General features: G+C 40.0%; 4 protein-coding genes across 11 annotated transcripts in view; 2 read left to right on the top strand and 2 right to left on the bottom strand.

Annotated features, from left to right (window-relative positions):
- DNAJC2 (DnaJ heat shock protein family (Hsp40) member C2) overlaps positions 1-4,906 on the top strand; it is a 16,754-nt gene extending 11,848 nt beyond the window's left edge. For all 3 annotated transcript variants that reach the window (XM_042815660.1, XM_042815661.1, XM_042815662.1), the window contains exons 13-17: positions 483-667; positions 1,919-2,019; positions 2,883-2,990; positions 3,604-3,758; positions 4,788-4,906. In XM_042815660.1, the coding sequence (XP_042671594.1) occupies positions 483-667; positions 1,919-2,019; positions 2,883-2,990; positions 3,604-3,758; positions 4,788-4,862 (624 nt within the window). In that variant the 3' untranslated portion in view covers positions 4,863-4,906. The remainder of the gene's footprint in view (positions 1-482; positions 668-1,918; positions 2,020-2,882; positions 2,991-3,603; positions 3,759-4,787) is intronic.
- Positions 4,907-4,954: 48 nt separating this feature from the next.
- PMPCB (peptidase, mitochondrial processing subunit beta) lies at positions 4,955-13,665 on the bottom strand. Of its 2 annotated transcripts, none has more exons than XM_042815663.1 (13): positions 13,559-13,665; positions 11,509-11,649; positions 11,125-11,211; positions 10,569-10,698; positions 9,995-10,193; positions 9,253-9,332; positions 8,633-8,745; positions 7,831-7,974; positions 7,122-7,285; positions 5,702-5,787; positions 5,518-5,606; positions 5,245-5,320; positions 4,955-5,149 (listed from the first exon to the last, which is right to left on the bottom strand). In XM_042815663.1, the coding sequence occupies exons 1-13, from the start codon at positions 13,646-13,648 to the stop codon at positions 5,085-5,087; spliced, it is 1,464 nt and encodes a 487-aa protein (XP_042671597.1). In that variant the 5' UTR covers positions 13,649-13,665; the 3' UTR covers positions 4,955-5,084. The 2 variants fall into 2 exon arrangements, with proteins under 2 accessions (XP_042671597.1, XP_042671598.1); XM_042815664.1 differs by having other exon boundaries at positions 7,122-7,282.
- A 22,173-nt stretch (positions 13,666-35,838) lies between these two features.
- Positions 35,839-56,354, top strand: NAPEPLD (N-acyl phosphatidylethanolamine phospholipase D). 3 transcript variants are annotated; one of them, XM_042815650.1, is made up of 5 exons: positions 35,839-35,904; positions 47,302-47,608; positions 51,536-52,182; positions 53,124-53,238; positions 55,083-56,354. In XM_042815650.1, exons 1-5 carry the CDS (start codon positions 35,843-35,845, stop codon positions 55,209-55,211), a joined length of 1,260 nt encoding a protein of 419 aa, XP_042671584.1. In that variant the 5' UTR covers positions 35,839-35,842; the 3' UTR covers positions 55,212-56,354. The 3 variants fall into 3 exon arrangements, with proteins under 3 accessions (XP_042671584.1, XP_042671583.1, XP_042671585.1); XM_042815649.1 differs by lacking the exon at positions 35,839-35,904 and adding an exon at positions 36,406-36,611; XM_042815651.1 differs by lacking the exon at positions 35,839-35,904 and adding an exon at positions 36,742-36,818.
- ARMC10 (armadillo repeat containing 10) lies at positions 53,512-65,899 on the bottom strand. 3 transcript variants are annotated; one of them, XR_006168299.1, is made up of 7 exons: positions 65,734-65,899; positions 64,471-64,619; positions 63,385-63,519; positions 61,892-62,068; positions 60,740-60,811; positions 57,875-59,393; positions 53,512-53,876 (listed from the first exon to the last, which is right to left on the bottom strand). XR_006168299.1 is itself a non-coding variant. In XM_042815652.1 (6 exons), exons 1-6 carry the CDS (start codon positions 65,897-65,899, stop codon positions 59,139-59,141), a joined length of 954 nt encoding a protein of 317 aa, XP_042671586.1. In that variant the 3' UTR covers positions 57,690-59,138. The 3 variants fall into 3 exon arrangements, 2 of the variants coding, with proteins under 2 accessions (XP_042671586.1, XP_042671587.1); XM_042815652.1 differs by lacking the exon at positions 53,512-53,876 and having other exon boundaries at positions 57,690-59,393; XM_042815653.1 differs by lacking the exons at positions 53,512-53,876; positions 65,734-65,899 and adding an exon at positions 65,109-65,541 and having other exon boundaries at positions 57,691-59,393.
- Between the last annotated feature and the right edge of the window lie 4,533 nt (positions 65,900-70,432).

Below are 70,432 nucleotides of genomic sequence, written 5' to 3'. Positions count from 1 at the left end.
CAATGCTAATTTAGCTATCCTATTAAAGCTTTCACTTGAATTATAATAATTGAGAATTTCTGGCCTAACCAGGGTTAGGTAGCAGTTTCACTGGAAGCTTTGGGAATTACTGTACTCAGAATGGATGTTGGACTGTCCCCACTAACCAGTTTAGGTTCTTAATCCTTCTGTGGATCTGTCTCTTGGTGTCAGATGTTAGCATGGATATTCCCATTGCATTCAGAAATCTTGCCTTAATCCTTGTGTTTCGTAGTGAACTTGGGATGGACTTCTGCTGTAGCTGCTAATCTGGGATGGCTACATTTGTGCACATGATGGAGGGAAATAACGCAGAATCAGATGAGCTCTGTTTCTTCATGCATCATGTGCAGAACAGAAACTAAGCAAAATTCAAGGCTCAAAGCAATTCTAGAGAGGGGGGTTTGTAACAACATATAATGTTTCTTTCTTAAAAATGAAAATGCTCATTTACAACCCCTCAGATAGAAGAAATAAATGAGCAAATAAGGCGAGAGAAAGAAGAGGCAGAGGCTCGTATGCGCCAAGCAACAAAGAGTTCAGAAAAGTCAACAACAGGTGGTGGAGGTGGGAGCAAAAACTGGCCAGAAGATGATTTACAGTTATTAATTAAAGCGGTGAACCTCTTCCCAGCAGGGACTAATTCAAGGTACTTCATAGTTAAAAAGCTAACTAATAACTTTAAGTAAATAACAAGCATAATACAACTTATTTTCCGACTGTTCTAAATATGTCTGTAGGACTCTTTAAATTTCCTTGTTTTCCTTGACTGTTGAACAGCCTCTGGTTTTTCTTCTGTTAATACTGTGCTGTAAATGTGTCTGGAATTACTTCTGGGCCTATTTATTTCACTTAACTGGACCTCAGTCCATCAGCAAGATTGTGCCCTGCTCCATGTTTGCATATGGCTCATGACAGGCACCAGTCATTAAAGCCCAGAACAAAACTGGAACAGTGACTGTGATCCAGCTGCATGGGAACACAAGCGTGTAAGCTACTTGCAGTAGTTCCACAATGAATGTGTTGCTGTTTCTCTTCTACATGTTAGGAGGAAAACACATAGAAAGAGCTAAGTACCTCTTCTCTCTTTGGGAGAGAGCTGGAAAAAAAGGAAAGGCTGGGATTGACAGAAATCCCAGGTGATCACTTCCTTATGCCTTAAATCCTTATCTTTCTCAGGATTAAAATACCTTCTTTCACTTAGGATTCAGAGATTTGAAGCCTCTATTACCAGATTTGGATGCCTACTTTAAACCAAAAAAAAAGAAAACCCAAGCTTTCTTACTTAGGATAGTGATAGGTATGGCACCAGTATTTGTTTCTGCACTGTGTCGCAGCAGTCAAGAGCAGCAAGAGCTTGATAGGCCTTGATCTGTGATGCTCCTGTCTGATCAGGTGCAAATCTTCCCCTCCGTTTTCTAAGATGCACTGTGGATAATTCAGGGGCTGGGTTGTTCCAGCTCTCTCCTGCTGAATCTCCTTTATCTGGTGTTTAAGCCCACTTTCAAGGGGTGTTGGAAGAAGTGTTAATAACGTTGCTGCCATTTCAGTGGAGTGCAGTATTTTATATTGGAGTTGTTTAGGGAATTCAGGTGAGCAGCAGCCGAGCAGTCTCAAGGACTGATTTTGCACTTCCACACCTACGTTCTATCCCCATGCCTTTCATGTCTGAGAAGCCAAGAACTTTGCACAAGCTGACTGAATTCTGAACAGAAACATAGTATTTAGTGACTAAAAACTTTCCATATTAGTTACTGAGAGTTTTCATGTGTTTTAGTACTAACAAATTTAACTTAGGAGTTGGTATATGTACAGCTGCATACAGAAGCTTGATTGTAGCTTGTACAAAGATAAGCAACTATATTATGTGCTGGTTTTCCCCTTTCTGTCCTTGCTTTAGGTGGGAAGTTATTGCCAACTACATGAACTTGCACTCTATCACTGGAATAAAACGAACAGCAAAAGATGTCATCAATAAAGCAAAGAGCCTCCAGAAACTTGGTAACTGTATTTGCTTATTTTTGTACTAAGATCCTCTGCACATTTCTGTGCTGCTTGGTCTTCAAACAGCACAGTGTGTCTGTTGGGAGAAAATGCTGTATGTCCCAAACAGAAACATAGCTCAGGTGGAAAACTTAGAGGAGCATTTCTGTGATGCAGTATTTCCATCCTAATAGCTATCACATTAAGTCTTTACCTCACGAGTGAATCCCTGAAATTCTTTTAATCTAACTCAATGCACCTGCAAATGTCTAGGCCCTATTCTTATGCTTTGAGTGAGAGGATCTGTCCACCCAACTGTGGGATTCAACACCAGTCAGACAGCTAAATTAACATGGCTTTTGTAGGCTCTAGGAGCTAGAGAGCTGGGATACTGAGAAAAGGCTCTGGATTATGTTCTCAACAAAGAGCAAAATGTGCTACTACAGGGGAGGGGGGAGGAAAGAAAAAAGAAAAAAAAACCAGCATTACAGTTGTTTCTCTGTGCCACGTATCTATATAAGGAGGCTGGAGACTGTGTTCCTGACTGCCCCTGCGACACAGGTAGTCTGGGTAAGGAGATCTGCTGCAGTCCTTGCACAAGACAATCCCTTTCAATCACACTGAAGCAGCACTTTCAGGCTTAAGTTTATGTGGAGGAGGTATTTATTTCAGCAGCATAAAGTGAAATAGGGGTTGGAGCAAAATGTATTGGGCCCTGAACAGTATTTTTATGTACCAACCTCTTTGCTATCGTCATAAAGAAAGCATGAACTGGGGCTTTTATTTTTTGCTATTCTGTGCCTGTTAAGATATCTGCTACAGTGTTTTTCCTATTATAGCTGGCTTCAGTTTTGTTGCAATAACTATTCCGTTTCTCATAGACCCTCATCAAAAAGATGATATCAACAAGAAAGCATTTGACAAATTTAAAAAGGAACATGGGGTGGTGCCTCAGATGGACAGCGCTGCTCCCTCTGAACGATTTGAAGGTAATGGTGAAGAGAGCCCTTCTTGCAAAGCTGTCTCCTCTATGCATCTTAATATATTAACTTCAGACTTGTTTACAGAGAGACTTTAGTAAGAAGGTGATGCAAGCTCAGTTACTAGATCTATCTGATAATTTCTCATACGCTTAGTACAAACCAAAGTTAACTGAACAGTGGCAGTTTGAAATGCTTCTTTGTGAGGCAACAGATTAAATCTGATTTTGAGATCATCTGCTCCTCCTTTTCAGGAAACAGTAAGCATGAGGGGTTGTCTTGAAATATAGGATGATCCTACAGCTAAGCTTTGGTTTCCTGTTAAAGCCCAAACACCTCCAATCAAACCTTCCAGGGTCTTGCAACAGACTCTTCCCTTAGTGAAAAACAAAGGAAAAGCAACATCGCTGCCCTAAGGATGTGATTTCACAGGACAGCTATGGTTATCAAACACCTGCTTATCTAATACCTTCCAAAGATTCTGTGCTGTATTCGAAGATCACACATGCCACTCGGCCAGTAGTGTAAGGATTTAAAATCTATGATTTTTTAATGGATTATGCTTATCTCAAAAGTTTGTTACTAAACTTTTTTTTTTTGTCACTTTTGCATTTGAAAACAGGATCGCCTTTAGATTCATCCCCTTGGACTACAGAAGAACAAAAGCTTTTAGAGCAAGCATTGAAGACTTACCCAGTAAATACTCCTGAAAGATGGGAGAAAATAGCAGCAGCTGTCCCAGGCCGGTCAAAGAAAGACTGCATGAAGCGATATAAGGTAAAGTTTTCTTACCCTGTAGTCTAGGTCTCATTAGAATCTATTGTGTTTACTGTTGCCCTCCCTCCCAAGCACTGCACCTGACAATAGCAAGCTAGCACAAGATGGAGCTTTAGAGAGAATAATCTTTTTTGTAATTTGGCCCCCAAAGAGCAGTAAGGACTAAGTTTTCTTTCCCTGCAAGCAGTGAAGGTGGGAGCTGGGAAGAAGAATCTGCCTCTTGAAACTTGTCTTAAATGTGACAAGTTATTAGAGATTGTGAAGTCCTATCCATAGCCCCCTTTTTTTTTTTTTTTTTCTTATTTTGTGGTATACTACTAGAGAAGTGTATGAGCATTGACCTTCAACACTATGTCAGTTGTGGTTGGGTTCTTTCTAGGATAAATTGTGTTATAGTATTAAACTGTCCAGATTGCTCACTATCGTAAAATGGCCTGGGTTGAAAAGGACCACAATGATCATCCAGTTTCAACCCCCTGCTATGTGCAGGGTCACCAACCACCAGACCAGGCTGCCCAGAGCCACATTTAGCCTGGTCTTGAATGCCTCCAGGGATGGGGCATCCACAACCTCATTGGGCAACCTGTTCCAGTGCATTACCACCCTCTGTGTGAAAAACTTCCTCCTAATATCTAACCTAAACCTTCCCTGTCTCAGTTTAAAACCATTCCCCCTTCTCCTATCACTATCCACCCTCGTAAACAGCCACTTATTCTCCAAGCTAAACAATCCCAGTTTCCTCCACCTTTCCTCATAGGAGAGGTGCTCATGCCCTCTGATCATCTCAGTGCCTCCTCTGCACCCACTCCAAGAGTTCCATGTCCTTCCTGTACTGGGGGCCCCAGGCCTGGACGCAGTACTGCAGATGGGGCCTCACAAGAGCCAAGTAGAGGGAGGACAATCACCTCCGTCTCCCTGCTGGTCACCTCTTTTTTAATGCAGCCCTAGCAGAGTGTTTCAGGTTGCCTGCAAAATCAAGCTGTACATTTCAATAAGTTGTGTGTTTTGTTTTTTTCCCCAACTCTCCAGGAACTCGTTGAAATGGTCAAGGCAAAGAAAGCTGCTCAAGAACAAGTGATGAATGCTACTAAAGTCAAGAAATGACTTTTACTGACAATCTTTGTTTTATAATAAAAATGCAAATACTACACATTTTTTCATTACTTCCTTAAGTATACAAATACGCAGGACTACAGTTGGTGTTTGAGTTTTAATCTTTTCAAATGCCTTTCTCCCAGCTCAAAAGCTATAAGAAGAAGATAGTGGTAGCCTCTTAATTCTTTTTTTCTTTCGAAGCTCAAACATACTGAAAGTTCTTATCATCCACTACTCACGAAGCCAATACATCCCACTGCAGATCTTGTTATACTCTGGAAGTTGTTCAATTGGACCTGGAATTCAAAGAAAGTTGACCATGAGATGACACATTCTGAACTGTTAAGGAAAGCTGTAGAGGGGGTTACAATAGGGGAACCTGGCTACATACCCAGGGCAGCAACTGCAGGATGCTTATCATAGATGTACTTTGTGCAAACTTCTCTAATAGTCTGGGCATCAATAGCCTAAAATAATTAGAGAGACATCTTCATTACCAACCCTGGCCAAAAAGTTATTAGCAGCCCTGAGGAAAAGGCGGCAAAACACTTAAAACTTTCTGATAAAAAGTCTAACCTCTGTACTGTACTTCCTATAACAATTAACAAACTTAATTACTGCAGTAGGGGCCTAATTAAAAATTTACAACAGGGGTGGTACTTACTTCAATCCTTGCCTCAAGTTCTGGAATTGGAATTCTGCGCTTATAGCACAGCATCTGTCTTCCAATGTCTTCACAGATTGGGGTGGAGCCTAAACCAGGAGAAAATAAGCTTCAGTTTATCAGCATACAAATGCAGGAAAGTTTAAAAAAAAAACAAAAAACAAACAAAACCTCTAAGTCTCACCATCAAGTTGCAGCAGCATATTTGTCTTCAGAAGATTTTTTGCTCGAGCTACTTCATTTTCTGTGACACTTGTACAAAGTCTTATCCTGAAAAATAGTTTAGATCCAAAAGCATTACTTAAAGCTGACCTGAGGCGTGCAAGAGGGCTGTGTGCCTCTTTACTGCAGGCAATCTACCCAAGCACATCTCTTCTATAGGCAGAGCTGATAAGAGAACTTGATATGAAAACAAGCCACAGGATATGCAGAAGCAGCATGATAAAAGTAGGAAAGGTTTTGGAAGCATACCAGTATTCAGCCTAAGATCAAGCTTTTCTCCTTAGATGAGCTGTTTCCTTTCATTAAGTGAATGTGTTGAGCCACGTGTGGTCCATACTTGCCAGTTTGAGAATGGCTGCTGGTAAGCTACCAGGAGCCAAGCAATTAGAGGTAATTAGCCCAGAAGGCAATCCATTACTTCCTGGCTTTTGGTAAGATAGCAAACAGTGTAACTACATCACACTGCATAGAGAAGACTACTAGAAGGACAGAAGGATGCAGTACTCTTAACCCATTACTTCAGCACAAGAAGGGCTCACAGCTTCTCTGGTGTTAAGCTGCAGCATACAGACAGCTACAGCAATGATGTTTTTACCTATGAGCTATTTACAGAGATCTCAGAATAATGGTAAATAAGTGCTACACGATGGAAAAACACTCATTTTGTTTTCTTTCAAATTCATCTACTTCAAGCCCGTAAATAACATGTCTATCTCCAATTACATCTTCAGTTCAAGCATTAGAATTGCACCTATGATCATGTTTTCAATTTAGATACAAGGTTTTAGATGAATGAAATTATCTATAGTCCCAGGTTTCAAGATTCTGTATGTAACAGCTCAGCTACTTTTCACATCACTCTCCTCTGTACTCTAATACCTGGTGTGTCACGTGGGACAGTAACTGCAGAATCATTAACTGGTGACAGTATTTAAAGGTAACTGTCCATTCATTATGCTGAATATTTACTCTTTCAGTTGTCAAACATGCAGTTCATGGCACTGCACGCTGGCTTAGCAGCATTCTAAAAAGTCTGACACATTTCATATCTGTTCTCACATGAAAGTCAGAAAGAAAATCATTGCCATTATCTTCCTTGTAAAAGCACTGCTACTAACTACAGTTCACACTTATTCTTCCAGGGGAGAAAAAGAAACCTAAACCCAGAAGTGTTCATCCTAAGTAAAAGTGCCAGAAACTGGCTGCTGGGAATGTGCATCTCATGCACTGAAGTTCAGAACCAGATACAGTTGTTTTTCCCAGGCAAGCCAAAGCAGAGAAATAGAAATATTCTCCTCAGAGAATTCCTTTTTTTTTTTTCCTAAAGTAAAGTATATTTGTCCACAACAGTGTTTTTTTTAGACAAACAGTTGTTTGCTTACCATTCTCTCTGAACAAAATGCACCATGTCCTGTACAGTTGATGGCTCACAGACCATATAGAGCCCCCACAGCCCTGTGTCAGTGTAGCAGGTGTTGAAGGACTGGAAACTATGACACAGGTTACCATGGCAGGCAATCTGAGCAAGTTTACTGGATAAATTCTGCTGAGGCAAGAGAAAACACATTTCATGAATTTTCTGAAGGCTTGTTAGAGTTGTTTTCATTTCTATCATGACAGAACATGCAATGGTATCAGAAGGTCCAGCAGAGGCTACGTAGTCCACTAGCAGCTCTTCATTGTCACAGTTTCTTCCCTTGCATGTAACCTCACACTTCCAAATAACAGCCCAGATTTTAAGCCAAAATCATAAAGCTACACAGGTTCAAGAAAGGAACAGCTGGCAATACCCACACATTCTGATAATGTGTAAGGATGAACCACTCTGCTATTGACTGGCAGGCCTCAAATCACCTCTATTTTAGTGATCTAGAACCACTTCCTAAGATTCTCATAGATCTTGGGCAACAAATCCTTTTTTACTTCCAGCTGGGTTTCCCTTATCCTGCTTTAATGAAGGACCTTCAGAAATAATATCATGAAGTAACAGTACCACCCTCAGATATGCTCAAATCCACCTGTGCTGGCGGAACCCCATCAGGCAAGTCTCACCAGCCTCATTACAAGGAGGGTGCTTGCAGGTCCACTTACCACTCCTCCTCCAAAGGAACGATCCCAGTTACCTATCAGAGTGTTTGCTACCATAAGAGGAATGGTATCTGGGTCAGACCAGCCAGCTGCTTCTACAGCGATGGCAATGTGCGCCAGGGGCATCTTGTCATCTCTTATACGGATCTGTGGGAGCACATGAAAGCAGATGCAGTACAACCTGCACTTGGTAATGTGCTTGACAAGTTCAGCATTCATACACGGACATCTTCGCTACACCAGCATCCCAAAGCAGGCACTCGGAACCAAAAATTAAAGGGCACAAAGTTACATTTTACATCAGCCTTAATTAGTTGCACTCTGGACATTTTGTAACACTTTCCCACCTACACACAGAGGGCACTACAAATTGTTTTATAGAAAGAGCAGGAAGGAAAGAGAATGACTTTTCAGTATCTGAATACAGTTGGAATGTAACACACATGCCTCCATATCCCCCAACAAGGGGACATGTTCCAATGGTTAAGGCAGGGGAACAAAAGGAAAGCAGCAGCAGGAGTAAGGGAAGTATTCTTCCAGGAATCGATGGGGCAGAGAAAGCAGTGGCAGCAAGGCTTGCCAAAAAGAAGTTGGTGAGTGAATGCTGCTTTGGAAACTATGTACCCCTGTTGCTACCCCTGTTGCTGTCACTGCATGCAAAACAACTGAGCCCTCATCTGCATGTGTCAGTTGTGCTTTGATAATAATAAATATATAATATAATATATGTAATACAATATATATAATATATATAAATAATAAATAAAGGGATAAAGGGCAGCTCAAAAAGCCACCAGCAGCTTACCTCACTGCCTGTGAAGCTGCATGGTGGAAGGGGTGGCAGCCCTCCTTCTGGAGCAGATGGCAAGTTACCAAAATGGCATTTTGCTAGGTCAAGTAGCTCGTCGTGACAGACCCCTGAACAAAGGTTTTTCACAAACTCTGTAATGCTACTCTGCAAACACTTCATTTAAATTGCTTTAGCAAGCAGTAAGGTTCCGCCCTCTAATCCCACACTTTCAGATTGCCCACAGCACTGTTACTCAGCATAAAATCACAATCATATTCCAAATCAAACCGCTCTCAATTTCAAGCCTAAACATTTTTTCTCTTGTTTTTTTTTGCTACTCCCTTTTCACAATGACCTCCTCCCAGGCCCTCCTTTTCAAGCTCACATAGAACAATGACCTCACCCTCCAATTCAATTCTCCATTTGATTTAAGAATGTTTCTGGAATTGTACTTGAGGGAAAAAGGGAACAGAAGTCCAAAGGCTACAGTGGCACAAACTGAACAGGCAGGGCTAACAATGAGCATCTGGGACCTACTGAACAACAGGCAATTCACCGTGTTGTTCCCAGGAACTTAAATGACCATGGTTTTCAGTACAGTTTCACACGATCCAGGGTGAGTAACTCATACCAACCTCCAGCAGCAGCCAGGACTATTCTGGGTCCTTTGTAATGTGTAGTTATGTACTCCACCAAGTCATTACGGTTTATGGATCTGCAACAGTCAAGGAATCATCACTACCATGTCAGTAAAGTTTATGACAAGATGAAGAAATAAAAGTACAGAATGATACAGTATCAAAGCAATTATAAGTTCTGCCAGCATACAGAGCAAAAAGCTACAGGGCAACTTCCTTAAGAGGAAATAGGAGCTTCATATATTTTGTCTTTCAGAGTTCATACAGCTTCCTGATAAGGAGTAAGAATTACAACTCTACTCCATGTTGATCTCAGTCAGGTGGAGCCAGGATCCACCAATGATCTCAAGTCAGTTTTACAATAGCACGTTTGGTGATCTCCTCATCTGCACTGCTGTAAACAAGTGCAGAAAAGAGCAGTGTAAACGCAGGTTTATTTACAACAGTGCCTAACACCTGACTGGTGGGAAAAAGGAGCACTTCCAAGTTTGCATCTTTTAACAAATAACAAAAATAATGGCACATAAGGAAGGTGTGCAGTAGACACGTGAAGTTCACGTACACTTTTATGACTGCATAAAGGGGCAACAGAGAAGTTCTTACAATCACATTCAGTGCAATTTCATGTATCTTCCAAGGCCAACATTTAAACTAAAGTCATTCCCTGCATTTTCACAGGAATCTTTTAAATATAGAAAAGTTACCCCACAGTTGAAGATGGCCACAAACTTGGACATACTTGATGTTTTCAGTGGGTCCTAAAATTGTCCTTCCGAGGGCTGTTTTCTGATAGGCTGTGGCATGAAGGTAATCAAAGACAACTTCCTGTAAATTGGTCTCAACCTCTTGCATCTCTCGGAGTATAACTCCTCGCTCACGCTCAATCTCTGCTTCTCCCAGGGTGCTGTTCTGGATTATGTCAGCGAGGATTTCCACAGCTAATTGAAAACAGAGATGGGAATGGAAACTGAATTTTCAGACTACCAGAAAAATCTGGTTCCAAAAGTAAAACTCAGCTCAAAGCAGGGGTGGCCCAACATTCACTCATAAGAGCTGCTGTTTGGAACTTGAAAAATTTAAAAAATGTACAAGCTCAAAAGGCACTTCCAAGGGCAAGTCCTGCAGAAACACTTGTAGTATCAACATCACTTCTGCCACAACAACCCTTCCCACATTCTTATAGGTTTAATAAAGTACTTTTTGCCCAAGAAAGAAGGGATTGTCAGGCAGTAAAAGAATCATTCTCATGCTTCACCAGGAGCTGGATGTTTGTTTTACTCTTTGCTGCTTTTCAGATTAACAAAAGCAGTTACCTCTTGGTAAATCTTTTGAAAAAGCCTTTGCATAATACACTGTTTGTTCCCTTGATGTATACGCATTCAGATGAGCTCCCATGTTCTCAATCTCCAGTTCAAGGTCTAACTGAGATCTCTTTTTTGTACCCTGAAACAAAACAATAAGGAAGTCAAACTGAACCTTTGAATCCATTTGCTGACTATTAATACCGCTTGTCTGCCAAAGTCAAGGTGAAGAGAAAGTCTTCTGAAATGAATACTGGCATACTAATCTCTCCAATATTTAGGAAGATCTAAATCCCACTATGCTCACAAATTAAAATGAAAAGCTGGGTTTTGTGTCTTCTAAGAACATTTTAAAAAATAAACAGCAAGTTAAAAGTAGACCTGGTACAAACCTATAGTTCTGTATCAGCTACACAGGACTAAAAATTTGGCTTTGCTATGTGGAACCAAAATCAAATCCCCCTGATTTGTAAACTGTATTTAGACAATTCTAAGTTCCTATCACTGATCTCTAAAGATAACTAACTTAGAAATTTGTTGTAAATTTTAAGCCAGTACTCATACTCACCTTGAAAGCCATATGCTCAAGAAAGTGAGCAGTTCCATTGTTCTTCTCATTTTCATATCGGCTTCCAGCATCAATCCAAAGTCCAACCTCAATGGGGGATAATAATTTTATCAATCAATAATGCAACTTTGCTGTTTTTCCTCTATGAACTACACTTAAGATTTTTAAGACCTACTTTTAAATTGCTTTTTCTTTAAGTGAACCAGAAAAAAGAAAAGATCTTGGCAAAATTCTCATTGCAAAACACTTGCAAAAGCCTTATGAATCCTATTTCTCTGCTCCTTTTAAGAACAATTGCTAATAAACATTTATAGACTCCAACAAAGTTCCATAAAGAAAAAAACAGGAAGTTATGAAAAAACATCCCCTTTACAGGTTACCTACTGTGCACGTTGAAAGCCCGGAGTCTTCAGAAGCTACCTGCAAGCCATTCTCCAGAGGACTCACACGAGTCTCAGGAACATTTAAGACTACTTCTGTTGCTGCCTGGGCAGCTCTGAATCTGCCTCTTCCCACATGTACACACTGTAAGAAAAAGACATCAGTCATACTTAGATTGTAAGCTATACCACAGATTCATTTCAGTTGGAAGGGGTCCTTAAAGGCCATCTGGTCCAGCTCCCCTGCAACAAGCAGGGAGACCTACAGCTAGATCAAGTGCTCAGAGTCCCATCCAGCCCTTGGGTGTCTCCAAGGACAGAGCATCCACCACCTCTCTGGGCAACCTGTTCCAGTGCCTCACCACCCTTACTGTTAAAAACTGCTTCCTTACATCCAGTCTTAATCTCCCTCTTAGTCTGAAACCATTTCCCCTTGTCCTATCACCACAGACCCTGCTAAAGGAGTCTGCTCCCTTCTTTCTTACGGCCCCTCCTTAGATACTGAAAGACCACTCTCAGGTCTCACAGAGCATTCTCTACTCCAGGCTGAACAGCTCCGGCTCTCAGGCTGTTCTCGTAGGGGAGATGTTCCAACTCTGGGATCATTTTTATGACCATTCTCCTGGCACGCTCCAACAGGTCCATTTCTCTCCCATACTGAGGGCTTTAGTCCTATCCTATCCTAGAACGCTTTTCCTAAAATGTATTCCTGAACTTAAATGTAAGTTCATGGCTCCTTCTTTAAAACATGCATTTAAAAAAATATTTTTCTCTCAAAATTATTCGTCAGTACTTCACACAGGAATACATTAACCAACTCAGAAGGAAAAAAAAAAAAACAAGCATCACAGAATATCCCAAGTTGGAAGGCACCCACAAGGATCACTGAGTCCAACTCCTTGCTCCAGACAACGCCACCAAAAAAAAACAACCAGACCACATGTCTGAGACTGTTGACCAGATGCTTCTTGAATTCTGGCAAGCTCTGTGCCTTGACCACAGCCCCATTGAGCCTGCTCCAGTGCCCAGTCACCCTCTAGTGAAGAACATTTTCCTTATATCCAACTTGAGGATCTCCTGTCGCAGCTTCATGCTGTTCCCTTGGGTCCTGTTACTGTCACCAGAGAGAGCAGAGATCAGCGCTGCCCCTCCGCTCTCCTTATGAGGAAGCTCCCCTCCCATTCTCTGGGCTGAACAAACCAAATGACTTCAACTGCTGCTCATACATTTTAAGGCAACTAAAATAAATTAGATTGCAACTGCTTCCCTTCAACTAAATGTTGGGGCCTGTGTCTAAGACTGCAAGTCACAGTCATCTGTTGTCCAGAATAAAGCCAGATATTGAAATTGCCACCTTGTAGTTAATCCAGAAGAAAAGTCACAAGAAATTAACATTAAAAAATCATTAGGAAATTATAGAATATCTTGGGTTGGAAGGGACCTTAATGCCCACCCATCCCCACCCCCTGCTGTGGGCTGGCTGCCCCCCAGCAGCTCAGCTGCCCAGGGCCCCGTCCAACCTGGCCCTGAGCGCCTGCAGGGATGGGGCACCCACAGCTCTATGGGCAGCTGTGCCAGGGCCTCACCACCCTCTGAATAAAAAGTTTCCTCCTTACATCTGATCAAGATCTCCCCTGTTTTAGTTTTAAAACATATCACTGTCTGCCCTTGCAGGAAATTGACTTCTGTTTATAAGCACCCTTTAAGTACTGGAAGGCCTGAGGTCTTTCCAGAGACTTTTCCTCTCCAAAGGGAAGAAGCCCAGCTCTGGTTTGGCTTTGTTTGCTCAGTTGGTCTCAAAAGCCTCCTGGGCCGCACAGAAAGCACACAACCCCTCCCGACACCCCCCGCCCCTGAGGGCACGCAGCCGGGCGCTGACACTCCCGCCATTCCAGCGCCTCGGCTCCCACGCTAAGACTACAACTCCCGTCGTGCACCGCGACACGCGGCCTACAGCCCCCCGCCCTCACTGCGGCGGCCCGAGAAGCGCAGAGAGCCGTCGAAGCGCCGATGCCGCCCAGAATTCCCCTCTCCATCCCCGCTCCGCCGCCTACCCGATTCCCAGAGCCGGACGGCCGAACGAAGCGGGTGCACCAGGGCAGGAAGAGCCGCCGCGCCGCTAAGCGCCCCGTGGACGCCGCCATCTTCGCCAGCCGGCGGGGCGGAGGCTCGCTTCCGGCGGGCGCTGCGCAGGCGCAGAGCGCCCTGAATGGGGCTGGCGGCGGTGCGGTGAGCCGCTGTGCAGCGCGGGCTGCGGGGAGCTAGGAGCCTGTGTTCTTCACAAAAGCAATGGTTGTAGTTAATATCAGGATGCTCGAGCAAGCCATGTTCAAGGTCAGCTGCTCCAGAGCTGGTCGGCTGTAAACTGTGAAACAGGCTTAACCGCTCTCCCCTCCTCATGCTGTTCCGCAGAACTGCACTGTTCAGGAAAGTCAGTTTTCCTCCTAATAAACTGTTATCGGCAGTTTCTCTAACGCAAAGTTGGATGTTTTCTCTGTGCAGTGCTGTGTGTAGAGCTGATGCCTGCCGAGCTTCCTGTCGCCATGCAGCACTGAGTTAGGGTAGCTCGTTGTGGCATTTCTCATCATGCAGAGTCAATCCAACTAGGTAAGGCCAGGCTAAAAATCTGAAATCTTGTTTCACAAAGAGTTCTGAACATAAGGAACGTGTCCAAGAGGCTGGACTACCAGGAGGCTTCATTCATGCCAGGAGATGCAGTCCCTGACACAGGGGGCAGCCCTGTGTAAGCCGTGCTGCAAGCGGTCCCTGGGCACTGAGGCACCAAAGCTGCCCAGCACTGGACATGGCCTGCCAGAAGGGACCTTGGAAGGAGCCAGGGTTGGGCTGGGAAGGGCTCTAGCGGTGTGCTAGTACAGGCAGTTCCATCTCAGAGCCACGCATTCCACGTTTCTGGGCATGCTTTGGATGTATGGGTGTAGATAAACATGCACAGACAAGCAGAAAGCAGTGCTGTCAGTTTTCATTTCCTCTTTAAAATGTTTACTTTTTCTGCTGGATTTAAGGGCTTTTTACTTAGCTTATCAAATTATCTCTCAGAAGTATACTTTTTTTTTTTTTGTACTATTTTCTTAACTCGGGATCTCCCCTCTGCCTCACATTGAAGCACACTACTTGTCACAACCTCTGCCTCAGTACAGACACCATAAAGCTTTTTTACTGCTGTTCTGCGCTGCTCCAGAAAGAAGGCCATTCATGCCTGTGTTCTGTGCCTCATGTTTTCCTTTTCAATATATGCAGCCAGTATCTGAAAGAGCTGAGTGCTAAGAGAGGGACTACAGCCCTCAGTCCCTCTGTCTCTTGCCCACAACTCTGTGAGGATGTTGAGTCTCAAAAGTGGTGAGAACTGAGGATCTCTGTGCTCAGTGTAAGCTATCTCCTACATCTACCAAGATCCTGTCATTCAGAGTTAATTAATAAGAGCTGTCAGAAGTGGTGTTCCTTCCCGCTGAAATATTAATTTTAATGTAGATTTCAGGTGACACTATTACCACAAATCACACACAGCAGTGACAATTGATAGTAGTTCCTGAGCTGTCTCAGAAGCTAATGATTGAGAAGGCTATTCAGAGTTATTTACATTGCCAGACTCCAAATCACGGGGCAATGCCAGAAAAGTCACCATATATATAAAAGTCAACATATACCATGTTGTTGTTCTGGAATATTTTTGTGTGTAGGCAAATCCCTTAGCATTTCACAGTGAAAATATACTGAATGCCCTAAAACCTTTGCACTGTCACTGCATGTGCTGTGTGCTTAAGCAGAAGCTTTGATACTGCAGAGGGGATCCAGCTTCTGTCACAAGGACAGAAATGCACAAGGACTGCATTATAACAGTAAAAAAACCAAAAGCACAATGTACTGCACACATTTAAAAATGAAAGTGGAAACTGTTGTCAACTCATTTATTAAAATACAAACCTAAATACCAAGAAACCAGGTGTTTCTGAATTTGACACAGAGCCCTTGATTACATTTGTTATAGTCTCTGGGATTTAAATTTTTACTGTTACTGTTCTTTTACTGCCCATACTGCTTTAGTACCCACATAACCTATGTCTGAAGCATTTCAGCTGCAGTGTAGGCACATCCTTTCAACAGAGAATTTGCATTGGAGGCAAATTAGTTTCTGTGGAATAGAAAATCCATCTCTACATGAAGCTAGCCACACTTTTTTTCTTTTTTTTTTCCCATTTGGTTTTTCCCTTTTTAGTTTATGCATATTCAAAAGATCATTCCAGTTCCAGCATTCCTTGTTTCAGATGCATCTCTGTCAAGCTGTAAAGTAAAAAAGCAAAGCATCAAACTGTGCATTTGAAAATTAAAATTAAGCTTCTCTTCTATTTTACAGTTAGATCTAACTGATCTCATTATGCTGAGATTTATCTCAAAGACATTTTACCAGACTTCACTGAGCCATTAGCTATCCTAGAAATTTGAATCCTTGCTAGACAGAGAATTACAGCTTAAGATAAACTGATTATCCTCATATTATGTCTCCTACTTAACAAAATAGCAATGTCTCATATGTAAATGCAATCTAAAAGTTAGCATTCAGCAAAGGTCATTAGAGAGATGCAGCTTCAAATCAAGAAATGTTGCTATTCAGCTAAAAATGCAGTAAAAGAAAACAGATACTGGTGCTTTAACTGTACGATCTGAATATACAAACACAATCTAAGTATCTCTGAAACACTACTTTTCAAATGGTTTGAACAATATCTTTTTACAATTAGACTATTTAGAAATGGGCTATTGTAACAAAGGGTGCTCACAATATCTCTATGGTTAAGGTAAACAGTTTTACCTGCAGCTTCCAATGGAGAAACCTTCCTTTATATCTCTTACACATCTAACTCAAGCAACAATGAAACAGGAGGACCAGGATTAGCAGGGGAAGTTCTGAATAAACAACTTGTCCTTGTAATTTATCCTGCATTTATCTACGTGGTACATAAACAGTTCCATGCAAGTTTCAGGATGCCATGTAGCCTTACGAAATGGGTAGATGACAGAGATGAGATTCTCAGAATGACAGTCTGGTTCTTTCTAATTCAGACTACAGATTTCACCCTAAGAAAGAGCAGCTTTGCATTTTATACTAAGTAGCTCTTCTAGATCAGCATTCCTCATGAACAGTACAGCACTTTTGGTTTTTGAGCAGGCTTTTGTGTCCAAACTGGTAGGAATTGCACCAAAACCTGTAATAAAACATGGTCTGAATTATACAATTCCAGCTAATTTTCTGGGGAAATGAGGTTTCTGTGCTCATTACTATACAATTAGCGACCAAACTGAAAACAGAGTACTAAAAGATAATGTCATTCCTATGTTTCATGAAAATGAGTGGCCAGGAAACTGCAGCTGAGGAAGAGGCTGTGGTATCAACTCACGTTTTTTTAGAACCCACATTGGGGAGAGATTGTGTTACACAATGTCCAACTTTTAAAAAAAGAATTAAAAGATCCTGCTGCTCCCAGTGCCCATATATCTGACTGGTTGCTCACAGAGAAATATTTCCACCTCATAAAAAAATGCCATTCAGTAGCAGTGAAAGTGATATAAATTGGAAATCTACATGTTCCTACCTGATTCAGGTGATAACCAGGTGTCAACACAGAGGCTGAACACCACACTTGGAAATCAGCACAGCTTTACTTCTGAACTAGAATGACAATCTTGACGTGAGTGAAGTATGATTATACCAAAGGGATTTTCTTTCAATTGTATAGATAAAATACTTCTTTCAAAATAAAGAAGTTCCTGCCAGCAGGACACACTGTCGTGATCAGGTTGCTATGGAGGTTGTCTGGAAGCACTGTCCTGACTTGCAGATTGATTCAACTTCAGTCAGCAGGCAATGGCAACTCAGCATCAGAACAGCACTGCTCAGGAGAGAGACCTTCAAAACTGCTGAAACCAGCAAACAGTAAAAGCATTAACGATTGAAATTGCCTGCAGCTAAACTACTGGTTAGTGCTGGGTTTGCTTTTCTGGAGTCATCATGTTCACTACTTATTTACAATTCACTATGTTTTTAAAGCAATGATATAGTATTGCACTTAATGAACATGCCGAAATGCTGCTGCCAGGAATTGCATTTAGCTTAGCCAAGCAAGTAGAATTCAAACAAGCCTAAAAACTTGGGCTAAAAAAAAAGATACTTTTTTGAAGAGGAAGTTGTTTTTTTGTGTGAATAAAGCTATGCTGAGTATATAAATCAAGCTCTATGTATGGTTTTCATGTCAGCTGCTCACTGGCATCGAGCTAATTATTTTTATCATGCTACCTATAGGTTATCCTCCATCTGATTAAATTGCAAATAGCTTTTCAATCCCATGGCTTCTGGGCAGTAAGTGCAAGTGCCTACAGGCCACTGACATCAGTCTTTTGCACTCTTGAGCTGTAAGGAAGTCTGCAAATTCGACATGTAAACCATTGGCTGAATTTACATTTCATTTGCTCATTAAGTGAGCAGCTCCTTTGAAACTGCTGATTAAAAACTTTCTTCAGGGAATATTATAGTATTTCATCCGACTGAAGTTCTTTTTCTCTTAATAATATTTGTGCTCTGAAATAAGAAAGGAGGACCTGTCACCAAGTACTGAACAACTCACTACCTGAGTTCTGAAGACTTCTATCAGAAAGATAAAAGGAAGGAGTTTGGATAGTTAATAACGAAGTTCTCTCTCCAAGAACAGTATGCCAAATTCAGTCTGATACAGCAATTCAGTCGGAAATTACTGTAGGTTCATCTGATTTAGCAAAACAGATACGTTTCTTCTCAGCTTTTAGCAGGCTTACTACAGAACAAGGATCTTAGAAAACAGTTTGTTTGTTTGTTTGTTTGTTTGTTTTTGCTTTTGTTGGCATTCTACAAAAGTGTTGCTTCTGCACCTTTCCTTGGCTACAGCCACATTCAGATGAATTGTTTTATATCATTATTTTAATTTGATGGTGGATAACTTCCCCAAACTCCAACATTCATTTCAACTTTTTGCCAATCTTATGGAAAAGTCACTTTAAAAAAATATTTTCTCCAGAAAGTAATCAAAAGGGCACACAAATTGCTAGAATAATTCAAGACTATTCCTTCTATGTTCAGACACCATGCAGGTAACAAAGATGTGAGCATCTTTTCTTAAGGATCTGTAGAAGGAAACCTACATTTTTTAAGAACAATGCTGTTAATGCGACTCTTCGCACTGATATAGCACTTAAACTTTCAATTTTTGATCTCTGTAGTCTCAGCAATGTTTAAGAAACTGCTAACAAACATAAAATTCAGACTATGTAGTTTAATATAGCTAATAATGCAGCATAAATACAGACTTACCCATAGTAGCAACTGACTCAAGGCAACTTTTGTTTAGCTACCTCAGTTCCCCATTGCGACTGAACTGGGGAAGCAACATGTACAGGTATTCTGCTTCATAGCTATATCCAACTTCTTAGCTGGTTTAAGCCTTGCACTGATTTCCATAGTCTTGTAAATTCTCTGAGGTCCATAATGCCACTATGGACTAGCTGAATTTACTATCTTTATTGATGATCTGGATGAGGAAATTGAGTGCACTCTCAGTAAATTTGCAGATGGCACCATGCTGGGAGGAAGTGACAATATGCCTGAGGGTAGGAAAACCCTACAGAGGGATCTGGACAGGCTGGACCACTGGGCTGAGGCCAATGGGATGAAGTTCAGCAAGTGCAAGTGCCAGGTCCTGCACTTTGGTGACAACAACCTCATTCATTGCTAAAGGGGCAGAGTGGATGGAAGACTGTGCAGGGGAAAAGAACTTGGAGGTGTTGGTTGATGCTTAGCTGAACATGAGCCAGCAGAGTCCCAGGTGGCCAAGACCAATGACTTGTGTAAAAAATAGTGTTGCAACAGGACAGGGAGTACCTGTATTCAACTCTGGTGAGGCCACATCTTGAGTACTGTGTTCAGTTTTGGGCCCATCACTACCAGGAGGACATTGGAGCGTGTCCAGAGAAGGACAGTGAAGCTGTGAAGAGTCTGGAGAACAAGCCTGATGGGGAGCAGTTGAGGGAACTGAGTCTGGAGAAGAAGATGCTCAGAAGAGACCTTCTTGCCCTCTACAACTACCTGAAAGGAGGTTGTGGCAAGGTGGGGTTTGGCATCTTCTCCCAGGTAGCCGTGATAGAGTGAGAGGGAATGGCTTTAAGTTGTGCCAGGGGAGGTTCAGGTTGGCCGTTAGGAAAAACTTCTCAGAAATAGTGGTCAGGCACTAGAATGGGCTGCGCAGGGAGGCGGTGGAGTCGCTGTGCCTGGAGGTGTTCAAGAAGTATGTAGAAGTGGTACTAGGGAACATGGTTCAGTTAGGCAATTTTGGTAGTAGGTGGACGTTTGGATTAGATGATCTTAGAGGTATTTTCCAACCTTAATGTTACTATGAATTGGAGTTCTCATTCACCCCTTTGCACTGGACTAACCAGCTCTTTCGAACTAGTTCTCCACACTCTGAGTAGCCAACAGGACAGAAACAAGACAGCTCCAAAATGTGGTTATCCATTGTACTCTGGAGACCTCTGTTAGAATGGTTACTCAGAAATGTCTGCTGGTGGCACTTATCTCTGAACTAATGAATAGTTCAACAGGTAAAGATAGCCAACTTCAAGGCAGATGCCTTTGGGCAAAGCAGATCTTATCCTGAGCTTCAGGCTAGTAGCGCATTCCAGACCTCACTTATCTGAAGATCAGATCCATACATTTTATTAAGTTATTAGAAGGTATTATACAGACTGTAAATGTATTTACTTAAGGGCACAAAAGGCTGAACTTATATTTTGTAAGGATCTCCAGCAAGTACAATAACGTGGAAATTCAGTAGTATCTTTATTAAAGTTCTTATCAATAATTAAATATAAATTAAAACAATTGAGTATTCTCTGAGTTATTTATCTTTACGTTAAGTTTATGTTTTGATGCTTGCACATATTTCACATATTTAGCATTCAAGATGATATAGTTTTTTGTTTGTTTGTTTGTTTGTTTGTTTGTTTTCTTTGTGTGTGTGTGTGTGTGTGTGTGTGAAACTATTAACTACACTGTGGAAACTATCTAGAGAAAAGCTAAGTGTTGACAGATGCCTGGAAAAGAAGAAATTGAGATTTTTGTCACTTGAAAAGCCAGCAGAAGGAGCTTGAGAATGTGGGAGAAGATTGGCTAGATATTTCTCACATAATCAAACAGCTAACTCATTGAAGTTGATATTTCTAAATTTCAGTTAAACAGATGAATTGCACTGAGTTTATTGGTGCATATCTCCTAAGGTCTTTTTGTAGATTTATTTCAGATTCACTGGCCTTTTTTTATAGCTCTCTGAAAAAAGAAAAATTGGAGCTTCTATAACCCACCATGCTCTCATGTCCCAGATAGATGCCTTTCTCAAACCCTATTACAGCCCAGAGTGCCAGGCCAACCACTTTTTGTGGGAGATGACTGCTTTTGCTGGTTATTTTCTTCCCTACCATTTTCCCATGTTTTTAATCTAACTTCCAGATGTTTGGCAGCCAGTGCAGAGCAGGAACAGCAAGCAGGCTGCCAAACATGTACATGTCCCACACACTGTGTATGCAAAGGTTTGCTGTGTATTTTATGCACATTGCAATTCTATAGAACGCATTCCATCTTCTCAGATTCCATGCAACTTGAGCCGCCTATTCTCATAGAATTGTCAAGTCTGCAATGCAAGAATTTCAGTGCTTATACATTACTGAATTGAACTGTAGATATGCAATAGGCCTGAAATACCCAGGACACGTTCAAATAGATCTACATGTCTAAAGATCCAGCATACCTTAAGCACATTTGCTTCTTTTCACCTCTGGAACTTGAGATAGTGATTAGGAGGTAAGGAGAGTACCTGTGTATCCCTAGAACATGCATTTCTTTCTTTGAAAATCCCAATTAACTAAGTATATAAGGAAGAATTGGGTTAATAGAAGAGGCTTAAGAGATCTACCTAAGAAACGTTTTTAAACATGACAGATGATCTGCAGTATGAATACAAAAAGGCTTGGAATAGGAATCCAAGTGACAACTACTAAGTAGTTCAACAGAATGAGGGGATGGGACTGGCAGTTATTCTTTAGCTGGTTTCAGTCATTGATTGCATTGATTCTATGCCATCAGAATTCCATTAGAATAGTAGTTGCACTGTTTTAAGCTTTAGTGATAATCTCATGTTTCTGACCACAGCTATCAGTCAGTTATCCTGATAGCTTGTTAATGGAGGCAGATCTTTTTTGTACATTATATAACATTCATTTTATTCTGAAACAGTTGTCTATGGTCAGATATAAGAAATAAAACCAGAAAGCCTAAGAACTTGCTGCCTGATGCACAGAGCACAAATCTCACTGCCATTCCTTTTGACTTTCCCACTTCTCTTTTTTTTCAAACCATAGAAAGTATAAAACCATAGAAGTATTTTCTATTCTTGGCTTTTTAGCAGTGAAGTTATTTACATCTCTTCTTTTTAAATTATATGTTTAGCATCAGGATTAGTTTTTAGTATTATAGCAGATTTAACATGATTTAGAAGTATTTATTGAGAAACTCTGAACTCCCCAGAGCTTCTTGAAACTATTCTTTTTTATTATTTTTCAAGGTTTTCAGCAGACTCTGTATGAATAAAAGGAGTATGTGGCATTTACATGAAATTTTTATTTTATCCATATAAGGTCCTCATAAATTTCTCAGGAATGTATGCATCAGCTCTCTTTTCCTACCCCAAATCATGCATATATGAATATGGAAAACCCATCCTTCCAGTTTGCAATAAAGCATGTGCATAGTTAAGATTCACTATCTGGTCTTCACAGGCAGAGATTTTAAAGGTATGAATCAAAGTTCAGCAGAGTCAATGAGACACTCTGATGTCATTCAAAGTACCCACATTTAAACAGACAGATTGCATAGGATAGTGACTGACTTACAAACCAAGCCGTATTCCCAGTTCCCAAATTACTGATTAACTTTCTACTAACCCCCAGTGTAATGTAAATTTCTTTTTTTTTTTTTCCCCCACTTGTGCTACTTTAGAATACTTCAGCCTTCGCTAGTGTCACATCTTTATTGGGCTTCTGCTGTTATATTTTCAGTGTCTGAAACTCACACTGATTTCTTCCATTACAAACTTTTACAGGTTTCAAATACAGAGAATAAAATTCTGCCCAGAAAGTCTGTCCTTTTGTATCAGAGAGGCTGCAGATTTTTATCCAACACATCCTACTTCAGATCCTAATTACTTCACGTTAGACCATATGGACTAGCAAGGCATTCTAGTCTAGTGAAAGAGTTGGGTCTGAGTTTATTTCACCTGCCTTTGAAACATAAATGAAAAATAAAAGCTTTGTGTTGCCATTAACATTCTTCGATAGTCATTGAAGAGAGAAGAAATCCTCTATTTCACACATTAACAATTCCCATTTATACAAAATGGAAGATACAGTCCTGGAGGAAATGCCGTTATGATTCTGTCACTGTGTTATGAAGTCACAGAGATCTGCATTTTTCAGACAAAACAAATTACTATTCTGTAAAAGGTAGAGAACCACTGACATAGCATAGATCTTAACCACAGCTTATACTTGAGGCTGTGATGTTTTTTTCTTTAAGAACTAAGTGGAAGGTACATTCTGTGTTGCCCTTCATGTAGGTGTTTTAGCAAACATGCTTTTTACGCCAAATATAACCACTGTTTAAGATACAAGAAATATCAGGAAAACTATATTGAATCATGTGTAAGACTGATTGATTTCTTAGTGTGAAGTAGCCCATTATCCTCTTGTCTTAGTTTCAGCTGGGATGGAATTGTTTTCTTGAGTGTCTGGTATGATGTTTTGGTTCTAGGAGAAAAGCAATGTTGGTAACACGATAACACACCAATGCTTATAGTTGCTGCTAAGCAGTGTTGTTCAGAATAGAGATCATTCTCAGCAAAGGGCCCAAGGAGCTGGGAAGGGAACAGAGTCAGGATGGCTGACTTAAAATCGAAGGGATGTTCCATACCACATGACATCAAGGAAGGAGTTTTGACAGGAGTGGGAGTTCATCTCTCTCTCTTCTGCTGCTCAGGGGTTAGCTGGGCATTGGCTGGGTGGTAGTGAGCTTGTGCATCACTCGTTATGTACATGTATACACACATATATATTTGTCGTAATTACTATCCTTTTCTTTTTCTCTGTTTTAGTAAATAGTTTTGTCAGAAGTGAGTGAGCGAACAACTACGTGGTGCTGAGCCACCTGCAGGGTTAAACCACAACACCTCTTTTACTGAGAATCTGAAAAATGCTAGTCCTTATCCTTATCTATATCACCATTCCTGTTAAGTCTCATTTTCACTTTGACTGAAGCCTTCCTCTACAATCACTTCTTCTACTGTCTATTGTGTTTTTAAATTATTTTCTTGTTTTTAACCTTTCTTCACCTCCTTGCTTCTGCAAAGGCTTGCTTACATATTGCTTTGATATGTAAATTAGAAAAGAAGGGAATAAGACTTCCAGGTAGAAAAGGAAAAGAACAAGTAAAGACATCATAGATCAATTAAGAGCTCTAAATTTTGTTAGATTGATATAATTCACCTATTCATTCTCTATTATTTCTCAGAAGTAGCTGTTTCAGTCCTGCTCTAAATAAGGAATGATTAAGAAGAAAGGAAATGATCAAACATTCAAATGGGAAAAAAGAAGAATCTGAAAGGCATTTCTTTAGCTTCACCTTCTAGTTCCTTTTCCCAGAAACAGAAAAAGTAAAGCATTCCTAAGCATCTATACAAAGAAAAGATTATTAAGATGATGGAACTGGGCTCTACAAAGTGCTGTATGGTGGGATGGTGATAGACTAAAGGCATGAGTTCAAAGAAGAGATAGTTGAACTGGATTTAAGGGAAAACATTTTCATCATGAGGCAATCATAAAGTGGTTTGTGAAGTCCTGAAAGTTTTCAAAACCCAACAGTATAAAGACAAGTCTGAACCCAGTCTGACCCTGCTTGGAACAGAATGTTGGACTAGAGACCTCTTGTGATCCCTGCCAAACTAAATTATTTAGTGATCCTATGGTGATAAGTAACGGATAATACAGTTTTACCAAATACCAGTCTTGTGAAAGGAGCCTTCTAGAAGTGGGAAACAAGCTCTGCAGATTAAGGAGAAGCAATAGATACTTAATATTATTATGCCAGAAGCAGTTATGGCTAGCTAAAGAAATATTCTGAATCTGTCTAGGGAACAGATTCAATTTTCCATGAAAATTCTCCCATCTCATGACCCAGTCCTGTTGTCCTCTCCTGGGGGCCACACAGAAGAGGGCAGAGTGGCCCTGACATACATGGATAGTTCCAGTTCTGTACACAGCCTTTTCTTGGGGGACAGGGAAATGAACATCTCACACTCACATCACACTGATCTAAATGTTATGCTGCACATGTACATCACATCCTAGGATAAAAGTGTGCTCTTGCGAGCTCCCATCTGTGAGAATTGTGCCCAGGGCTGAGGCTCCTGGCACAAGAAAGGTGCAGAGCTGTTGGAGCAGGTCCAGAGGAGGGCTTTGAAGATAATCAGAGGGTTAGAGCACTTCTACAAAGAAAAGCTAAGGGAGATGGGCCTGTTTAGCTTGGAAAAGGGAAGGCTCTAAGGAGACTTCATTGTTGCCTTCCAGTACTTGAGGAGAGCTTATAAGCAGGAGAGAGACTTAGTTTCTACGTGAGCAAACAGTGACAGGACAAGGGCCAATGGCTTTAAAAGTAAAAGAAGGGAGATTTAGGTTGCATGTTAGGAGGAAACTGTCTGTTTTAAGGGTGGTGAGGCACTGAACAGGCTGTCCAGAGAAGTTGTGGGTGCCCCATCCCTGAAGGTGTTCAAGGCCAGGGTGGATGGGCCCCTGGGCAACCTGATCCAGTGAGTGTTCACAGTGATCCCTGTGAGTGATCCCTGTTCACAGCAGTCTACTCAGATGCTCTGTAGTCTATACCAGATAAGCTGGCTGCTGCTGATCCAAATCAAAATTACTGTAAGGTGGTTACTTACGAAGTCATTACCCCGTGCTCTCTGTCAGCTGGAAGAACATGGCAAATGGAGTTCTAAAGAAGCCTGTCCTGCACCTGGCACTGTTAAATATTTGAACTCTTGGTTTGATTACAGAGAAGAAAAGATATTTAATAAATGACTCTAGTACATACAGAAATTGCTGGAACTCTGAAGAATAGGATCAACATTAAAAAATGGTAACAGACCAGAGAAATCATCTGGAAAAAATAGGATGTTGTTCAGAATGGAAGGTACTACTTAAAAAAGAATCAGCTGCACAGAAAGATGATGAAGTGTTACTAACGAGCCCCCCTGAAAAGCGCCTGGGATAGTATTTCACCATAAACCCAACAAACCAATGCTGTTTTGACACCACATAAAACTGCAGCTGGCACAATGGGATATGTAGACAGGTATAATAAAAGACACACAAAGCAATGTCCTGTTGTAATCAGCGCTGATAAGAAATGGAAAAAAATTTTTGATCTTTTTATTTAATTATATCTGGAGATGTAACTCCATTGTCCTCTCTACTAAATTGGAATGAAAATGAAGGAAAAAGTGTACAAGTGTCACGTCTTCAGGTTTTCTTAAATTATGTTATTATTTTTTTTCGCTTGCTAAGTCAGTATTGTTTTATCTAGTGTTAGTGTACCCCTGTAGAAGTGAAACATACATGAAGCTGTGTTTTGAAAACAGTTGTTTAGCTTAAATCACATAAGCAGTAGGGATAAAAGAACCCTTTGATTTGTAACTGCTCATTTTGCTTAAATGACAGGAATGGCAGAGATAAGAGAACCCTTTGTTTATCTTTTTCTGTGCTGAGAACATCTCTTACTATTGCTCTGTAATCATTTTGTCCAGGTCAATTTATGCCCCAAAGTTCTCCTTGTGACACAGGCGCACTGACATCAGGATTTAGTTTCCTTTTAGCTAGCCTTGAAAGCAAGATCACAATCTGACTTTTTCATTTCAACTCCAAAGAAACGTATTTGCTACCTTTGCAGAGATCTTGGTGAAACAAGGGGAAGTAGCACTTGAAATTTCCACTGCTTCTACGATTAGACAAATAGTGGAGTTAAAAATCAGTAAAAGAACACTAGTCACTCACTACTTTTCTACAAAGCAGTAAATCACTCGTTATTCATCTACCTCCAAATCTGTAACATTATGGTTTCTATCAGCTTCCATCTCAGGAGGTAGAAAGCTTGTTACTTAGAAGTAATTTTTGTTTCCATTTTACATGTAGTTTTATCCTATGCTTATGTTGTTTAGGTACTTTTAATACCAATTCTTATGATTCATTAATTATCACTATCATTTTATAATCTGACACCAAAAGAATTTTCATTGAAAGAAGCTTACCATTGTGTAATACAGATCTGTATTCCTGAGTCAATTATAAAGTTTTGGAAGAAAAAACTATACTAGAATATTTAAAGAAGCATGATTCATCTCACAAGTTTTGAATAAAATACATAATCATTATATCCCATAAAAAAAAAAAAAAAAAAGAGAAATAGAACAACACTAATTACCTTGAAAAACTATTTAAGTTACCTTCAGGGAGTTTACTTTGCCCATAAACCACCATCAACATTTATTTATGCATTTTAAGTAATGACTGTGCACTTCTGTTCTTTCTTGCAGATACTAAGTGGCTTAGTTCAGATTCATCTGTTTTGCAGTGATATCTATGATTGCCTTTTTTCACTTATTCAGTGAACCAGCTGTGTTGACTGATGTCTGAGAAATCAAGTTCACTCCCAGAATAATTCCATTGTCATCAATTTAGTTGCAGCAAGAACTAGTTTGACCCATGGATCTCAGTATATTCTAGAAGGTCATGCAGCCTGTCAGTCGCTCAGACAGGATTTAAATAGAGGATCCTCCCAAATCTCAACTCAAATGAGCCTCTTTTGACATCATCATCATGTCTACTCATAGAGTGACATTTTATCAAATGCCACTCTAAGCATTGCTCATCTGTTGGCACACCAAACAGTGACCTTCCTGGCTCTTGTCACATGCCCTCATTCTTCATTTGCATTTATTTATAACTCTCTCCTCTGTTCAGTGCCAGCTGTTGAAGTCAAAGCGGATTTCCTTTCCCTCTCCCTCCTGGGAGCTGTGGATGAAGGAGAGGTTTCAGCTTCATTTCAGTGGGGAGGTCAGCCTGGGAGACCAGCAGCTTCCATAGGTGCCACAACAGCTTCTTAGCAGTGGAAAGCAGTTCCTGCAGCACGCAGTATGCCTGTGTGGTGTTACTGACAATTATAATGCTCCAATTACATGAAAGAGCCTTGCTGAGCATAATGGCTTGGATTACAGAATGCCTTGAAGTCACTTCTAGCCCTGCATATATGTCTGTAATGTATGTACAATAATGCTGCAAAAACAGTTTGCACAGGCAAGAAAAAGGATGGTCCTTGACTGAATATTTACAAGAACTCTCAAGGAAGCTTTGACCTATCTCACTGTTATACACCTTTGTTGTAATTCATGTCTATTTTCCCTACAGTAACTCTACTGAATTTAAAAAGTCATTGTTTTTTCTTGTTTTTCATTTCACTATATGGTTTTCACTGCAATATAAAAACTAACTTGAAATTACACAGAAGCTCACAGCATTAGTTGATTCTAACCAGGTCAGACTTACCAGCCAATTTCAACAATATTGGAAAGAAGGACAGAAATCTGAAGGGCTTTTAATGGATTACAGAATCTTAGAGCATTCCTTTGCTTCTTAGTGAAAGTGGACAACTCAACTACATTCCAATTTTTACTGAGATTTATTCATATTAGTCCTTCTGCCTGTGGTCTGGCTTTCAAAGAAAGCAATCATCAAAAATTTGTGTTTGCTGGGTTGTTCTAAAACATTTGTACTGAGTATTTGATGAGTCAAATGATCAAAGCCTCAGAACACACAAGAGTGCATTCCAAAAGTAAGCCTAATACAGTCACAATTATTGAAATTCCTATTATTTTCTTCAACCTCAGTAGCTAGACAGTGGAAGGAGACTCAAATTATTCTCCAAGTATGAAGAATGCAGGTAGAAAACAGCACTGTGTGTTATGCTGCCAGCCAGTTTGCACAGGTGACCAACTGGATTAGCAACAGCTCATGCTCTCTCTTGCCCAAGGAGATGGTGAGGTGGGCGTGGAGAGGGGTGGGCTCATATTATTGCATTGGCAGGGTGAATATACGGAGCACTGAGTAAAACTGAACAGAAAATCCAGCTTCCCTAGCTTCATTCTTTCTGAAATAGCCTACTTATATAGCACTCATATAAGCACACATATAGTTTGATGTGACATCGTCTTTCTGTAAGCGCTCTAGAAGCATACGAGTAAAAAGTAGCCCCAGTTCTTCCACGAACATCATTGATTTTATTCTGCATTGTTGTCAGAGGAACTAAATTGGCTCTAAGCTCAAAAAAAGAGAGAGGGCATATTCAAGTTGCTCCAATCCTAGGCTCCTGGAATGAATATGTCACTATTAGCGGGAAATAAACATCTGTAAACCTCCAAAACAGAGTGACTGTAAGACTTACAGGTATTATATTCAAATATGAGAAAGAAGAGGGTTCTAGTGCTCCACAGCTTTATAGGTAGCACCTACAAATCATGTAGAATAAACAGCTGAATTGACCTGTCTCACTCCGAAGATCAGCTCATTCCCTTAGCCCTCTTTGGAAATCATGAGAGCAATCTATTTAGGACACCGCTGGTGAAAGCTCAGGCCTATGCACTCTTCAGGCATCTTCCTTGGTCAGCCTAAATATTTTTTCTGCAGTCTATGTATTTCTTCTGCAGATGTATGCAGTCTGGAATACCCCCACCAGCACATTTTCACCATGAAGCATGTTAGAGTATATGCTTCCACAGACCCGTACTGTGTCTCCTTCCTTTCCTACATATCTCCTTTCTGTCCCTCCCCAAACACTTCGTAGCACTTCCAGTGCACTTACCCCCTCATTTTGCAGTCTGGCCAGGCTAAACTTGGCAGGATGTATTTTCCTCCCAAATCACAGAGGACTGTCTACAGGCCAAAGAGTACTGCCAAAGAGTTACACTCACAGCCATTGAAGGCAGCCGGACCATCTCAAGGACCATGCCCCTCACTCCTTTGCTGATGAGGGTGTGGGATGACAAATATCTTTATTTACCACTAGTAAATAGAAGCACAGAACTAAGGCCAGGTATTTCTTAGAGCCACACATAAAAAACTAAAAAACAAACAAAAAATCCAAACAAATAAATAAACAAAATCCCTGCAAAGACATAAGTGACATGAGAATAAGGTTCATTAAATGTACAGTGATCTGATCATATCAGAAATCCATCTAGAGGGTATAGTTAAGATCTTAGCAATTACTGACATTCACATTCAAGCCATGGTACTATATGTAAAAAATATTCCCTGATGTAAAAGACAGATACAAGCTCAATCCATTACAGCATGAGTCTAAAATGAATGCCAGAAGGGCACCTTCCAGTAATGCATTTAGACACTAAAAACAGTTTGTTGTCATCTTGCCTACAGTGAAAGCTGTAGTACAGTGATCTAGGATTTCAAATTCACAGTTGAAAGTGAAGTCACTCATAAAAACATAACCATGCAAGGAGCTAATATATATATTCTTAATGTTTCTTTTTTTTCCCTCCCTTTTTCATGCCAAATGTACTTCTTCCTATTTATTAAACCTGTTAATATATCCTACTCTAGTTACAAATTCAGTCATAAAAGGGCAAGGATTGTTCTTTATGCTTAGTGCCACTGAAAAAAAGAATGCAAAACTGACCAGGCCTTTTAGAACCCTGTAATTGAATTTCCTAAATGAATTTTAATCACAGTTATTTCACAAAACGTTATGCAATGTTACAATTTATTACAGGTACTAACCATAACAGAATTAACTGCTAGTGCTGCATGTTTGCAATGAAGTTGCCAAGCTTCGCTGATTTTAGAAACAAATGCAAGAGTTTTAATTTCCTCTAAGATACAAAGTTAATTTTTAAATCAGGCATTATCTAGGGCAAGATGTATTCCAGTAAAATGGGGCAAGACTTCAATCCATTTCTGGATTTGCCTGGATGCCTACCTGTGCTACCTGCTGTAGGGAACCTGCTTTGGCAGGGGGTTGGACACGATGATCTCTGGAGGTCCTTTCCAACCCCTACAATTCTGTGATTCTGTGATTCTGTTTTATAGAGTTTGAATACAAATCAAAACATCTACAAGGCCCGCTTATTGTTAGACATGCTGATAGGAAACAAAATGTTCTGGAAAAGTCAGGTGAGAAGAGTCAGGAGGAATGATCTGGGATTTTCCCTCTCATAAATCAGCAGCAAATCTGCTTGACCAAAGGTAACAAATACACATCGGTTTTCCTCATTCTGAACAAGATAACGTGGCAGTATTAGACTTCCTCACCTTACAGAGGTTAAGGGAATGACAGATTAATACAAGATAAAGCTTGTGTTTCTCTTCCCCAAAGATCTTTAGACCTTCACCTCTGATCCTATGTGAGACTTTCCTACAGTCTCATCATTGATTTCTGAGCTTCCAGATAAGGTGCATATAAACATGTCTGAATTCCAGGTAGCCTCTGAATCCATATTGCCATTATATACAGTCTCTTTTGCATCATACATACATAGCTCTGTTCTCTACCTTCCATTGTATTACATCCTTAAGGAGGTATGGAAAGATTTCAGAAGTATCTGTTCTACTTCTCTGAGCTCCTCATTTCTCTGGACTGGTTCCTCAAAACTCACACTTCCCACTGGAGCCACGTGTGGCAGTTGTGAGGCAGTCTTCATCCACTGTGTGAAGAAACTGTCAGGAGAGGAAAGAACAAGGGCAGTGCACAGACCTGAGAGCTGCTCTTTGAGATGGAGGTCTATGTGGCTGTGCTCCAGCAGTACTGAGTTCAGGGAGCCCTAGTTCTCTCTGATACTGGTTGGCACTACTCCTGAGATACAAGGTTAAGTTGCAAAATCAGGTATTGTCTAAGGCCAGATGTGTTCCAGTAAACAGGGCATGGACCTTGAATTCAGTTGCATTATCACTAGGAATTATTAAATCACTACCAAGGTTTAACAACCTGCATTTTTGCTCGTGCCAACACTCTCCCATATAGTGCCCAATCACAGCTGAGGCATTAGAGGGGTGAGGGAACGCTGAGCAGCAAATGAAGCCACCTGCTCTTCTGGGCTAGGAAAATATATGCACTGTACAATTTGGCTTTGAGGCTGAAGAATGCTCCTGGACCATTACTAGTACAGATGCAACCTAAATGTCTCTATTATGGTCCCAGTTATTGTCTTCCTCCACTCATAGTTTGGAAGCCCTGCCTGTGGCAGAGGGGTTGGAGCTTGATGATCCTTAAGGTACCTCCCAACTCAAGCCATTCCATGATTCTATCCTACCTTCTAAGTAGAAAGTAAAGATACTAGCTTGTCATTGGAGAGTATTTCACTTAATATTTAGAAGCGTGGTGGTTTTCTGGTTTTGATTTTTTTTTAGTAGTTCTCTAAATTCCTTCTCTGTAGTCTCCCAAATGGTCAGCTTCTTTCCCATGCAAGAAGTTTGGATCTGTAACAGTAACCATGACATTTACAGTTACTTTGTTAAGTACTGTATATTGGTTCTGCATCAATTTTGTGACTGTCAATTTAAAGCTACCATTTAAACTATAACAGGCTCTTTTGCCAGGTCTGTATCCACTAATCATTCTTGAGCCATTTTTCTTTCTAGTTCCCAGAACATCCTTCAGCCATTAGGCTTCTGATATGTGGAGTAACTCAGAAAGATTTTCTAAAACACATCTTGGAGCTCAGTGAGAATGTTAGCTTAACTATTTTTTAAAGGGCTATGCCCAGATTGGAGAAATATTTTACGTTTAGGTATGTTTTAATTAAATGTTACTGTAAAGCACTCACTGTCTTTGTGTATATGCATTAGCTGGCAGTGTACCCCTCTTTCACAGGATAGCTTATCATCCAACATGTTCTAAAACTGCTTGCCTCTGCCTGCACCATGCTAAATATCTTTTCTTTTTTGACTTCTCTCCAAAACAGCACGGGTACCATGAGAATGGTTTCCTCCCCACATTATAATTAGAAGGGCTAGGTTAAATCTTTCCATTTTATCCCAGCATGGGACAGTTTTACCAGAGAGAATTTTACTAACCTAGCAGACTTCCTTTTGGTGCAACATTTATATGCCAGTAAGAAATTTAGTAGAGACACCATCAGAGTGGTGAAAAATGTCTTTGCTGGGATAGTTTATTTCACTGAGAGATCCAGCTCAGACTGCTCCAGTGAGTGTGCTCTCTGATGCTACAAGCTGCACCTGCGCTGTCAAAGAAAATGTTGCCTAGTTTATAGTGAGCCTAAGTCTAACAGGGTTTGATGATACTGATATTCTAATGTTAACAAGAGATGACAGAATATGTTTAATTTTACTATCTTGGAGGATTTTCACAATCAAGATAACACAGCTCAGGTACAAAGCTATAAATATGTTTCATTATAAGAATTTTGGGTTTTTTTCCTTCTTTAGATTGTGCTTCAGTTACTGACCAAGACAGTAGGTACCTTCCTCTGACACAGCTTATGTCAACTAACTAAATTACACTTTGTGAACAAGATATTAATTCTACACTTCCGAGTTCTAAACAAAATATTGATAAATTTCTGCTGCATTGAAAGTGAAACCCTTCATCCAGAGAAGATTTATAGTCAAGTGAGTTGAGCTGTCTTGCTTATGATTAATTCATGCTTTATCTCCAAGGGAAATACACCACTGTGGATACAATTCATGAAATACCAACTGCATGATTCTAATTAAGATACAGGTTGTTGTATTAAGCAGTTTAAGCCATGTTAAGGAATATCTTCTTCCAAATGGTTACTGAAATGATATACCATAAAAACTTCCTCTATAAAATAGGATTCTATTTCAGCTGTTAAATTTCACTGTGAGAAAATAAAATACACGACCCAGTAATAATCTGTTTGATTGATATTCCTCAGTATCTGTGCCTCTCCGCAGTATAAAGCAGCTTCCCAATCCATTTATAGCAGATCTATATAGGGCCAGTCTGAACAGTACAATTACCAGAAATGTGTGCCACTGAAGAAAATAAAATTATTACAGACTAGATGCAAAGAAAAACTTGTACCTCATTCACAGATGCCTGGAACCTCCCCATCTGTTAGTTACTTCTAGACCCCAGCTTCTGCAGAATCTGAACATCAGTCCTCTAAGCACATTAACATGTCTGTGGTATTTTACAAGTCAGACAGATCTCTGCTCTGGGTTTGCACAACTTGTTGAGCACAAATGTCCCATTGGGACTTTTCCTTGGTTTAAGTGCATTTGTGCACATAAGACATTGAGAGATCAAAACATACCAAAGCAGCAGGACCAGACTGAGATCTTAGATGGCTCGTGGGAGTAGTGAAACAGGAAATTAATTTAAAATTCTGGTTCTGCTGAGAAACACCTCTCAACTTTAATTTTCTCATGTTGTGCAGACTGGTGTGGCAGAGTAGGTAACACACATTAGATACAGACTTTTAGCTGTGCCAGAACATACTTGAACAAGTGTATAATTCTTCACTAGAAAAAGAGGTGTTTCCCTTTCAAATTAAACACTGTGAACACTGTGTGTTGAATAGACACCAGTTGTCTTTACTTACAGCCTCCAAATGCTGACATCTGTATTTGCAGTATAGACAAAACACGATCAAGCACAGCCTTACTCCTTCAGTATGGCTTATGTAGCACTGGTGACATAGAAACAACTTCCAAATGACACGTGCATGCAGCTTTGCCTACAGGGAGACATTCAGCTGACCTTCAGGATAAGCATCCCAAATCCATTACTGTTGGCAATCAGATACTACCGGTCTGGAGGCGCTTGCCTGCTGGATTGCACAAATTGCTATGCATAGGCTTTAATTATTCCTAACCTAACAGGCATTGATTGTAGCTATAAAGAGCAGCTTTATCATCTAACTCATGTAGTCAGCCTTAGATTCTATAAAGCCAGAGTAGAAATAAGTTCAATCCATATACATTTATGTTGAATGAAGTGTGAGTACAAATCAAAACATCTACAAAGCCTGCTTATCTTTAGACATACTGATAGGAGATGAAATGATCAGGAAAAGTCAGTTGAGAGGAGTCAGGAGGAATGAACTGGGATTTTCCCTCTCATAAATCAGCAGCAAATCTGCTTGACCAAAGGTAACAAATACACATTGGTTTTCCTCATTCTGAACAAGATAATGTGGCAGTATTAGCCTTCTTTACTTTACAAAGGTTAAGGGAATGATCGATTAATAATAAGAAAAGTAAGACTTGCATTTCCATAGACTCATAGAATGGATTGGGTTGGAAGGGACATTTAAGATCTTGCAGTTCCAACCCCCTGCTATAGGCAGGGACACCTCCCTCTAGACCAGGTTGCTCACAGCCCCATCCAGTCTGGTCTTCAGTGCTTCCAGGGAGGGGGCATCCACAGCTTTTCTGAGAACCTGTTCCAGTGTCTCACCGCTCTCACAGTAAAAAATTACTTCCTAATATCTAGCCTAAATCTGCCCTCTTGCAGTTCAAAGCAATTTTCTCTTATTCTGTCACTACCAGCCCTTATAAAAAGTCCCTCCCTGGCTTTTCTGTAGGTTCCCTTCAGGTACTGGAAGGCCATTTAGCCTTTCCCTCAGACCCCTCTGGGCTTTCGCTGCTCTAGAATGAAAAGCCCCAGTTCTTTCAGCCCATCCGCACAGGGGAGGTGCACCAGCCTTCTGATGATTTTTGTGGCCCTCCTCTGGACCTGCTCCAACAACTCCATGATCTTCTTGTGTTGGTGGCCCCAGAACTGGATGCAATACTGCAGGTGATGTCTCATAAGAGCAGAGCAGAATGGCAGAACCAATTCCCTCAACATTCTGGTCACCCTTCTCTTGATGCAACCCAGGATACGGTTGGCCTTCTGGGCTGCAAGTGCACATTGCCAACTCGTGTTGAGTCTTTCATCAACTGAAACCCCAAATCCTTCTTCACAGGGCTCTCAAGCCATTCTCCACCTACTCTGTATCTGTGCTTCCCCCAAGATCTTTAGACCTTCACTTCTGATCCTATGTGAGATTTCCCAACAATCTCATTACTGATTCCTGAGCTTCTAGATAAGGTGCATATAAATGTGTCTGAGCTCCAGATAGCCTCTGAATCCATACTGCTACTACATGCAGTATCACACACGCATAACTTTGTTCTCTACCTTCCATCGTCTTACATTCTTAAGGAGGTATGGAAAGAATTTAAAAGTACCTATTCTACTTCTGTGAACTTCTCATTTCTCCAGACTGGTTCCTCTGAACCCCTCACTTCCTTCCAGATGAGGAATGCTCACAGGGGCTTGGCAGTGGACTAAACTCACTGTGTGAGGAGTTTTAATTTCCTAGCAAAGGAAAGAACCAGGGTAATGCAGGCATGTGAGAGCCGCTCTGTGCGAGGGGGGTCCCCGTTCCAGCGGTGCGGGATTAAGTGAGCACAGTTTAACTTTGGCAGCGGAGGCCAGGCTCCCAGTTCCTGAGAGAACCAACTTTAGCGAAGTTTTCGCTACGACACCGGTGAGTTAGAGCCCGCATAGATGGGGAACGTTTACGGACTATCGGGATCAACCACAGGCCTTGGCCGGCTCCCAGCCCGACGCCGCCCGCCTCAAGCGCCGGGCCCCGCCGCCATCTTGTTATCAGTGCCGTACACTGCCGGGCGGGGGCGGCCGCGCACGCGGGGCCGCTGCGGCATGGTGCGGGGCAGGGCGCTGTGGAGCTGCTGCCTGCAGCTCGGCGCGCTGCCCTCGGCGGTGTGCTGCGCGGGCGGGAAGCCGCAGCCGTTCGACAGCTCCTGCTGGAGAGCCGCGGAACCGCCGCGGAGGGGGTGGAGCGGCACCATGGAGGAGGAGGAGGAGGGAGAAGAGGACGGGACCGCTCAGGGGCAGCGGCCCAGGAGGTGAGCGGCGCGTCGGGCTGACGGCCGCTGCCCCGCGCCTTCCTGTGGGCAGGGAGGGCTCTGCGGGCGGGACCGAGCGGAGCCGGCGCTCCGGGAGCCGTGCGGAGGGAGCACCTGCGCGCCCCGCCGCCTCCACAGCCCGGCCGGGATCCGAGCGGTCGCAGCGACGCACCTGCTGCCGGGAAGGCGCGGCGGCGCCGGCCGACGGTCCGGTATCGGGGTCCCGCCGGGTGGGGAGGGAGCGGGGCAGGGCCAGACCGGACGGCCGCTTTGGCGAAGTTGGGCGTGGGGGGAGGGTCCCCGGGCCGCAGCCCTGCCGCCGGCCGCGCTGCGGTGTCTGCCGGCGCGGGGTCGGGCTGAGGATGGGTCACCCCGGCTGGAGCTGCGGGCTCTGCCCCGTCCCGGGGTTGCGGACCGCGTCCGCCTCGAGGAAAGTGACGCGGAAGAAGAAGTCCTACTTCATCCCCGCCGCCCCCGTGGCCGTGCTCGGTTTTACCGTGAGCGGACGGGAGGTAACGCTGCAGCATCGCTCCCGGAGCGACGCGTTATGTAACCTCCCGGCTAACGCGCTCCGAGGAACTGACGCCTCGGCGGCCGCTCCCGTAAAAAGGGACGCACGGACGGCGTTCCTCCTGCGCTGTGTGATGCAGACGTGAAGTGGTAGATATTAATTAATAGAGTAATCTAATATAATTAGTTCAGTCAAATAATCTGAATGATCGGCTGTTATCTCTAGTAAGGGCTTAGGTAAAGTATTTCTTGAATATCTTGGCTGCATGCGGTTGTGTCTGTGTTAGACTTCAGCTGAAGAGACTGTGATTTATTTTCACTTAGTAAGTAAGTCACGTACCATAGCGAGTCTGAAGCAAGTTCTCAGCCTCTCATTTGAAGTACAGTTTGCATTTAGGACTTTCCTTTTTATTTTTCAAATGACTCCAAAGAAAGTGACATCAAAAATTAAAGGTCAGGAAAGGAAAATAATGAATTTCATCACTTTTCTGACAGAAGGCTTTTAAAAATGGCCATGGATTTTTCTTCACAGTGGCTACTTTACAAGTTAATGAGGTAGGAAGAGTGATTAATTTTACAGATATGAACCACAAACCGCAAATAAGATAAATCCCATACTGCTTTGAGAATCGTTGCAGCAATTGCTTGAGAAATGCCTGATATAGTCTGAAAATGGAATCCCTGTCACGAGAAGATAATGGCCGGACTGAGAAGCCCACTCTGATGTAGGCAGTGTGGCGATGAGGAGGAAGTTAGGGTTGGAAGTGAAACTGGTACAAATAGCAGCGAATGGGGCTTTGGCTCGGTTCAAATTGAAAGAGATCTGTGGCCTTTTGTAGAGGAAGCGTTCTGGTATTGTTATTTTCTTCCCTTGTATAGGCTAAGTGGATTTGAGGAGTTAGCTCAGCAGCAACCTACTGTTTCCGTAACTTCTGTGATCCCTAGATTGCAACAGAACTGCTAATTCACAATTTAAGGCTTTCTTTTTCTTCTGTAAATGAGAAAGCAAATGTTTTGTCTGCGATGAAGAAAATGCTAATGCTGTCATATTAATTAGTGCCTTTATGTATAACACGTGCAGTGAAATTATTTTTTCCTTTTGGTCACATCTGTAAATCTGTTCCTGATATCAGTTTAACTTTTTGATCAATTGCTGTATGTTTGTAGGTTGTAGTCAGGATTCTCATTCTAACACGCTCAGAGCACAATTGCAGTAAATCACTTGGTCATCCAGCCTCTATGTGCAGCTTGAATGACAGGGATTTTTCTATATGGCAGATGTACATGGTTTGAATATTCTTAGAAAACCTTGGAGTTGAGTCATATTATTTGTTGCTTGCATGTAATATATTAGTGCATATATTAGCAGCTATAGAAAGGAGGTATAACATGGATTTTGATAGCCTATAACTGCATCAAAATGGATAGCTCTCACGGAGTTGTTCAGGAAAGAGAACTGGATGTTACCAAGTGACACCATGAGGACACTTGGCTGCAGTCCTCTGGTGTCCCCGTTGTGAGAAATAAAGTTTGGTGTGGTGTTGTGCGAGAGAGTGGTCAGGTGGTGAGGAATTAGGCTGTGTAAATTGAGAGATTTTTCTTGGGTAAGCCCTGCTAGCACAGTTAGTGCTGGTGGAACTGTCTGCTGAGCAAGGTTTGTTGTAAGGTGTCGATTTTTCATTGCATACAATGTTTGGAAGTAATTTAGTTTGTTTACGCTGAAGGCTCCCATGCTGTGGGCTGGTTTTTGAAGGAAGTTTTCAGTGCGGTTCAGCTATTTCTGATGATGAAATTATGGCAATAATGAGTTGTTTGTGAGCATCTATTTAGGCTTGTTAAAATGAAACACTTTGTCTCCTGAAAACTCCTATGTATTTAGAATGGTGCCTTGAGAATTAGTAGATGGCTCACATTTATGTTGGAGATGTGCTTTGCCTCCTTCAGAGGGGGAAAACAAACAAACAGCCTTAACATGAATGCTTTTGTTATTGACTAACAACAGAAGCACTTCGGATTTCTTTGAGGGTACTTGGAGAGGCCTCCCGACCTGTGGTTGTAGGGATAGAGAAAAAGGCTGTTTGTATATGGGGGAAAAGGGTGATGCCTTGGGATGTTCCCAGTTTCCTTCTGTATTTGTGTTATTCTGTATCTAGTGTTCTACTACTTATCATTCAGAAATTCTGTGTTTGGGAAGACTGATGACCTCATAGCTTAACTCTTGTGAAAGGTGGTCTTTGAACAGCTGCATTCAAGAAAAACATTTTTTCAGTAAAGAAAAGCTTTATTTTCCTTTCATTAAATGATGTGGAGATTATTTATTTGAATTTCAACACATCTAAGGTCAAGTGTTATAGTTTTGGCAAATCCATATGGCTAAGGGGAATGTGTATGTACATAGAAAGAGAGAAAGGATGTTATTTGGATAAGCAGAAATTCAACATATTGATGAAATCCAAGTGTGAAAGTAGATTAGAAAAGAATTTAGGGAAATATTTTTATATTACATAGAAATCACATTGGATACTGTGTGCTTAGACTCTGAACCGAAGAGTGGGAATTAAGTGAACCTGCATTTAAATATGTATATAAACAAAAATGTGTGTCTGTTGACTTAGCAATGAAAACTTGTTTAATGCTCAGGCATTGCTGCACTTCCTCGCTAACTGAGGCTTTGCAGGATTTAAAGGATTATTTTGATTGTGAGCCTAGAGAAAGTTTGCGTAGTAGTTTGTTCCTTACTGGCATGGAGAGAGAGAATGAAAAAAGAAAATTAACAGGCTTTGTAAATGAGGTGGAGATAGCAACTGGGGAGCTGCAGACATAAAAATGCCAGCACTGAATTGAAATGAACTGCTTCAGGTCCTGCTTTGCCATGTGGGTCCTATGGATGAAGGTGTTGGCAAGGCTTCTGTGCACTTCTATGGAACAGTTCTTACCTGTCTTTCTTTCTACCATAGTATGTTCAAATAGAGCCTTAGTCTCATTAAGTGTGGCAGTGTGGTGTTGTTTTGTTTTAGTCATATCTAATTGACATAGGGTGTTAGGCAGGGAGCCCTCTGGACAGAGTGCAAGCCTTTAAAACTTCATTGTAGTTGAGAAAAACCTGTGCTAACAGCACAGCATCAGCATCACGTAATGGCTTAAAATACTAAACCCGATCTGTGTTGTCTGTTAATGCATCTGAGAGGCTAAAGCGTGTTTGCAAATACTGAACTTTAAAGTTGGATCATTTCTTCTAACTGTAAGCTTCGTGCTGGAAGGGTTTGTGTCTGTGATTAATTGTGTTCACATCAGCAGACCAGCTAATGAAGAGCTCGTCCACAAGGCATTTATGCAGAGCTGATGCCAGAACACAGAGCTGGCTCAGGATCCTGTGACTGGATGGGTACAGTGAAAGGTTTGCTCTTTTAGAGCAGCTTCATTAGAATTTCTTGCAACTGTGAGCAGCTGTCCATGGAGATTATCCTTGCTGCTGGAGTCCAAAGGTTATCTGTACTCAGCTGTGTGCATGGGCTGTCTTCTGGTATTTTTCTGTTGACTTTAAAAATCGTCTGTATTTGAGTCACCATCCAGTGGTTGTCTTGCATGCCGTACAGCAGCCATACTGCATGAACTTTGCTTTCTGTGTGTGGTCAGCTGGAGGCCTGCGTAGCACAGCAGGCAAGAAAATTTTAACTACAGCTCCAGAATGTGCATCCCCCATTCCTCCTGATGCATTAAGTAAAAATAGAAAATGGGTTGTTTAGAAAGAGAGAGTACAGTAAAACACTTTAAAGTGAAGGGAGAATTGAGTCCTGCTTTCCTTCTGCCTTCCCCAGGAACAGCATGGAGCAGTGCTGCTTTTACACTGAATCTTAACAATGGTCCCATACGTGTCCAACCCACAGCTTTATGTTTTTGTTGCCCTCTACTTTTTTTTCTCTCTCTCTCTCTATGTATGTTTTAATACTTACATACATTAACTATATTCTGTATTTTATATGTTGTCTAAGACAGTTCCTTTTCACTCATTGTGGTCCAGGCGAGCCTAAAAGCTGGACAGTCATGGTAGACTGAGTTTTTAAATGTGATAGCCATATGCCTGTTCTTGGAAACAGAGATACAAAAATGAGGCTAGAGAAGGAAATGAATAGTTTTAGTAGGCATGTGTAGGTAAAGACACTGGAGGCTGGGTCTGTCATCTCAGTTCATATGCATGGTTCCTATCGGCAACTACTATCATGTAGCATCATAAACTGTAGAGAATACAGAATTTTGCTGCAACGTGTGTAACGCTAAATACAAGGCATAAACGTGTCGGGGGCTGTAAAACCCTGTCCTTATTGGATAGGGACAGTCAGCCAGCTGGGGCACCTGGATGGCAAAGGGATGGTTGCTGTGAGTTATCCCAGTTCCAGGAAGGGGCAGCTTCATGCAGTTTGTGCAAGTCCAGAGCTGATCACAGCACTGAGAAATAGCTGGCTCCAGGTACTGCTGGTGGATCTGACTAATGCCTGTTTGCATTTGTATCTGAGGGCACAGGAGGATGTAGCTGATAGCACCTGTAATCATTGTGAATAACTTCCTGTTGGCTTGGCACCCTTCCCTGCCTGAGCCAGTTTGTTGCTGTAAATTCTTGAGTGTTTATACAGTGATCTGCGTGGAAATGAGGGCTTCTGTAGGGGACGGGATGGTAAGGAGTGACTGTCTGCTGTATCAGCTCCTAGGGGGGTTCACCATATGCACACGTTTGTTTGTTTGTTTTTTTGCAAGCTAGAGGAGTACTGAGGATGTAGGTAGGTTGGCTGGCAGTGATGGCTGCTGAGGCAATACAGCTGTTGTAAGTTGCATCGCATTTGCTTTATTGGTAATTAATTTTTTTTTTTTCTCAGTAATGACTAAATAAAGCTTTGGTCCTCACATCTGTATTCATCCTAGTTCTTGGAGGTTTTCATAGGGAGGGCTATTTCTACTTTTGTTATTAACTCAGTTGTTCGTCTTTTTGTAATATCACACAAAATCATGATAGTCAGGATACTTGCAGGTAATTCATAAAAGCAGGGAAGGAACAGCTAGCAGCTTACACCTGTGCATGCAAGAAGGGAAGAAGGCTGTGGTAGCATGGCTTTGGGGGAGGATTGCGGTTAGTTTGAAAATAACCCGGGGAACAGGATGTCCCATAGAATCTCTAGCTGGCTCTTAAAATATCAAATGGTTTGAATAAAACTTCTGCAGTGCTTGTTCTTGCTTGCAACTTTTTACTGGAAATCTCAAATAATAAAAGTATTCATAGATCAGCTAGTTGCAAGATTGAAATCTTCTTTATGTGAAGTCTTAAGACCAAGAGCATCTGGTATAACTGCTGTTGCAACTGGCCTGGACAGCCTGAAGTACTTAACAATAAAGGTTTAAAGGCATTCAGAATTTTCCAGTCTCAAACTGTTCATTAATTAATGCAGACAATTTCAGACTTAAAGGAAAAATAAAAGCACAGCCAGAACTTAGCTGGCAGTGACTTGATGTTTTAGTGAGCAGAAGGCTTTTTTTTTTTTTTTTTTTTTTTAAACTGGTGTTCTGCATAGTGTTTGCAAATGCCTCTTAGCTGAAATCCTTTTTTCAGTTGCAAGTCAAAAGCATGCTTTTTGCAGCCATGAAACATGTATATTGAAAAGCATTTTCTGAGTCGTGTAGCCATACACAGCTCGCAGAAAGTTCTCACTTTGATAAGACTGTAGTGGTATGATAAAAGCACAAACCAACTCAGTTTGCTGAGTACCATGCACTGTCCCTTTTAGGTATTGCACAGTGCAGCCCAATTCTGGGTGTGATCTGTATAGAAAGATGGCAGTTAGAAATGAACAAAGATTGATTCTTCAAAAACAGAGATTAGTAGGGATATTTGAAAAGCTGGGAAATGTTTGCAAGGTAAGTATGATGTTTTGTTGGATTCCAGTAAACCGTGGTTTCTTAGTAACTCTTTCTTTTCCTTTGTGGCTTATGAATTTGTTAAATAAGGACCACGTTGCTGTGTGAAAAAGGATGAATTTGTTCCAGCAGCCTTCACAGTTAGCGTGTCAGTGCACACATAGTACCTTATCAGGTACTGAGCAATGACTGATGGAGAAGGCTGGCTGGAAGAGGTGGAGACCTATGCGATAGTTTGTGCATGTGACTCTTAAATCTCTACAGAGAGTATTTTAAAATAAAAGTTTTAATGACAATGCTTCTTGTAACTTCAATGAATCCTGCTTTCAAACTTCTTTTAGAACAAAACTGAGCAACTATTAGAATGTTTACATAAGCTGTTAATGGTTTTCCTAAATATAGAAAAGGCTTAAAGCCAAAATATTTCTACCCAAGCTTTCAGTTATACAAGCAATGCTAAAATAAACAATTGACATCAAATCTACTGTCATAAAAGCTTTATCCTTTTTTTTTTTTTTTTTTTTTTTTCTCTAGGATTAAGCCTGTTTATCAGAATGTAAGACCTGATTTTCCTTGCCATGTCCTGCCTCATCTACAACTTCTTTGCTTTGTGGGTTCACAAGGGCCCCTTAGCGTTTGCTGCTAGAAAACCAGTTGTGTGAGCTTTGCGTTTTGATTCATGTTATGTTTCATCCTATTCATCCAAAAGGGTTGTTCCCCTCTGTCTGGGGTACCTTCTGGCACTATGGGTTTGGCATGACTCATGAGCTCATACCCTAGTTTGTATGTGATGATGTGTTTCTTTTTCTGAGTGAAGCTAAAGTGAAGCATCCCTGCGTGTGGAGGTCATAGAAGCACAGAATCATAGAACGGTTTGTGTTGGAAGGGACCTTAAATACTATGTAGTTCCAGCCTGCTCTGGTGGGCAGGGTTGCCACCCACTGGGTCAGGTAGTTGTGAATGGTCATGTTTCTTCCTGTCTGAAACCAATGTGCCAATCCCTTTACCCTTTTTTGTGGTAAGTCACCTCATCCTGAAGGATGATTTCCATATGTTAAGAAATCAGTTCAGTACTTCTAAGTAAGAGCTTTCCTCTTCCCTTAAAAGCATGAAAAATAAAGATTTCACACAGAATTTTACATGATCAAATACTCACTAAGGGCACAACCCCTTCCTCCTGCTTTCTTCTGCTCCCACAGCTCCAATCCAGTTTGATTTTGTAGTACCTCTGTCCTCGTAATTTGGTTGGCAATACAGTGTTTAAATTCTTTGAAGCTATTTGCCAAACCATTATTTTTCTTGGAGAAGAATTCATAAAAGCTGGCTGAAATATCAGCTCATTTCTGACTGCTTAATTTTTAGCATTTAAAATATAACTTCAGAATCTCTTTGTTGTTAGAGGCTTTCTTTTGTAAAAAAAAAGGTAAGAGTCTCCTCAAGCTAATGACTGGTTGAGTTTCATTTTAAGCTAATAGTTGAAACATATGAGCTTTCTAGAAATGAGTCTACATTTTTAATAAGAAAAGTCAGAGTTCTTCTACTGCATTCCTTGAATATTCTTGGAAGCATTTTACCAGTTTAGGTGAAACAGAAGTGATCTGGTGAGGCTGAAAATTCAAAAAAATCTGTGGTTCATCGGGAATACTTTGTGAGTTAATAGCTGGTAAATTTGTCCTCATGCATCTAGAAGAGTCTGAAGTATTCTGTGAGCACTGATGTCTTTTCTCCCTTCAGTTGCCAATGGAATACTAATGAAAGTAATGTATGTGCATCATGTGGAAAATATCTTGGCAGACATATACCTGCAGTGCCTTAAATGCTTTGGCATTTTCTTTGTTTAATCAGCATAGTTGATCCTTCCTTCCCCTAGAGGCTTATTCTTTCAGAATAAGATCAAAGGTTTTATACAAAAAAAGTAAGCAAAAGCAGAATTCACCTATTTCAGAGATGAATGAATAGATAAACAAAAGCTTGAAAATAAAACCTTAGGCTCTTTGCTCTCTAATATGAAGTGTCTTATAGGAATAATAATTACAGTAGTCATATATATTTAAAAATTAGACTCCAAGATGTTAACAAAAGAATTTCCTGGAATGAAGTATCTACCTGATTAAACTTCTGTGGGTTGTTTTCACCACGTGTTGTGGAAGAGTAGATGTCTTATGCTGAGCCTGGGTGCTTTGCTAAATTAATAAGTTGACTGGGCACTGGAAATGCTCTTTGAAGAGTGGCACAAAAAGCCTCCCAAGTTAAAGCAATAGTTAATATATCCAGTACAGTTTCCTCATATATTCCTTTTAGCAGTTTGTGCTTCTTACCTCTTATATCTGTTTAAAATGGCATAGAGAAAGTTGGATGGGTGTTGAAACGAAGGCTGATTCCAGCAGATATTTTATGGAACAGAGAAGACAGTTTGGGAGCATCAGTGGTTACAGCTAATATTGTGACACAGACGTGATATACTATTGCTAAATAGAAAACACATAATAAAGTGGATTCAGTAAAACTACAGGGAAACCAGAATAAAAAGCAGATTAGTTAAAGTGTGGTTATGACCAGGAGTGTTACTTCTCAGAAATGTGATCAGGAATGTTGTCTGAATGTCAATTGAACCATTGTTGTGCATTCACAACTGGCACCTCACCTGCTGTTTTGCAGTTGATCCCTGCTGAAGTGGCAGGGCAGAGCTCTGCGTTTGAAGTTGGCGCATCACAAGGAAATGTATTTGAGTTTAATTTGATGATGCTTCTTATCAGTTAGCAAAAACCAGGCTGAAATATCGCAGTAACAGTCTATTTTTTTCTGTAATTATGAACTTAAGAGGGATGCAGTGAGTCCTGCCTATTCAACTACTTTAAAAAATACCACATTTAAGGAGTAAGTTTTTAGAAAACCATCTGCTGTATTTACTTCTGTTCTCTGAAAGCTTTTTTGAGTGGAGCGACTTTGGTACATCTGGCTGGTGCTTCACATATGAGTATACCTGCTGAAGCCTGAAAAGCTGAGTTAATGAATTGTTAGGCAGTCTAAAATGTGTACTGGGGAAAATTTTCCACAGAACAGACTTCACAATTTCTAATTAAAACTTGAAAACTTCCAGCATGTAGGCAGCATATCACACTGTCTGTCCATTACTAGTCATCTTCTACTTCTTAACAGATAGAACTTGTAAGCACTTGAAAGGAGATAACTTTTTAAAAATAGCAACCTGTTTTTTAAGCATTATCAGGATACTGAAATGTTGACATTAAATATAGAAATGGAAGCATTTGGCTTTGACTGAATTCCTTTTAAAGTACAATCCAAATACTTGTTTTCTCCACCTTGGACATACACATTGACAGAGGTCAATGGAACTCTGTACTCCTAAGCTCTCCAACAGTGCAGTGCAGTCTGGAATAAGAGCTTCTGACTGACAGTATGAAAGTTTTTTAAGAAATGCCCCATATGCATGGCTTCAGAAAAATAGTCTTTTCTCTGTTATTTCCTCACTTCTTTTTTTTCCTCTTCATTTCACAGTGGGATTAAGAACAGGCATTGCAGACATAATTTGTGATATTCCAAGCTTCTGTGGCCTTTCATATGTCAGTTCAGTCAAATTTTTATGAAACTTGTTTTTGAAGCAGTTAATCTTGCTGTTACTCCACTGAAGTTTACCTTTGTTTCAGACAAGATAGGACCAAATAACTCTTGGGGTTTTTTTTGTTTTTTTTTGTTTTTTTTGTTTTTTTTGTTTTTTTTTTTTTGTTTTTTTTTTTTTTGCATGTGTGTGCATGTGTTGACACATCCTGTAGTCAGAAGCAGTGTCATTAGTGTTACATGAGGCTGCTGCTCTTGCTACACAACAGTCGCTATGTGGACAAGTCCTAAGGTGCTCTGTAGTTCCAGTGTCTCTTGGACGTGCTTGAAGGATCACATTACATCAGGCACTAAATGTCAGAAGTGTCAGGAGGGACTTAACTATTCTTCCCACATGTGAATTAAGGACCCTTCCCCCTAGCTCTCGCAGTGGGTAGATAATAGCACTTGTATCCCAACCGGTGCATACCAGGGAGTAAAATTCTGCCTGAACTACAAAGAGATCTGATGTCAACTTGCCACAGCATGTTTCTGATGTCTTTTGTGTAATAGCAACAGTTTAAGAAGCTTATTTTGTTGAGAAAAATACAGTAGATCACAAAATGGGTAGGCTTGTTTCCAGTGTATGAGAACATTCAGTTTTACAAACATTGACGTTACTCCAGAAAAATATTGATTAATTTAAAATGTATTTCAGTTCTCAAAAAGATATGGATAAGAAAATAGAAGAGCCTGCTCCATCTGCATCCAGCCAGTACCCAAAGGAAGCAGTGAGGAAACATCACAACTCAGATCGAGGATCCAGGGGCAGTGACTCTTCCAGAGCCTCCAGGAAAAGCTTCAGGCTGGACTACAGGCTAGAAGAAGATGTAACGAAATCAAAGAGAGGCAAAGATGGGAGATTTATCAACCCATGGCCAACATGGAAGTCACCAACCTTGCCCAATGTTTTGAAATGGTGCCTCATGGAAAAAGATAACAGCAATGTGCCATCTTCGAAACAGGTAAGCGCTTACAGGTTCCCTGCTTGTGATTTAGATTGTTTTTTCCCTCTGCTGTAACATCTAAAGCAGGACAATTGCTAACTAACCCATTGGACAACTTCAGGATATTCCTCGTTGGTGTTGTTTTTCTGATTTTGTAATTGCTTTCTTTATACTTTTCAATAGGAGGGATAAACCTTTTTGCTTCTGCAAGTTTTTGCCTTTCAATTAGTTTCTCAACCTTTGATTTAGTTAGTTCAATTTATGTTTATGAAAACAACAAAAATGACCTGACTCAATCATAAACTACATAAACAAGTATACTATTTCCATTTTAATGGGTGTTGCCTTATGAATCATACAATAAAACATCATTCTTATTAGACAAAGCAGCTGTGGCATGTATCATTACAAATTTTTTTTTTTCAGACTACCATTAAATATATATATATATATTTAATATACTTAATAATTCCTTTCTTTTACTTATGGAAGTGCTTGCAAACTTATGTTTCTGTTTCAGTTAACCAAGAGAAAAAAAATGCATATATTAAAACTTACAGGAACAAGTATTTATACTGAAATATTAAAGGTACAGGGCCAGTTGACTGGGACACATTGTTGTTTGTTCTTTGTGTGTTGCTTCTGTCAGATGTGGTGTATACGGAAAGCCTAAAAAAGCGAAGGCTGGAGAAGCAACCTCTGAGAGATGCTTCATTGCCATGAAGAGTACAGGGTACTGGAAAGCCACCGGTTATCTCAGTGACCACAACAGTGTTAAGGTTCACAGTGTTGCACTATGGTTTTGACAGGGTTACTTCTTTGTGTATTTTCTAATGTGTTTTCTCGACCTACCGAAAAGCTGTGCAAAAGAGTACACAACTAGGGAAAGTATTTTTGAACCAACAGGAGTTAGCAATGCTTTTAAGCATCTAGGAATCAGACATAAGCTATAAATCTCACGGGCAGTGTTTAGCAAGTAGCTTACATTTTTCGTTTGTTTTCTTATGTGAATTACCTGTGAAAGAAGTTATCTGATCAGGTTTCTGACTGGGAATTTGTGTTACTTATTAACACAGCCCTGAGAAAATTTGAGATTTCTTTAAGGTTATGTGGCACAGAGCATATTTAAGGGAGAAATAATCCTGGATGTAACTGTTCTACAGTAATAATAATAATTCAATTTCAGAAAAAAGCATAACAAACCTATTTTGGTCTTGGGGTCCCCTCCAGTGATTTACTCTTTTAAGAATTGTATCCTGCCTCTGTACATTATCTGTATTAACAGCAGTTGTCTGGGTGTGTTGAGCTTTAGTCACTTTTATGTACAATTCACAAGTTGGCTGGTTTCAGTTGGCTTTGACTGCTGCCCTGTTCTGTATGTGTGCAGTAGCTGTAGTCATTGCTTCCGTTCTTGTCAGCACAAGTAAGAAACCTCGTCAGTGATTGAGCTACCAAGAAGGCAGTGCTCAGGTTTACTACCAAGTGCAGAATGCACAGCTTTGATGGCAGTGGAGACCTGCAGTGCTTCTCTTTAATTTACTGGTTATCCCTGCAATAAAGGATGATTACAAAGAAATCTGCACTGTCCCAGTTGTAAAGCTCACTTGTTCTCTCTGACCCAGCTGGGATTAATTTTGGACTAATTTTATTGCTTTGCATCTGAAATTGTTGGATTAAGTAACTCTAATTATTTAGTAGCTTGGTGAAATGCATCAGAAAAACCCAGATAGGGATCAATGAAATGTACTCTTTAAGTCCTCAGCCATTTTGATGTTTGTTCCAGCTACATTTGTTCCACACCTAAATCAAGCTGTAAAGCTCTTCTGAGCTTGTTTAAAATTCAAACTAGGTGCTCCATACTTTATTTAACACTGCTAGATAACAAAGCCTTTAGAAGAGATCCTGCTCCAGTTTCCAGCTTTTAGCATGTTTGGTGCCTCCTGTACTGAGCAGTTTCAATTTATCTGTACCAAATGCATTGCATATGTTTTTAAAAAGTAATAGTCCAGGTACTTCACTGTTGAAAAGCTGTGTATTATAATAGTGCTTTCTTGACAAGCCTCTAGCATTATCCAGAATCAGTATACTTTTTGTATGTTTATTGCAGCCTTTATTAAAATTTATTCTTTTTTTTTTTTTTTTTTCTTTTTCCCAGTGCCATTGTAGTGTCTTTTAAGTATTTTGGTTTGGGATTAACAATATAAGTTGTTCTTATTTCTGTAAAATCCAGTGGTATTCCAGTATGTGCTAAGCACCAAAAATCCTGAGCTAATTAGCTTGTCTTACTGAGACCAGTCATGTGTTTCTCCTTGTATGCATTAGGAAGGAAAGAAAAACTTGGGCTGGGGAGTATGACACAATGAAAGAAGACACTGTAGAAAACACTGTGAACGAGCAATAAAGACAGGATGGTATTAAGCACATCTGCCTCTGCTGGTAGCTGACTTGAAATTGATGCTGTATTTTAAAATTCTGTTATAATTCTTGTAATATTGCTGTTTCTGGTTGCTTTGATAGAGAACAAAATGTGCTGTAGCAGGATAAAGGTTCTATAAGATTATGTATTTTGTTTGTTATCCCGTTGCACAAGTTTTAAGAATTTCATATGAAGTATGCTGCTAATAGAGCTTGTGGTTTAGTTTGTTCTTATGATTTGAGAAGTGCTTACTTTTACTACCTGCCTCCTTCCCTTCTAGTTGAAGATGGCCCTGAGAGGAGGAATTGGGTCTTGTAACTAAGTCTCATCTTGGTTTGTTCAGAATGAAAGTGAAAAAAATTTATGTGCAGGCAGCTCCTTGCTTAGTAAAATACTGCCAGGCATTACCAGTACTAGCCAGAAAATTGGTTGGTATAAATACTGAAGGCGATGCGTGGAATGACTTCACTTTTACTCATCTGATGGGAAAGCCAAGTAGTGAAACTAGTCTCACCTCCAGTGCAAAATAGTTTGTAGTCCAACTTTAAAAACAAGTACCTAAAAAGAATGTTTTCTGTAACAGTGCACTTACTGACATAAATTGTTACGAGAATTGTTGCATTTCATACCTGACTTTAATTTCCTTGACATAAACTGATGTATTGGCTTAACCACATCTAATTTCATGAGTTGACCTAATTCCTGTTCTTGAGACTTATGCTGCTTCTGTGTACTTAGAAAAAAATGTTTCTATTTCTTTCTTAGAGAATCAGTGGCTTTTCTCAGTCTAATAATCATACTTTGTTCATTCTTGTATGAGTTAATTGACTGTACTGCACCAACCATTGAGCTTTGGAGAAGGTTATTTGTACAGTAACTTAGTATATGTCTCTTTCCTGAAGGCGGTAGTGAAACTTTTCAGTAAACATGTCTCGTCCATTAGCTCTCAGAAAAGCAATTTCATGAATATTTAATCTTACCGTAAGATTTCAGTATCTTCATCCCAACATATGCCCTCCAAATCAATAAATATTGCAGAAAAAGTAACTTCCCTGGAGCTCTCAAAACTGTTTTAGCAAAAGAAAACCCTGGGCTCCTGAACTGTCACAGCGTCAGCTGGGCTTTTAAGGGAGCAGGAGCTTAGCTCTGTATAAGCTATCTGATAGTGTTAATCTAATGCTAGAGACAGAGGGCAACAACCATCACAGGGAGAATCTAACCAGGAACCAGAAGTGCTGGGACATCAGTATCAGCATTAGCAGGTTTCTTAGCCTTTCTTGAACTCTCTTCTCTTGAGAAAGGGAAGTGAAAATGTGACCAAATAAAAGATTAATGCAGGAGGAACTTGCTGGGAAAAAGCACCATTAAAAAGACATCTGTATTGCAGTTCTTAAAAATAAAAGTTGCCTAAAAATATAAACAAATCACAAGTCTTGACTGGAATGATTTGTGCCTTGTATGAAGTTTCTGTTTCACAGCCAAGTACGTTCTGATATGTCTCATGCATATTTTGTTCTTTTTTCTGGTAGGAACTTGACAGAGAGCTTCCAGTGTTAAAACCATACTTTGTTCAAAACCCAGAACTTGTTGGAAAAACAGGAGCTGGTATGCGAGTCACATGGTTGGGACATGCCTCAGTTATGGTGGAAATGGATGAACTGGTATTTCTCACTGACCCCATCTTCAGCCAGCGGGCTTCTCCTGTGCAGCTGATGGGCCCCAAGCGCTTCCGACCACCTCCGTGCACGGTTGACCAGCTCCCCAAAATAGATGCTGTTGTCATCAGCCACACTCACTACGACCATTTGGACTACAACTCTGTAAAAAGTTTAAACGAACGCTTTGGCAGTGAGCTGCGCTGGTTTGTGCCTCTAGGGCTCTTAGACTGGATGCAGAGATGTGGTTGTGAGAATGTGATTGAACTGAATTGGTGGGAAGAGAACTGCGTCCCTGGTCACGATGCGGTGACTTTTGTCTTTACCCCTTCTCAACACTGGTGCAAAAGGACTGTGACAGATGACAACAAGGTTCTGTGGGGCAGCTGGTCTGTCTTGGGACCTTGGAATAGATTTTTCTTTGCAGGAGACACCGGATACTGTGTTGCTTTTGAACAGATAGGTAAAAGATTTGGACCTTTCGATCTTGCAGCCATCCCCATTGGAGCTTATGAGCCGAGGTATGAAAATCTAATGTTTTGGTCAAAATAGGGAAAAGAGACAAATTGCCCATTTTTCTTAGTTTTGTCATTCAGCAACCAGAAGGTGGAACTGAAATGTCTTTCTTGCGTATTTGCATTTCTCAGAGGTTTTATTCTTCAGTCTTAAGTATAGCAAGGATGAATTGGCTGAGTTCCATGAAAAATGTTGAGTCAAAATTTGGAATTACTTGGTGGCTTTTTCTCTTAAATAGCATTTCTCAATCCATGTCATTTAGGTGCATACAGGTTGCATTTTTCCCTTGCTGAAGTCCTTATGCTGCTTTTGCAATTTATCTGGAAACAAAGATGAATCCTTTCTAGTGTGTGAAAGCCCTGTTTGTTCAGGAATTCGTATCCTATTTACCATGGGGTATCTAAATTTTTTAGATGGTAACAATTGTTATAATGCTGAAAGCAGAGCACGTGTAGTCTGAGAAAAGAAGATAAGAATCGGAACATGGTAAAAAAAAATATATATATATATATATAGTGTTTTATATATATTTTTATATATAAAACTATATATATATAGTGTTTTTCAAAAATGCCTAGGTCCCCTTCTCTGTTTCCTCACCACTCCCTTTGGCTATCTTCTGAAGCGCATACTTTTATGGCATGAAATTAAGTGTAATTTAAATCTGTGGTCTTAATGCCCCCAGGTATCAATAATATGTCCTTATGCTATTAAAATTATAGGTAAGAAAATAACTTTCTGGGGAGTAAAAATACATGAGCTGCTGTTTTGTGAGTATGTTGGTATTTTCTGGCCTGTTGATTTTGAGTGTTCTGCATATTTTTAAGACATATATAGTCTAACTTCTTGATTGGGCAAATGTATATTTTTAGATTCCTTGCAACTTACTCCAGGAAGGTAAAGAAGAAGTCTGGTGACACAAAAAAATTACGTTGTGTTTTGGTAGGTGGTTTATGAAACATCAACATGTGGATCCTGAAGAAGCAGTAAGAATCCATATTGATGTTCAAGCGAAGAAGTCTGTAGCAATTCATTGGGGAACCTTTGCTTTAGCAAATGAGGTAAATTTAAGCACTACATACGAGCTCAGATTTTATAACTACACAATCATTAATGTTATTTCCTTCATGCAATTTAACCCATGTATCTATAAATGTATAATTAAAATGTAATATGAGTGAAAAGTTGTTACTATATGTACTGTGCATCAAAACGATACGTAGCTTTTTGGTAACTAATGTGTAAAATAGTTAAGATTAATTTTAAAGTATAGATATTAAAACACCTGGAGATCTATTAGCATTATTTTTTAATGGTTCCTGTCAGACAGAGAAGCATACTGGAAATCTTATGCTATGCAGCATCTTTGAAGTCCCTTCTTTGTTGTTGAAGGTTTTAGATACACAGAAATTGTTACAACTACATTCCTTCTGGTTTAGAGAAAGTAAATATATTGGGTAGTAGAGTTCTCCAATTGAGCACCCTAATTAATTTATTTGCCTACTTTTTATTTAGCGTAAAGTTAAAAAACAAAACAATCAACACTGCAGTGGAAAACATGGGGCAGAGAAAAATTGAAGCAGACAAGAAAGTTAGTCTGTAATCTGGCATTTCAGTAACTTTCTCTTCTCTGAAGTCTGAACCTTCGAGTCGTAGATTGATTCTTATGACAGATCCTCTGTGTCCTTTCATCTGAAATCTGTGAAGAAAAACCAATGCAGTTGAGAAACCTATGAGTCTTTGGTTCTGAACATTTCATATTGAAAATAAAGTAGATATGATAATGCACTAGCTGTCGTTATAGAATATTCAGACAGGAAAAAAAAAAAAAACTATCAAATATCTTCTGAAGAAGTAGTGTTTTATAGGCATTTAAATAGCTAGAATATATCCTGTAGAGTAATAATAAACCTGATGTCTGACAGCTGAGGAATAGGGCAGACGGGGACATTCATTGCCAAGTTTACTTTTTCATTGCATACATCTCTTGGAAGCCGTAAGAATTGAGTGCCCTTAGTTCAGGATAGTTTTTATGCACCTTGTCAGTCTAGTAAATGCATTGAAGGCTATTTGTGATTCATGATTAAGTATCAGCTTCTTTTACTGGCAAAACGTGGGAAAACTTGGTTATCCTGAATTATTGCAGATTTCTGCCCTTGCTCTTGTATCACTTGTAGTAATTAGTTACCTGAATATTGTAACAGTGACTAAAAATGAAGTGAAAGGCAGGAAGTCTACATTTACTTGGCGGCACCTTGTCTGGTAGCTGTTTTTCACCTTTCTTTGCAACAGTTGCACTATTACTTCTTGTAACTTTCTTCTGCTTCTGTTAACTAGGTTTACTTGACTCATAACATTTTCTATCCGAGATACTTTCAATGCTCTGTCATTAGTACTTACAAAACAGATTGGTTACTTTGAAACACACAAAAATGGATTATTCTCCCTTAAGATGCCTTTTTAAAAACGTAACAAATGCTGTTCCCCTGAATGTTATATTCACTATATTGAAATGGCACTGTTTTGAAAACATTAACACTGACAACTTTGTTTTACTAATGTGAGAAAGCGCCATCTACTGCCTATTAGCATTTCCTTCTTTGTGTTAGGAATGACTAATGACTGTGTCTGCTTCTAAGAGATCTATTTACATTGGAAAGGACTGAATTTTGGGTGATAAATTATGCTTTACTAGATACTGGATGAGTGTAAATCAGTGTTCTAATTCTTTAAAAACTAAAAACAGAACAAACCATTTCAGTTCAATTTGACAAATGTATTCCCTTTCCTTTTCAGGTTATAGTTAATATGTAAAGCAGTCTTTTAGAGTGATGATACTCCTTTTTATTTTCTTGCCCACTAAATTTGGTAGTGATGTTTTTTCCTTGTATTGTTATTTTTCTAGTATTACTTGGATCCTCCAGTTAAACTGAACGAAGCTCTTGAAAGATACGGCTTGAAAAAAGAAGACTTCTTTGTCTTAAACCATGGAGAGTCACAGGACTTGAGTACAAACGATGGGTCTGAACAGTAAACCAGCAGCAATTCCTTGTAAGCCTTGTTTGATTTGAACAAGTATTTAATATTGCAAATATTAATTTGATGTACTTACAGAGTTGATTGAGTTAATTGGATTTTTAGATTCCAGGTTTGTCATTTTCATAACTTAAGTCCTCATAGAAATTTCATTTTACTGTTGTTTTTGTTTTCATTTTTCAGTTATATTCATTTTATTAGTTTATTTACAAATTTTGGGAGGTGATCCAAACACTGTTTAATAAATGAGATATTGTTTGGATATAACTTGCAGTTTCAACTCTTACCTGCACCAGTGATGAACATTTTTTGTTTGCTTTTTTTTTTTTTAAACTCTTCATCTTGCCTCTAGCAGCAATAATACCTTCAGAACAGGACAGTCTCATAATTAATGGCTGATATTAATTACTCATTGTTATATCTCACTCGTTAATCATTGATTTTCAAATTATGTCCTGTTCCTCGGTAGCTTCACAACACGTTGTATGGGGCATCTCCCAATACATCTGTGTTATTAAAGCACAAGCACAGTCAAATCATTATTTTACTGTGTGCTGCTACATTTTCATTTACTGGGGAACCACAAAAATTGAATTTTAAAACGATCTAAAGAAATGTGCCTTTAACAGGGAGAGAGAGCTTCAATATTGCAACATCCATGTGTAATGCTTAATGATGACCAGAGTATCTGTGCACTTTCATTGTTAATGTTTTTAAGTGAGGCCTGAACATGTCTAAAATAATTTCCTTGTCAAATATTGTACATGAAATGGAAGAGTCCATTAGTGGCACTTGTCTTTGCATCAACTCAGCCAATTAAATACTTTTTCTTTTTTAAGTGAAAAGGGCTGTGGTAATTTTTCTTATAGCTTCCTTATAATCAAGTTGAATGAGAGACTACAAAACTACTTGGTATTGTAATACTTGGCTGAACGTATCTGTATCAAATTGCCATGCTCATTTAAAGAATTAAAGCCTGTTGTTGCCAAAAACAAAAAGTAATAATGGTGGTTGTTTTGCTTCATAACTCATAAATACTTTGTGATTTTTTTATTTTTTTTTTTTTTTACTTTTGTGTGTTGCATTTTATGCTTATACTTCACCAAGATCAATGAAAACAATAAATTCCCTGTGATTTTAAGGCATTGACTTCTGCCAACTAATTAAAACCACTCAAGGAGATCTCATGCTGCAAGTGAGCTTCAGTTTGCAACAGTTACCTTTTAGGAGCCAACACTAGGACATGCTAGAAATCTTAAAGAACTTAATGCCAGCGAAGAACAGCACAAGGAGACAAAGATGAATTAGCCTAAGTTAATGCTGAGGAAGGCTTCTGGAGTAGGTAATTAAACTATCTGTAAGCAAAACTATCTTATATTCCTGTAGTATAATTCGTATTTAACAAACATCAAGATTTCTTTATTTGAAAAGGTATTTTTTACTATGAATCTAATAACCAGAATGTGTTCAAAACTGGTTTAAAACTACTGCTAGTAGTTCAGTGTTGATTTCCACAAGGATGTTTCAGACCAAGTCTGTGTTGGGCCTTTTATTTACACAGTAGCTTCAGTAATGACTTGGATGCGTAGTGTCTATTATGTATAATATTTTGGAGGAGACCAAGTTGCTGGATATCTTTGATGGACATTATTAAAACTCTTTTTTTTTTTTTCATTTCGAAACTATCGGACTGCATTGTGTAAAGTTCTGTATTTTAGGAAGGAAAAAATGAAACTGAAGGAGTAGCTATTATATGTAGATAAGCAGCAAGATACAAGGATTGGTGCCTTAAATGTCAGCAATGTCAAATGTTTTTGGTTTAGATGTACTTACTGTATTTATTTAGATGTACTTTTGTGTTTAGATGTACAGGATTTGTATGTACAATAGTGACAGCTGTTCTGCTTGGTGCTGATAAGATTCCACCAGGTGTGGGGCAGAAGATTAAAGAAAAAAAAATAAGACCCTTTCATAAAGATGCATTGGACAGTCTTGCATTATTTCAAAACACCTCAGCAGTATTGTTCTGTGCAGAAAAGATTTTAAAACAGGTACGGACCAGAAGACTGAAGCAAGAATGCAATATGCTTCCTTGTGCTTTAGATAAAGAGGACAATGGTCATTTCAATTCATTCATATCCTTTGGCAATTGACAGAAACTGATTTTTAGAGTGGGGTAGGTAGAGAGGAACATCAAAGCATCTCCACTGCTGAGATTAAGAAAGGAAATGTTGATAAAATCAGATTATATATCAAGAATAGACTGATATCTTCTTGTCTTAGAAGACAAAGAAGGTGGAATAAGTGACTCTTCAGTGTCTGGCCTAGGCTTTATCTTTGCTAAATCCAAGAGTTTTATATATTTATATATAATTTTTTTATTTTAAATATATATATATATATATATATAAAAATTATTTATTTATTTATTTATATTTTATTTTATTTTTTAATCAAAAACTGGCAAAACACTATGAGATTATAATACAATTTGTGTATTGTAAGATGGACTGGGTTTGGACCAGTGGAAGGGAGAAAGAAAAGTTCACCACAAGTGCAGTGATGGACAGAGTTCTATTTGGGATTCATGTTAATGTGTACTTCTGCCTTAATGGTATTCCTATTGAATTAAAACTACTTGTAGAGATTAATTGGCTTTACCTGTTCATTGATCAAGGCACACAAAAGTTGTATTTTCCAGGTCATACTTTTCTTGCAGCATTATCTATTTGGAAAATGTTGTCTACTGAAAATAAGTAAGATATCTAGAGAACATACAGAAAGAAAAAGGTAGTATTTTATTAACAGTTGAGTGTGTGTATTAACTTAAAGATGAAGCATCTGGTCACAGTTTAGGTAATGCATTTCTCTTAAAAAAAAAAAAAATAATAATACACGGTGTCTTCATAATGTGGCATTCTGGAAGTTTTAGTAGTCTTGTTTTGGTATACAGTATTTTCTACTACATGTTCTTTGCTCATCAATGAAACTTCCTCCAGTTTCCTTTGCAATGTTTTGATTTTCCATTTAACTTTGAATTAATGCTGCAGAGATGAGTGAAAATGTATGGGGGCTAACTCAACAGAAGCACTTGTTCTGATAACATTCCAGGAACAGAACTCTCCCATGAGCTCTCATAAAGCCTGTCCGCACAGGCTGGAGGGCTGCTACAGAGCAGAAGCTTTTGTAAAAATGTGAATGATATTGCTTTTCCTGGCTTCTTTTAACAAAGATAATACAGAGGTGTGGTAATGTAATTTGAAAAGCACGTACACTTTCACATTTAAAGCTATCAGTCCTCTAAGGGAGATAAAAATCCTTTGATTTTGCTGAAGTATAGAAACGTTTCATGTTGTGTCTGACTGCACTGTACTTCAACTAAATGGAATAGATGTACTAAACATATGATTACATAATTTTAATATGCACTTTTCATTGAAAATACTGTTTCTGCAGGAAGACAGTGATAGTTTGGCACTGTTTTTCAACTAAAACTGAAAAAAACTAAATAGCTGCTGTTTAACAGGTATCAGTAATAAAATGGAAACAACTAAGCTCTGATTGCTGAATCTTTAATGCATCATTATAAGAGATGCTTATTCAACAGCTGTAAATATCTAAGGCACAAAAATTCTAACCTTAAGAATATCTAGATAGACCTTATTCATGAATTTAAAATGTTCATTGTACATGTAAAAGCTTTCATGCTTTAAAGTGTGCCTCCCTCTGTTTACATACACCAGTTGTATAGTGGTTTCTCGGTGCTAAGTAACCTGTTTCTTATCTTGCTTTTTACAAGAAATCTGTTATACTCTGCAGTGTGTTTAATATAGAGTCTCTTGTGATTGATTGCCAAGTACAATAGCAATATTCAGCATTTTTTTAATATCTAATCTTAAGATATTTGTCAGTCACTAGTAAATTACTACTGTGTTAGTAGTCTCACAACTTGCTCTTTCACATCTGTGTCAGGGTGATGCAGTAAAGATGCCAGCTTCTGAGCAAATGCAGTAGGATCCCTGCAGAGTATAGAGAAAACAGAGTCTTCACTGTATTCATCCTCTATCATGATGCCGCCTTCACTGTTCATGTTCTTTTTCAAATTTGCTGCAAATACCAGGGCTCTGAGCAGAATATCTGTCTTCATACAGTTGTCAAAGAGTAACAACAGTGATGGCACCTAGGACATCAAATAAATCATCCATATTTAATCATCGGTGCTATGTACATCTAGCTAAATCTAACTTTAAAAAATAGAAAAGAAATCTGCACCTAAACAATCTAAGTCAGAAACCTTGTGAAATACCAGAACTACACATAATGAGACATCGTGCAGGAAACCTGCACAGCATTCATATTTGCTCTTTTGAAAAGATGTGTCACAGGCTAATTAATACTTCATACTTTCAGTTTTTAAAATAGAGTGGTCTGGAAGCTTTCTGTCTGTAAGAGAGCCTGCTTTTCTTCACGTAATGTTACTTTTGCCTTCTGTGGTGATCTGAACGTTTGTTAACGTGTCTGATAGAACTGAGCAGGATATACTTTCAGCAGAGGACTGAACATATGCCTACCCTAGTCTTTTTTAATTGTGAAAATCCAGTAGTATCTAGACTAGCTCTGCTTATGGGAAATACCTCAGAAGTAAAAAGTTTGCTTTTTAAATCAGCCACTACATATTTTAAGAAACATATTTTAGTGAGGAGGAAGAAGGTGCAGAACCATTCCAGCCCCAAATCTTTTGGTTTTGGTATGAGAAAAGGATGTAACTGAAATAAATGTGTATGTTAAGCCAGAAATGGGAAGTGTCAGGTAAAGTTCTCCATGAAGACAAGCGATGCACAAGGAAAGTTATTCATAATGCCAAGAGAAAAAGATTTATGGATGCATTTGAATAAAGAGGTGGGGATTTCAGTGGAATTTATTTTTCTTAGGTGTGCAAGCAATTGAAAAGGTAAAAATGGAAAGCAAGAACAGGCTTCTCCACCTTACTACTATTTGGCTCTAAACTAAAAGAGGTTTGGATTAGACATTTGGAAAAAAATCTTCGTTATGAGAGCAGTAAGGCACAGGCATGGCTGCCCAGAGAAGCTGTGGATATCATATCCCTGGAACTACTCATGGTCAGGCTGGATGGGGCCCTGGGGAGCCTACTGGTGGGTAGCAGGGGGGCTGGAACTCTAAGATCTGTAAGGTTCTTTCCAACCCAAACTTTTCTGTGATCCTACGATCTGAAATATTATACAGGAAGTCTGACCATCAAGTGCCTTCAAGTGCATACGCCCCATACATTTGCAGTTAATGCAATCTGTAATACACCACAAGCTGGAATGTTAACCTGTGAAAGAATATGCTTCTAATTACTTATATGAACCAGGTACTTACTAGAATTTTACTTCAGAGTTGCACATAAACTTGGATTAGAGGAATTTAGACGTATTACACGTACACATCTACATACATACACATAAGTAATTGCTAAAAAAAAAAAAAAAAAAAAAAAAAAAAAAAAACAAACTAAAACCTTACTTGAGCTTTGAGAAAATGTCTTGTTGTAGCTGGGTTTGCAGACAAGTTCACAAGGACTTTCAAAACTTGTATCTGAAATGAGGAACATGCGTGATCATTGCAGTCTCCAGAACCAGAATGTGTGAACAGACATTTGTGCTCCCTGGCCTTTGTCATCTCTCTCTACCCTGAGCATATCCCATCACTTTTTAGTGTAGCCCACTATTTTCTGGTTTCCTTCATTTTGATAGTCTCCAAACACAAATTCTCACCTTCTTTCAGAGAATCTGGATTTTTCACTAAAGCAAGGAAAGTCATAAAAATCATTCTTTTAACATGGTCACCAAACTGTAGGGACTCCAGTATAGTCTGCACTGTCATCTTTTTTAACATGGAAAAGATTATAGATTTTGGTTTTTCTCAGGATTTAAGCTTTCACACAATTACATGTGTAAGGCTTATATAAGTTTGAAATGTAGGACTGAAATTCCTTAGTATTTTAAAAGCAGGAGGTGAGACTGTGGAAGGAGATGTTAATCTAAAGAACAAGCAACAAGGAACAGGATTCAGGGTTAAAAAATAAACAAGCACTTAAAACGTGATCAGAAGCACACACAAACACAGCTTTGTCCTTTCCTGGACTTTGATGCACTAATCTTTTATATGAACACTGAAAAAAGGCCAAGTGTTATTTATTGCACTTCAGTGAAGTATATCTAGTAACTTTAATGGAACTTCGTATTTCTAAAAGCTATTTTTGATCTGGGAGAACAATTCAGTGCATTGATATTGATGGAATATCCCAGGTATTCATGCATCCATGAAGCCTTTCAAATGCAGATCTTTCTTGCCCTGTCGTGCAATTGCAGTGTTTGGTAAGCAGAACTCTAGAGCTGCTGTAGTAAAGGAAGTGAGCAAAAACTGTGCACACAGCTACAGCTCTAGCCCAGTAATTGCATTATCAGGATTCTCTTCCTTCCCTCTCTCCATTCTTCCTGAATTTATGTGGAGTAAGTAATATCAATATGAATATCACATATTTTATGGACTGTCAGCTATTGCCAATAAATACTTGTTTTTCTAAGCACACTCTAAACCATATTATAAAAACAGTACAAAGGAGGCAAGTAAAGCAGCTTCATAAGTGGTTTATAACAACACAGTACTCAATACCTGTGTCCTTTCAGATCCTTCTGAAAGCAAATGAAGAAAGCATGGAATCTTGTTTATCATCTTATAATGATAGTCGTTGGTAACAGACATGTTTGTCAACAATCGCAGTCCAGCTAGCTGCAGATCAGAGTTCAGAGGAGCTGATTCAATGTTCTTACAAACTTGCATAATATATACCTTGGGAAAAAGAGAAGATGAAAAGGAAAGACATTTCTTTGAGACAAGCAGATTTCCTATTCATAAATAGCATCAATAGTCTAGAAACAGGAGCATAAATACCTACTGAACTGCTTGTTGAATACATAATCTGATTGAGGTACTTAGAAACAAGCATTTATGTTTCATTTTTAATACATACAAATACTGTGACCTGATAGAAGGAGACAGGCCAGACTTACACTCCCTAACTTTCCTGAAGCACAAATTACTCTGAAAACTCAAATTGCTTTGACACCACCTCAGAAGTGGTACCTTTGCTTCAAGAGGTTATTTTGAAAATCACCTACTTAAAGCAACTAAGGTCTTAAATGTTCAGAGCAAGCCAAGGGTAAGGCTTGGAAAGAAATCCTTCCTTCCAATTACATGGTCCATTCACTGGAGTACATCTCGGGAACAGTGATGACAACTGACACTGGCAACTGTTATCTACAAAATTTTCTTCTGAATGATATCACACAGTGAACTCTGTGAGCGCTAAGAAAAAAATTACTTTGCCTTCGCCAAAGGAGTTGTTTTCTGCCTACGTGTCTATATAAATATGCGCTACGGGCAAGCACTTCTTTAAAAAATGTTGCTCAGCACTAAAGGTGCTATAAATGACAGTGTATGATCAAAGTGGCTTTCTATCATGCTACTGAAGAAGCTACCAAAAATCTTCAAATCTGCATGTAAGCTCACTGCTTGGACACTTCTTGATCAAATAATGCCAAAAGAGGCTTTTCTGATGGCTGGTCCCATCTCATCTGTACCATCTACTGTATTTATCAGCAGGACTTACTACCATTATTACAGACTTTTTCCTTTTTTTTAAAGAGTAAAACACCACACTGAGAAGTGGGTCACAAACAAGCCCGAGGGATCAATTCCCATTTTATCATCCAGTTCCCTTGCCTACGGAGTCATGTGAGACTCAGAATGCTACCCATCTCATTACACGACCTTACTGATGTTGTAAGGATATTTAGAAATCACTTTGCCTCACGTTATTTCCCTATAAACCTAACAGCAGTATCTCTGTTTAGCAGCGCTTGGTGAAAGCTAAATACAGCCTGCCCAGTTTCCTTGGTGCTTTTTCAAAAATAAATTGCCAGTGATACAAATGCATTAAGTTATCTGTTTGGCTTTAGGGTGCACAGCTCATCTACAGCTGATGACTCTCATGTCTAACCTCAAGACATTTTAGCATCCTCCCTCATATTATAAAGATATGCTGAAAGCCCCATACTATTTCCTGTGTCTCAGCTACTTTTATTTTTTCCTTGTAACAAACTTACCTGTATCTCTTCCTGATTTTTAATATTCATACTCAAATTATTAAGTGCATTTAGTGCTTTTTCTTTAACTGTGGGAACACAATCCAAGAGCATCCCTCCAATTACAGAAAGGCCATCCAAATTTCGAATTATATCCTGAAATATAAAAGGTACTCAATAAAATTGTTGCAAATTTTGAATTAAATGCTGCAAGCTTTACTCAAAGTTTCTTTTTGTGCAAAGGGAATTGTGTGAATTAAAACTTTCAGAACAGACTGTTTAAAGTGTTTGTTATTTTTTGTATTATGATTGCATACAAAATTAAATTATGGTATTTATTTTAAAACTGCCACCTGCTCACAGTATCAAAATCACACTGGAATGTAATTTCATTTGAGAGACACCAACAGCATAAAACCTTCTGTAGAGTTGCCCATAAAATAATAGAATTTTGAAGAGCTTGCAAATTAAGCAGGCTCCTAAAGCAGGCAGAATAAAACCCGTTACATTTTGCTAGTGCTTAATTGAAGAAGGATTTGATGCAGCTTGTTAATTGTAAAACATGTAATCACTAAGCTGCCGTTTGAATTTGGGATCTATTAATTCAAATGAAATTCTGAACAGTCCTGCTTAGGGCCAAAGCTTTTCTGCATCATATTTCCAACTGAATCAAAGAGAGCTGGATGGCAGGGAAGCTGCTGCAAATGGCACACAGCTTTGTAAACATCAAAGCTGCTTGAAAATATTTCAGTAGATTTCAGATTGGATCCTGAGATTATTTAACTTGTCTCAAATTCAGCCTTTTAATTAACATTATATAACTGAAGGCAACAAAAGACATATTTACAGCACTTTGAAAATACAGGACGCTGTAGAGAGTTTGAGTACATTTAATGCATACAAATATTAAGCACAGAAATCTTGTGAGGATGATTAATTGCATTCTTTGGACTAGCATGAAATTAAGGCATAAACATAAAACAGAAGATTCAGAATGCAGGTTAGGCCAGCTCTCAATCTTGTGACACTCTTAAGCAAAACAGCACCCTTCATTTTCCATACTGACCGGTAATGAAATGCTGTTGTTTTCTACAGAACAATACTTACTTGATTTACAGAGAAGGCAGCACTGTTACTAAGAGTGATTAAAGCTTGCTCCTGAATTAATGGATCATCTGTGGCCTTGAGCAAATGAATAAGCTTCTGTAGAGCGTCTGCGTCCATGCTGTGGGGTGATGGAGGAATTTCTTCCATCACTGTTTAAAAATTAAATAATACCAAGTTTGAGACATTTCACTTAGTTAGCAATGAATGCTTTTTTAGCAAGTTGAATTTCAGTTCCAGTTTCTCCCCATTGCCCCTTGTTCTATTGCTGTACCCCTCTGAAAAGAGTTTGCTCCCAGTGACTCGACTCCTGTACTTCAGGTATTTATACACAGTGATGAGATCCCTCTCCAGACTTCTCTTCTCCAGGCTGAACCGCCCCAGCCCTCAGCCTTTCCTCATAGAGAGGTGCTCCAGGCCCCCAGTTATCTTCATGACCCTCCACTGAACTCTCTGCAGCAGTTCCCTGTCTTTCTTGAACTGGGGAGCCCAGAACTGGACCCAGTACTCCAGATGTGGCCTCACCAGGGCAGAGCAGAGTGGGAGAATCACCTCCCTCGACCCACTGGCCACAAACACGTACATGTTCTATGTTTGACTGTACCCAACAACCATATAAAGGCAAAAAGATTTTGCTTTACCACAGCACAACTTTCATCTTTTTTCCTGAATCCCGTGACTACTTCTTCTCAAGGTACAAAAAGAAGGAAAAGAAAAGGAATGTGTAACAAAAGCTTGAGGTGTATTTCTCTAAGATTAATTAACAGCAAACCTCCCTTGCAAAATTACAGGGAATGTTCACCAAACGTTAACTTTTTCCTTGTGTCCCACAAGATGAAATGTGGAGATCTGTTTGGACATTGCAGGGAAAGTGAATAAGCCTTCTGATCTGCAGCCTACTGCTTGCAGAAATCACGCTGGTGACAATGTGCTCGCGCACCGCGTTCCTCTGACAGAGCCACAGCCCAGATGATAAGAACGGCGCTGCTCCGTGATGGAGACTCGCGAACAGAGAAACGCCGTTCTGTCAGGATCGCAGAACCGCAGGGGCTCCAAGGCCTGCAGGAGCAGGCTCCCTACGCTGCCTTACATGGGAAAGCAAGCAGGCCTGTTCTGAATTTCTCCAGGGGAGACTCCGGCTGTAAGCCCGCCCCGCTGCAGCGGGCCTTCCCGGCGCTCACTGCGGCAGCGGGAGCACTGCGCTGCCGGTCCCGCGCCGCCGCCGCCGCCGCCGCCGCCCCTCCTCTTCCTCTTCCTCCTCCTCACCTGAGGGCGGAACGCAAGGCGCTCCCCGCCGCCGCCCTCGGCCCGCTGCCCGCCTCCAGAGGCGGTAGCAGTAGCAGGCGCCGGCGCCGAGCACGAGCCCCAGCACGGCTGCTCTCACGATACGCCGCTCGCCCATCTTCCCCGTCTGCGGAAGCCGATACCGCATCCGGCGCCGCCCCACTGCGCTGAGAGCTGCGTGCCCTGCTCGGATGGCGAGTTCGCCCGGTTCGGCCGCGGCTCGACTCTGCTTCGGCTTGTTCTTACAACAACAACGTGAAAATACCGCTGTCTTAACAAAGCACAGCGCTGTGTACAGTGCGTGTCCCAGGGACACGCGTAAGCGCTGACCAAAGCGGGAGGCACCGCGCTCCCCCTCCCAGCACGGACACACCCCGAGGGCTAATCGCTGCCCTCGCTTTTTCACGGGGAACCAACGCGTGTGTGGAAGGGGCGGGGCGGGGCGGGGCGGGCAGGCCCGGGGCAGCACCTCCATCCCGGCCCGTTGCTATGCGACCGCGACGCCTTGCGGCCGTGGCTGCCCTGCGCGGCGGCGGCCCCGAGCTTCGCTCCTACCTGAGGCGGCACGGACTCGTCCAGATCTACGAGGTAAAGGCCTTTGCGCGGCCTGACGCAGGCGGACGTGGGCCGCGTCTCAGGTGCCGTGTAGGGACGAGAGTAAAGAAGCTTCCGTGAAATGTTGGGGAGTGGGGCCGTGGGGCATACGGTTTGCGTTTTTGGCTTTGGGATTCTTCACCATTCTGCTCTATTTGTTTGGTTTCTTCCCGTTTTACCTTTCCTGTTTATCAATCCCGTTTTCTACACGTTTTACCCGTGTTTCAGTCTCCTTGAACAAAGATGACGCACAAAGCAGTTTCAGAGGCTCCCTGATAGTCCTCAGGTACCAAAACAGACTCGCTTGGAGGCAGCTCTTACAGCCAGGATTCCCATGGAAACATTTCTAAGGAAATCTTGAGCCAATTGGAATAATTACAGAGCAGCATGCCGGGCAGATTGAGCACTTCTGAGAATCTTTCTCCTGATCGTTCCTTTTGGGTTGTTTTTCTTTACACTCAGAAAACCAAAAGAATGTGAAACTGAAAATGAAATAATTAAGGTTCAGAATAAAGGGGGTTACTTAAGGGAAAGAACTAGTTACAAAATCAGCCTCTGTAAGATCTTTTCATCCTTTTTTTATTTTTATTTTTCCTTGTTTCTTAGGTGTTGGTGCTCACGGGTGCCTACAAGAATTTTTTTTGTCATTCTTTATGAGGTTCCAGTATGCTTTGTATGGAGACAAATGAGATGATACTGGTCTCGGTATTAAGACATACCATACCTAAGCTGAGTTCTATAAACATTTATGTAAACATTCTCAAAATTAAGAAGGATGTGGAGTTCTAAAGTGGACATTTGCTTAAGTCATTTATGGTTATGTTGTGGTTTGGACATGATCCACGCACACTTGGTGTCCAAATAGTCATGTCCAAATAACTCGGGATTCCCTGCTGCGTCAGATTCTTTCATTCCTGTGTGATTTCTTCTTTCAGATCTCATCCAGATTTACTTTCATCAATAACCATAAAACATCAGGCAAAATGAAATCCTGCAAGTTGTATGCTTAATGTGACTTCACTGTAGCTGTGTTCACACAGTGTTTAAATTAAATGTGGGTGCAGAGCTGGATCACTGCTTTTCTGCCAAATGACTCAGCTGAAGGATAGGTTGCTACACATTTAGGAATAGGAATGGGAAGGTCAGGGATTACAGCTGGAATGAAGAAGCTTGTGAGAGAAGTAAAACATCTGGTCAGGGATAGCGGAAGACTGAAGGTCATGGCCAGGCCTCGTGGCTCATACACCCTCCTTTTGTACTGACAGGGATAGCAACTGTAGGCCAGACTTTGTGAGCCTCCAGAAGAAACAATGTTGACAATAGTTGTGACACATTTGTAGATCTATTTTGGAATAGGGGCTGCTTTAGGCTGCAGCCCACCTAATTGGAGCTTTTCCTGGAGATGTAGGCCTCCACTGGCTTTGCCAAAATGCATTCGGTGTACAGTGTAGTCTTCTATTGCAGGTAGATCTGAAATAATAACATGTAACATTTATGATACTGTAGTGAAATTTAAGCAAGGTGTCATGCTGAATGTAAAATATAGATGTTAGCGTAATTTGAATACACAGTGAACAGCAGATCTTCAATACTGTATGTAACAAAACTGTTGATTCTCAATAGCTGTGTATTCCGCACAAGGATATTGTGTGGAATAGACTTTAAGGGGTAAGAATAAATTTGAAGGTATGAGTTTATTTTTATCTGTTGTTCAATGTATGCAGAAAGGGAGAGTAAGTTAAAGAGAAGCCTTGCAGACAAGCCTGCATCACAGAATGGCCAGGGTTGGAATGGACCTCAAGGATCACGAATCTCTAACAACACCCGCCACATGAAGGGCCACCAACCTCACATTTAATACCAGACCAAGCTGCCCAGGGTCCCATCCAACCTGGCCTTGAACACCTCCAGGGACAGGGCATCAACAGCCTCTCTGGGCAGCCTGTTCCAGCACCTCACCACTCTCTTTATAAAGAACTTCCCCCTGACACCCAACCTAAATCTTCCCTCCCTCAACTAAAAACCATTTCCCCTTGTTCTGCAGTTATCTACCCTTTCAAAGAGTTCACTCCCCTCCTGTTTGTAGGCTCCCTTTAGGTATTGAAAGGCTGCAGTGAGGTCACCCCAATGGCTGTTGTGGATTTTCTGTGTGTTAGACCTTTCAGAACATGAGAGGAAAAAAAGCTGTTGTGTTCACATTAAAGGGAAAAAGAAAAGAGCATGAACTTGACTCTATACTAATGACTGGAATTCATATGGCAGACAGGTACTGAGTTGATCCAGGAGAGGGAGTAGCTGAACAACAGCCTTGGGATCGGCTTTGGGAAATCTGTCCACAGGAGAACTTTTGAGGAAAGTTATTTAAATGTCTAGATGGTATTAAAAATGGTATTATTTGTCATGAATGGCAACAGTAAGATTTTAGATTTAGTAAGATGTTAGATTTATAATATTTTCTTAATATATTCCCCATCAAGGTATACATAGATACTTGTTTGTATTAAGAACATCATGCTAAGGTTGTAAGAAGTGGGGTGATAAGTATTACCAAATATTCAATATGTGTAAACTGAAGACAGTTGCGTTTCATTGTCTGTGCATTAAAAAAATGTTTTGTTTTGCCTTATTATAGTGGTCTTGACTTGTAGGCATGTAAAGAAACGGCACAGACTCATAGCCAAAAGTCTCTATTATTGTACTTCTTTGTTATGGCTGTCAGTGATCTCTTTCCTGACTGCTTTGCAGTTACAAATCTTTCTCAGTTGAGTTGGTATGGTGAGAAAGCCATTACATTCAGATATTGAGTTGATCCAGCACAGATGTAGCAGTTGCTTCAGATATGTATATACATATTTATATATTTTTAAATATATTTACTCATTTATACATATCAGTTGTTTTATAATAATAACAGGGGAAGATCAACATGGATGCTGGAAAATGAAGTATCTTTACCCATAGGGTGCATACATATGAATAAATGGTTTGGAAAAAATTAAAGATAACTGGCAGGGGAGTTGGAACTTAATGATCCTTGGGGTCCTTTCTGACCCAAGCTATTCTATGATTCTATGATAGTGAGTTGCAGAATGTTGAGAATTTAGGTGATGAGCTTCCAGAGGTTAGACCAGATTCTGAAGGCAGAAATTAGACATAGAGAGTTAGCACCATCCAGCTGCATCAAGGAGAACAGCAGTAGTGGGAAGTGGGTTGAGACAAAGAAAAGCAGGTTTTTAAAAATCGGGGCTGGAAGAAAATCTAAAAACTCAGATGCTGCTTTTGTGATAACTGTTGAGAGCTACTTTATTGATAACCAGCAGAGGGAACTATAAACATAGAGTGCGCCCCAGGATAACTTCTTTTGCTTTAATGTGGATTACTGTCTCATTAAAGATGGACAGTCATGTTCAGAAATTTTTATCTGGAAATAGAATCTTTCTAGTTCATAGTAGTAATTTAAATAACCAGAGTTTGCTCATATGCTTTTAAATATCAATATAATTTAGAAGATATGTCTGTATGTGAACTCATAATCCAAAAATAAGTGAGCCATAGATTTTAGATGAAGATGGCTGAACACAAGTGAGAAAAACTGTTCATCAGTTATTCTGCAGTATTACTGAAATGCAGTGCAAATTTGCAAATCTTACTACCTGTATTTTGTTTTCGTATTGATTACTGGATTGATATCTTGTCATGCTTCTTAATTCAACATATTCTATGCTGCACACAGTTAATCTTGTTTTACATTCTGTTTTTCATTAGATAAATGAAATTATCTTGTTTTATGGATGTTCTTTCTTGAATGCATTTTAAAAAAATGAATTTTTTAATAGGAATATTTATGGAAATACCATGTATTTTATTACTGCCCTAAACCCAATGCTTTGAAGTCTAGCAACTGAAACATTCTGATGTATGCAGACACATGGTCATTTGTTTTTGTATTCTGTAAACACTTTAAAATGTCTCCTATAGTCAATTGTAATTAAACTGATACAGGTCTTAATCTTTTTATTAATAAGTGTATTTTGTAGCTATAATCTATTAAGCACAGAGAAAATATGTGTTTTCTTTTCAGGATACT

This window comes from Centrocercus urophasianus, unplaced genomic scaffold (assembly GCF_019232065.1).
Source record: "Centrocercus urophasianus isolate 14NV4802_14NV808 unplaced genomic scaffold, USGS_Curo_1.0 seq_15, whole genome shotgun sequence".
In the NCBI taxonomy this organism is placed as follows: domain Eukaryota; kingdom Metazoa; phylum Chordata; class Aves; order Galliformes; family Phasianidae; genus Centrocercus; species Centrocercus urophasianus.
Note: the sequence above shows the minus strand (reverse complement) of the source record. Positions and strands in the feature narration are given on the sequence as shown.

Bases quoted from the DNA above. Each gene is read 5' to 3' on its own strand.
- NAPEPLD (XM_042815649.1), top strand. From the start codon at position 36,406: ATGGTGCGGGGCAGGGCGCTGTGGAGCTGCTGCCTGCAGCTCGGCGCG. The intron at 36,612-47,301 runs GTGAGCGGCGCG...AATGTATTTCAG, and splicing joins CAGGGGCAGCGGCCCAGGAG to TTCTCAAAAAGATATGGATA. The intron at 53,239-55,082 runs GTAAATTTAAGC...TTATTTTTCTAG, and splicing joins CCTTTGCTTTAGCAAATGAG to TATTACTTGGATCCTCCAGT.
- ARMC10 (XM_042815652.1), bottom strand. From the start codon at position 65,899: ATGCGGTATCGGCTTCCGCAGACGGGGAAGATGGGCGAGCGGCGTATC. The intron at 64,620-65,733 runs GTGAGGAGGAGG...ATTTTTAAACAG, and splicing joins GCCTTGCGTTCCGCCCTCAG to TGATGGAAGAAATTCCTCCA. The intron at 60,812-61,891 runs GTATTGAGTACT...TCCTCATTTCAG, and splicing joins AAGGATCTGAAAGGACACAG to ATACAAGTTTTGAAAGTCCT.
- PMPCB (XM_042815663.1), bottom strand. From the start codon at position 13,648: ATGGCGGCGTCCACGGGGCGCTTAGCGGCGCGGCGGCTCTTCCTGCCC. The intron at 11,650-13,558 runs GTAGGCGGCGGA...TTTTTCTTACAG, and splicing joins CGTCCGGCTCTGGGAATCGG to TGTGTACATGTGGGAAGAGG. The intron at 8,746-9,252 runs GTTGGTATGAGT...ACCTTTGTTCAG, and splicing joins AGTCCTGGCTGCTGCTGGAG to GGGTCTGTCACGACGAGCTA.